Source organism: Lytechinus pictus, chromosome 17 (genome assembly GCF_037042905.1).
Source record: "Lytechinus pictus isolate F3 Inbred chromosome 17, Lp3.0, whole genome shotgun sequence".
In the NCBI taxonomy this organism is placed as follows: domain Eukaryota; kingdom Metazoa; phylum Echinodermata; class Echinoidea; order Temnopleuroida; family Toxopneustidae; genus Lytechinus; species Lytechinus pictus.
Genome location: NC_087261.1, coordinates 11,672,631 through 11,727,716, shown reverse-complemented (window position 1 = coordinate 11,727,716; position 55,086 = coordinate 11,672,631). Strand labels below are relative to the sequence as shown.

General features: G+C 38.1%; 3 protein-coding genes across 8 annotated transcripts in view; 2 read left to right on the top strand and 1 right to left on the bottom strand.

Moving 5' to 3' along the window:
• Positions 1-412, top strand: part of LOC135157288 (ornithine decarboxylase-like) — a 22,668-nt gene extending 22,256 nt beyond the window's left edge. For 3 of the 4 annotated variants that reach the window (XM_064112392.1, XM_064112390.1, XM_064112393.1), the window contains one exon: positions 1-412. This exon is cut by the window's left edge and continues 71 nt beyond it. In XM_064112392.1, the coding sequence (XP_063968462.1) occupies positions 1-15 (15 nt within the window). In that variant the 3' untranslated portion in view covers positions 16-412. The other variant, XM_064112391.1, reaches the window with a different exon arrangement.
• A 12,941-nt stretch (positions 413-13,353) lies between these two features.
• Positions 13,354-43,128, top strand: LOC129280303 (uncharacterized). 3 transcript variants are annotated; one of them, XM_064112136.1, is made up of 8 exons: positions 13,354-13,586; positions 32,139-32,372; positions 35,015-35,095; positions 35,695-35,976; positions 36,427-36,510; positions 37,082-37,171; positions 39,386-39,482; positions 40,620-43,128. In XM_064112136.1, exons 1-8 carry the CDS (start codon positions 13,490-13,492, stop codon positions 41,248-41,250), a joined length of 1,596 nt encoding a protein of 531 aa, XP_063968206.1. In that variant the 5' UTR covers positions 13,354-13,489; the 3' UTR covers positions 41,251-43,128. The 3 variants fall into 3 exon arrangements, with proteins under 3 accessions (XP_063968206.1, XP_063968208.1, XP_063968207.1); XM_064112138.1 differs by lacking the exon at positions 37,082-37,171 and having other exon boundaries at positions 13,389-13,586; positions 40,620-43,125; XM_064112137.1 differs by lacking the exon at positions 35,015-35,095 and having other exon boundaries at positions 13,390-13,586; positions 40,620-43,125.
• LOC129281011 (monocarboxylate transporter 8-like) lies at positions 43,013-53,026 on the bottom strand. Its single transcript, XM_054916998.2, has 7 exons — positions 52,528-53,026; positions 51,088-51,421; positions 49,599-49,895; positions 48,575-48,996; positions 47,084-47,309; positions 46,240-46,383; positions 43,013-44,987 (listed from the first exon to the last, which is right to left on the bottom strand). Exons 1-7 carry the CDS (start codon positions 52,552-52,554, stop codon positions 44,701-44,703), a joined length of 1,737 nt encoding a protein of 578 aa, XP_054772973.1. The 5' UTR covers positions 52,555-53,026; the 3' UTR covers positions 43,013-44,700.
• Positions 53,027-55,086: the final 2,060 nt, after the last annotated feature.

Sequence of the window (55,086 nt, the reverse complement as noted above, 5' to 3'; positions counted from 1 at the left end):
CAAAAAGACGAGTGAATTTTCACTCGCTCTTCACTCCCAGTTGTCGTGGCGCGTCAAGGATCACCCAATTTGGAGTGAATTTTACGAGACATTATTGCAAAAGGGACCGTTCTATTCAAAATTCAACTGTTGTAAGGGTGAAATTCGCTGAACAACAAGGGAAAGTTACTCTTAATCTAGTGCATTTATTCATACGCGCTATGTAGTCCGGGTTATAATTGAGCAAGGTGCCACACGGAAAAGGAGAAATTTTCATATAGTGCTACTAGACCAGTTTTTCACGCTGAATATGAATATATGAGGTAACCAGGCTGTATCCTGAAAATTAACCCATGAGGGCGCTTTTTTCAAAATGGCCGCCAAATTTTCAGAACATTTGAATTTTCGTACATAGATTTCGACATAAACATTCCATTGCCACAAAATTAGTGTCATATGAAAGACAAATAAATTTCCTACAATTTGGTATCATTTATAGGGGATAAGTAGGTTATTTGGCTGAGATTTTAAGTAGAAAACTGCATTTTTTGTCATTTTTTTCAAAAAATTGAAAATTTTGCAAATACATGATTTTACATATTTCTAAGAAAAATGAATCAATTACCTTGAAATGTTCCAGAAAACTTTATTAATATACTATTATCATATGGATGAAATTCCAACTCTGTATCATTCTTCTTAGCAAATTTATAAGGTATCAAACTTGAATACTTCAATTTCAGATATGTCGCTTTTTGTATGCATTTCCATAGACTAATACGTATAACATGTATAATATGTATAATGTATAGTTACAAATTAAATGCAATTATCTCTGCTCGTTAATCACAAAATGTTGGCACATCAAGGCCTAACACTCTCATGGGGTGGGGGTGTCGAAGCCCCTCCCCTGGAAAAAAATCACTGTTTTTTGGAGCACCCATTGAGGCAAAAGGCATTTCTGCTATACAATACAGCCACTTTAATTACTTTCAAACCACTTGGAGAGGAAAAGAGTAGGCTTTGTTCTACCAGCTACATCAAAAGAAGTGGCACGTACATCGTAGCCAACCACTCTCGGGGGGGGGGGGGGACTGGGGAAGTCACCCCTCCCCCTTTTGCTAATTGCCAATTTATTTGGAAATTCACCATTTTGGACCCAACATTGAGGTAAAAAAGTGTTTGTGCTTTATAGTATTTTATTGCTTTGAGAGAGTAGAATTAGTTCTACCAGCTACATAAATAAGCGCTAGCACATCGAACCCTAGCCCTCTCAGGGGCTGTCAAAGTCACCCCCTCCTCTATATCATGTATATTGCCTACTTATAGAAAATTTCACCATTTTGGATCACTTATTGAGGCATAAGGGCGTTTCTATATCATACAGCCAATTTTATTTTCTTGCAATTACTTGGAGAGAAAAGCTTAGACTTTGCTCTATCAGCTACATATTATTAAGCGCTGGCACATCGAAACCTATCCCACTCAGGGGCTGTCTAAGTCAACCCCTCCCCCTCTATATCATGTATATTGCCTATTTATTGGAAATTACACCATTTTGAATCGCCCATTGGGGCAAAAGTGCGTTTCTACTATATAGTACAGCCAATTTCATTTTCTTGCAATGACTTGGAGAGGAAAGAGTAGGCTTTGCTCTATCAGCTACATATAAACAAGTGCTGGCAAAGAAAAGGCTACCCCCTCCGGGAAGCTGTTGAAACCACCCCATCCCTTTTGCATTATAGCATAATTATTGAAAAATTCACCATTTTGAAGCCCCCATTTACGCAAAAAGGGGTTTCTGATATATAGTTCTGCCACTTTTACTGCCTTGAAACCACTTAGGGAGGAAAGAATGGGTTTTGTTTTATCAGCCACATAAAGAAGTGCAGGCAAATAAAAGCATACCCCCTCCGGGAGGCTGTTGAAATCACCCCATCCCTTTTGCATTATTGCCTATTTATTGGAAAATTCACCATTTTGGAGCCCCCATTTAGGCAAAAAGGCGTTCCTGATATATAGTTCTGCCACTTTTACTGCCTTGAAACCACTTAGGGAGGAAAGAATAGGTTTTGCTTGATCAGCCTCATATAAAGAAGTGCAGGCAAATAAAAGCCTACTTCCTTCAGGGGACTGTCGAAATTACCCCCCCCCCCCCTTGAAATTCACCATTTTGGAGCCCGCATTGGGGCAAAAAGGCGTTTCTGATATATAGTTCTGCCACTTTTAATACCTTGAAACCACTTAGGGAGGAAAGAATAGGTTTTGCTTTATCAGCCACATATAAAGGTGCAGGCAAATAAAATCCTACCCCATCCAGGAGGCTGTCGAAATCACTCATCCCTTTTGCATTGCCTATTTATTGAAAAAGTCACCACTTTGGAGCCCCCATTGAGGCAGAAAGTCATTTCTGATTATGTTTCTGCCGTTTTTCACCCTTGAAAACATTTGGAGAGAAAAAGAATAGGCTTTGCTTTAACAGCTACATATAAAGACATGCTCGCAAAAAAGGCCTATCCCCATCAAAGGGCTGTTGAATTCACCCCACCCCTATTTCATTATTGCTTATTTATTGGAAAATTGACAATTTTTGAGCCCCCATTTAGGCAAAAAGGCGGTTCTGATATACAGTTCTGCCACTATTACCGCCTTAAAACTACTTGGAGAGGAAAGAGTAGGCTTTCCTCTAACAGGTACATATAAAGAAGTGGCTCTACTATATACCAGAAACACGTTTTTTGCCTCAATGGGGGCTCCAAAATGGCGAGTTTTCCAATGAGTTTTCCAATAAAAGGTGGGGTAACATCTACATGTATCGTCCCCTGAAGTGGGTCAGGCTTCGATATGGCAGCAATTCGTTATATATATCTGAAAGAGGGGAACCTACTCTTTCCTCTCCAAGTGGTTTCAAGAAAGAGAAATTGGGTGTTTTATACAGCAGAAGTGCATATCGCCTCAATGGGGGCTCAAAAATTGTGAATTTTCAAATAATTAGGCAATAATGCAAGAGGGGTGGGGTGATTTGACAGCCGCCCAGATGGGTATGCTTCAATGTGCCAGCACTTCTTTATAGAGCAAAGCATATTCTTTCCTCCTTAATTGGTTTCAAGCTAGTAAAAGTGGCAGAACTATATATCAGTGATGCCTCTTTACCTCAATGGGGGCTCAAAAATTGTGAATTTCCAATAAATAGGCAATAACGCAAAGGGGTGAGGGGGCTGATTTCGACAGCCCCCAGAAGGGGTAGGCTTTTATTTGCCAGCACAAAATTATGCAGCTGATAGAGCAAAGCCTATTCTTTCCTCTCTAAATGGTTTCAAGGCAATACAAGTGGCAGAACTATATATCAGAGACACCTTTTTGCTTCAATGGGGGCTCCAAAATGGTGACTTTTTAACAAATAGCCAAATACTGAAAATTAGTGGGGTAACTTCTAAAGCCGCCTGAAGGAGATAGGCTTCGATTTGCCAACACTTATGTAGCTGATAGAGCAAAGCCTACTCTTTCTTCTCAAATTCATTGCAAGAAAATAAAATTGGCTATACTATATAGTAGGAACGCGCTTTTGCCTCAATGGGTGATCTAAAATGGTGAAATATCCAATAAATCGGCAATATACTTGATATAGAGGGGGGGGGTTACTTAGACAGCCCCTGAGAGGGCTAGGGTTCGATGTGCCAGTGCTTATTTATATGTAGCTGGTAGAACAAACTATACTCTTTCCTAAGTGGTTTCAAATCAATAAAATGGGGTGTACAACAAAGCACAAACGCTCTTTGGCCTCAATGTTGGGTAAAAAATTGTGAATTTTCAAATAAATATGCAATATTAAGCAAAAGCCCCCCCCCCCCCTAGTCTACAACTGTAGACCCACATCTGCAGTGTGTGTATCACAGCTGATTCAAGGAGTCTGCATAGCAGACTAGGTCTACTGGTGCTGCAGATGGCTCGCTTCGCTCGCCCTTTCAGGCTGGTTTGCTTCGCAAACCAGCTGTAGATCCCACTTCACGAGCCATTCAGAGTCTGCAGAGCAGACTACCCCCCCCCCCCCGAGAGGGGTAGGCTTCGATGTTCCACTTCTTTGGATGTAGCTGGTAGAACAAAGCCTACTCTTTCCTATCCAAGTGGTTTCAAAGCAATCAAAGTGGCTGTACTGTATACTAGAAATGCCTGTTTTTGCTTCAATGGGTGCTCCAAAAAACAGTGATTTTTTTCAACAAATAGGCAATATACAACAACATGATATAGCCAAGGGGGGGGCTTCGACACCCCCACCCCATGAGAGTGTTAGGCCTTGATGTGCCAACATTTTGTTTTATGTAGCTGATAGAGAAAAGCCTACTTTTAACTATCCAAGTGATTAACGAGCAGAGATAATTGCATTTAATTTGTAACTATACATTATACATATCATACATGTTATACGTATTAGTATATGAAAATGCATACAAAAAGCGACATTTCTGAAATTGAAGTATTCAAGTTTGATACCTTATAAATTTGCTAAGAAGAATGGTACAGAGTTGGAATTTCATCCACATGATAATAGTATATCAATAAAATTTTTTAGAACATTTCAAGATAATTGATTCATTATTCTTAGAATTATGTAAAATCATGTATTTGCAAAATTTTCAATTTTTTGAAAAAAATGACAAAAAATGCAGTTTTCTACTTAAAATCTCAGCCAAATGACTTACTTATCCCCTATAAATGGTATCAAATTGTAGGAAATTTATTTGTCTTTCATATGACACTAATTTTGTGGCAATGGAATGTTTATGTCAAAATCTATGTACGAAAATTCAAATGTTCTGAAAATTTGGCGGCCATTTTGAAAAAAGCGCCCTCACGGGTTAATTTTCAGGATACAGCCTGGTTACCTCATATATTCATATTCAGCGTAAAAAACTGGTCTAGAAGCACTATATGAAAATTTCTCATTTTCCGTGTGGCACCTTGCTCAATTATAACCCGGACTAATGGTACTTTTTGTTTTTATAGCGCCTCTAAATATCCATTATTATTATTATTCCTTCCGATGTGTGAATTATTTGCTTGATTCTTATTTTGTGTATGTAGACAGTACTGTTTTAAGTATGATTATCATGAATGTGTTTCCTTGCGGAGGGGAGAATTACAGAGAATAAATGCAAGGATTTAAAGGACATGCGTATCATTGAAGTACCATGCAGCCCGGATACTGCATTTATATATTTTTATTTTAGTTCATAAGTTCATTTTATTTTATTTGTCTTCCAACTTTGAGTTTGAATACATAACAAACATATAAGTGTGTATGAAACAATGAGCAGAGTACATGATAAAACATACAGGTATATATAAAACAGAGTATGCAGAAAACATTGTTTTTAAATACATTATACAGCTTAAGACAGAAAAGAAATAATTTTAAAGGAAGACGAGGAGACCTAAGTGAAGCAATGCTTGTAAATTAAGGTTCCTCATTACGAATTCAAAGAACATTGGATAAACAACAAAAAAATGGCAATATAATATGATATGATAACTAAAGAGAGAGGAGGGGAGAGAAGAGGGACACATTTATGTACAAAAGGGACAAAAAAAGGGGACATGAGGACAGAGACCAGCCAGGCCCGGGAAAGGGGATGTTAAATATTGATAATTTAGCATTAACTGATAAATAACACACGAAAAATAGGCTTTACGAATCACTTCCATAGTTACTCAGTAAATAAGATTTCAATTTTCGTTTAAACACTCTAGAATTGACAGCATGTGTAATGTCAGGGTCAAGTGCATTCCAAAACCTGGGTCCAGTGCAAACTAGAGTGCCCAAAGTGAACTCTTTTTTTTTTTGTAATAATAATGATGATACTATAACATTCTTAAAGATCATAGTACTGTAGTAATGATTATAATATTAATATTATAATGATACTAATAATGTTAATAACAGTGCTAATAATAACAATAATTGTGATGATGATAATAATGATTATAATGATAATTATGATAATGATGTTTGTGAAATGATAGACAATGATAAATGATAAATAAAGTATTCATAATGACCATAATGATGAGTGTACATATCCCCATTTTTGTCTCGCCTGCCTATAGCAGAAGAAAGACAAATGCGCCGCTAATCCGCCGTCGGCAGAGAGGGCAGTGTTGTCAACATTGAAATCTTAACCAATGTTAAGTGTTTCAAATGTTAGCATAATTTAGCAAGCGTAGGGGCCTAACACAAGAAACTTGGGCATAACTGCATAAGGGTGATAAAGTTTGGCTAATTAGATTCACGTCAGGTCATTGAGGTCAACGGTCAACAGGGTCAATGAACTCTGACAGCATTCTGGTATAAATGTGGAAAACTTCATTAGGGTTAAAAATCAAAACAAAAGTTTATATGCTGATAAGAGTGGAATTGTCCACATGGCCTTGAATAATTGCATTGTATATTCAAAGGGTAAATAAAGAAAGGGAAATGTTTAATATTACAATGTCACCAAGTCAACACTTCTGCTATATCATGTATATTGAGTGGGGTAATGCAGGCGAGACTGCCAGGAGTGTTCCACTACATGTAATTGCATAATTTCTTTATTCAATCAATCAATCTAATTTATTCATTTCTTTTATGTATTCGTCCATTCATCAATTCATTGACTAAGTCTTTCATTCGTCATCCATCCATTATTTTACCCTTACGTTTATTATGTCTATTTACTTAATTTTTACACTTTTGTTTGCGAAATTTTCTATATTGAATAGTTTGTCCATTCATTTGTTTTGTGGGGGGGGGGTAGTTTTATGTAAAACATTTTATCGTGTTTATTATGTTTGTAAGATGATTCTACGTGGACAGGAGATTGGGAAACCATTTTTATTAACAATAATTAGCACTGTTGCGTAAATCAAATAAAGAATACATAAATAAATATGAAATCAGTAAATAAATGAAGTAATAAATAATTAAATAAATACACGAATGAATAAACAAATTAAAGTGAAATGACTGATAACGTGAATAATTTAATGTATGAAATAATGAACTTGGTGTTAAATTGATAAATCTAGATGCTAAGAGTTTAATTGTTGTCGCCAGAGAAAATTAAATTTATTTCATGATGCTAGCGAGTTTTCACACCGCCATGTAGAACAAATTCAAGAACAAAGATGTAATTTGATTTAAAAGGAAAAGATGAGAGGTCTTTCTTTGTCAACAAAATTTTGAACCGGAACAACAGTTCGTCCTAAGTTAGTGACGAAAAAATAATGCAAATATGTCGTTTGTCAACAGTTCAGGATGAAACTGCTGTTTTGATTCACCAATTTTCGACGAAGACTTCTTGGTTGCTCCTGCTCTTTGTCATGAATGGCGTTAAACAATGCATTGCTGTGTTCCTGAAAGCGTTGTGCGTCGCAGTGCGAAAAAGTCCCTATTGTTATACTGATTGGAGAAAATGCTTTCTATCTCTGTATATTCTTAGACAGTAGAGGGAGCCTCCAGCATTTCCGATCAACTGCACCCTTTTTTAACATCTCATGTTCGTCTCACCCTGTCATTCTCGTGCAATATTTTTTTATGGTTAATTCGCTATTCAATGACGTTGCTGATTTTGCTCGATTATATTGACAGAATTGAACTGAGAGACCTAGTTGATCATGTGCTGAAAATGTTGGATTATTGGTGATGTTCATGAACGTATTAATGTAATTATTTCAAAAATGTATTTTAAACCAAACATCTTTCATTTTAATTTTACTTCTATATTATTGTTAATTATGCCTCTATTAAAATCTGAATTATTAATGGATTCCAACTACATTCAACTCCATTGTTTTATGAAATTTCTTTAGTGAAATAGGAATGAATTGAATATGGAATAAGAGATAAGTTTGAAATTATGTATGACGCACTTAAAATTTTTCCGATATTTATTATTTTAAACGTCTTTGGTCTCTAACGTTATAAATCTAAACTCTTTGTAGAAATTGATTGATTGCAATCCAACGCCATAGCTCATTGTTGAAAGATAATATATGCATGACTAGACGAAAGTTGCAATAACGTTGATGATGTCGTTGTTGTTGATGATGATGATAATGATGATGATAATGATGCTGACGATGATGATGATGATGATAATGATGATGATGATGATGACGATGACGATGATGATGATGACGACGATGATGATGACGATGATGGCGAGTAAGAAGGGGAGGAGTAGAGAATGATGATGATGATGGTTATGTGATTATGATGATGAGGAGGAGGAGGAGGAGGAGAAGAAGGAGGAGGAGGATGATGATGATGATGATGATGATGACGATGATGGTGGTGGTGGTGTTGGTAATGAAGATGATGAGAACGATGATTATAATAACGATTATTCTAATAAAGAAAGATTTACTTGATCTATCAACAGCCGCAGAGACAATGAGAATAGAATGACAGAAAATGTGTTGGGTTTGCTGACATGGCTGATGATAATTCGAAAGAAGGAAAAGGAAATTTCAAATTAAATCAAAATTGAATAATGCATTTCTCGTTATTTTCAAATAAATTTGATCTCATTTATAGATATGTTTTATCAATGTTGTTATCTAATGTTGTATAAATTATGTGTGTATTTGAGTTTGGTATTTTGACTTATAGCTCACGAATTTCTTTCTAGAACCACTCTGACTAAAAATTCCCTTTAAGTACAAAATCATCATCATGCTTCACCATCCGAACTCTCAAAAGTTCGGAAGACGTTCCTCGCTTTTTCGGAAGGAGGATTGATTAATAATAATCCCTTTTTTAATCTTCACTTAATCTCTCCGTATTAAATGGATAATCTAATCAGGTGTCCCAAGAAAGCTTGTAATAGTTAATGAATGAGAAGAATTATGGAGAAGATTGGAAATTGGAACGTAGGGCAATGCTGAGAAAATTAGATAGAGATAGAACACGCATTCGTGTCATCAAATTTGGACTACTGCAATAGCTTATTTTGCGGCTTACCAGACTCTCTTATCCAACCTCTCCAACGTATCCAGAACACGGCTGCTCGGCTTGTAACTCGTTCCAGAAAGCACGACAACATCACCCCTATCCTCCGTTCTCTTCACTGGCTTCCTGTCTCTGCACGTATCATCTTCAAAATCTTGATTCTAACTTACAAAACCCAACATGGTCAAGCCCCTTCTTATATTACCGACCTTCTCTCACCCAGGATCCCGACAACCTCCATTCGACTCCGATCTTCCACACATCTTCATCTGCAACTGGCCCAAGGACCCAGAGCTCGGACAAGGTATGGGAACCGAGCATTTAGCGTTGTTGCTCCAAAGCTTTGGAATGACCTTCCCATAGACTTGAGGGATGCCCCGTCATTCGAATCATTCAAAGCTTCTCTCAAAACTTACCTTTACAATTCTTCCTTTAGGTTTTAAGTTAATTTTGTCAATATCAAACGATTATTCCTAATTTATTTCTTGTTTGTTTATGTGTCTTATACTGTTCAATGTTAATGATGTATGCTACTTAATCGTTTTGTAAAGCGCTTAGAAACACCATGTATTAAGCGCTATATAAATACAATGTATTATTATTATTATAGAATGGGACGAAATTCAAAAGATAAAGTGTTGTCTAGACGAAATGAAAAAGGATAAAATACAATACAGAGAGCAGTTTCAATAGAAGATAATCTATTGAGAAGAAAAAAAAACAATAACGAAAGGGAGGGGGTACACAGGGAAAGAGAGAGGGGGATCATTGGGCAGGGGAGGGAGAGCGATAGACAAGCAGACGGACAGTAATATAAAAGGAAATTGAGATAAAGTGTAAGGACGAGAAAGAAAGGGAGAAATAGACAGGAATATAGAGGACATTCTTAGAAGATTATACAGCAAGAAGACATAGATAGAGGAAGGGAGAAGGAGAGATGAGAGAAGAAGAGAGAGAGAGATATATAAGGGGTAGAAGATGAAGAAATCAGCGAGAAAGACTGACAAAGGGATATTCAGAAGACGAGGAAGGTGACGTCAGGAAATAAAAGGTGCCTATATACATCATGTACATGGAATCGAAAAATGTTACAAACCACTGGCGTACAGGGGAGGGGGGGTTGAGGGCCCCAAGTTTCATGACCAAGAAATATTGAGAAGAGGAAAGAAAATAAATCTTTCGCAATATTAGATTATTTTTCATTAAAAGTGACAAGGTTTTCGCTTGCTCACAGCATTAAAAAAAAATCTTGCTCCATATATTTGCCCCCCCCCAAAAAAAAAAATGTATGGCTCATTATGCCACTGATCGTGCTGATGTAAACCATCATCGATTTTCGTAACAAAACTTATCAGATTCGAAACGAAAAGGGCAACTCGACCTATACTATTCATAGATAAACACAGGAAGCTTATCGAAAGAACAGACAATAATAGCAAACTGTAAGAAATAGGCCATCGTTCTGATTACCTCTAACTCCCTCTGAAGATCTAGAAATATGTGGTCTACTTCCAACAACATTATCCATGCAGAATGCCAATCTTTCCAATCATCAAGTTGATTTTTAAGTAGTGAAAATGAATCAAGTATTCATTCATCATATTGGTATGTGAGGTATAAAGGCAACTGCTTAATATACAAGTACGTGTGGTATCTTAAACGGGAGATCCTAATTGTGTCTCATGCAATAATTCCTCGTATTATTTACGAAATGTCAAACTTTTAGATGATGATCTGATTCCAAACGATTATTGAAACTGAATCTATACAAAAAAGCACCAGCAAAATGATTAGAATTTCTTGATCAAACATGAATAGTAAATGTGCGGCATTGGGAGATCGGCCGGGCGATTGGCACAGGTAGACAGAAGACAGATCCCCCCCCCCCCCCTTCTTCCCTCCATTTGCCCCTCATTCACGCTCATATTACACTGTAAAAAAATTTACTGGGTAAAATTTTAACCAGCACGAGGGTAATTGTGTGTCCAACCAATTTGGGGCAGTACTTTACCCAATGCGGGACGCATGTTGTCCAGTATATAAGGTTAAAAGATAAGCAGCATTTACTTTAGAATGTGCAAAATTTTCATCACACTGGATAAATAAATATGCCCAAAATAAATACCCAATGTTCGTTGGACACATAATTATCCCCATGGATCATTTTTACCCAATATTTTTCGAGTGTATGCTGACTGATTCATATTGAAAGCATGCTCATAGATACAGTTACCAGGCCCTATACAGTGCGTATCAAAAAAAAAGTTTACACTTAGAAAACATCCTGAAAAGGTATATATTTGTAATATCCTGAAGATTTTTTATCATTTTAACATTGGTACAGATCCATTTAAGCAAATGACGATATAACTGTCGAAAATATTTCTGCTTGAGCGAGCTCCACTTACTTTTGAAAAGTTAGTGAAAAATGATTTGCGCAGAACTTTGAAATAGTTATGCGAATAACGGTAGACCTTAATCATGAAGAACACGTTTGATTTAGCTAGTAAATTGATTTGAAGACATCTTTTATCTTTTTTAACTTGTTTCCTTGCCCAAAACACTTCAAATAGTGCATTGCGCCCCATCCCACTCCCCCACACACTGAGGCCATCGTGATGATATTTGCTTTACACTGAGCTGTGATTTACATGAAATGGCGTAGGCTTGATTTTCATTTTGTTAATGATTCTCAAGCTTGGGAAAAGTGTGGAGAAACAAGTATTGAATAAAAAATGAAATGTAAACCCACTTTAAATGATAAAAACTTAGTGAAAAAATGCTGGAGATGTCTGATATAAACTTTTGTTCAGATTCAGGTATGTCCTCAGATCCAGCTGGCACAAAAAGGGTAAAGGTTGTGCTTACTAAGTGTTGAAATATCAATTTGGGTGGCAAAATTGTTACAAATGCTTGAATGTATCCGTTTTATTTTAATTGACTAAAAGTGCAAGGAAAATGTACGAGAAATGTTTCGCAGGATAAGTTTGATTTCGCCCTTTCCCCTTGACACATCGTGACAACGAGCATTTCTGCGCAAACAGATTTCTGCGAGCTATACAAAAATGGACAGTGCTCACTCAAGTGTAACATTCTGTCAAAACATTTACTTTCATTGGATAGATGAGACCCAAACCCAAGATTATATGTGAAAAAAATTACCAACATGTTGTATATGTTTTAATTCCCAGGGCTTTTTCAAAGTGTAAACTTTATTTTGATACGCACTGTAGTATATTATTTTGATAACCCAGGATATTAATGTTGAAATAAGGGAGACCACTTGAAATTTACCAGTTTACTAGTAAAATGGAAGTTCCAGAGACCCAGCCCAGCTTACAGTAAAGCTTTGTATTGCAGTATATGTTGTACAATAGTCTATTGAAGAAGTAACAAAAAACAGTAGCTATTGTATTATTTACTTCCTTGTTCTTGTTTTACATTGTCCGATTGCGTAACGGGAGGTACAAAATGGTTAAAATAATGATAATACGATAGGGATGGGTGCATTACACGGGTCATGGTACTGATCCAGATAGCAAAGCAAGATAATGACCCCATCTTACAAAGAGTTACGATTAATCCAATCAATCGTAACTCTATGGAAATCCATCAGTGTAATCATATTTTCTACAGGAAGTATGCACAACGTCCTTTGTAAACAAAGAGGAGCATAGTAAATTTTCCAGAAAACAATGAATGCATGAATATACATCATAGTTAGAAAATATCTTGAACAAACAAGCATAATAGATGTTGACATTGCTGGCCGTCCGTATATAGTTGTGATTGATTGGATCAATCGTCACTCTTTGTAAGACAGGGCCAATGTGTTTTCCTGCCACTTTATTCCACAGCGCGAAAAAAATTGGGTACTTGGATCATCCATAGAGCTCCATGGATCATCCATGCTTGAATTCGAAGTAATTGTGAACTTGGTACAAGGTTGAGAAGAATGGAGAGGAAGGGGAAGGAGGGAGGAAGAGGGGGGATGAAGAGGGAGGGTGCAGGAGCCGTGGGGAGGTGTGATGGGGGAGGGGAGAAAAATGCAAGCACCAGATGACTAGTTCTATATTCAAGGATGGGAAATTTATGGAATAGGTTAATCTCGAGGGCCTTATTCCTCTTCACAATGTAATGAACAGACAAAAAGGGAAAGGGAAAATAAGATCAGAAAAAAATGATATAAAACATTAAAGTTTTTTAATCAAAGAGGAATAAATGCCTGATCATCCCTCATTTTATTAATGAAAGAGATGTACAAATAATGAGAAAAAAATAAACAGGAATAGTTGAGATCGTGGGGAACTCGGAAGAGGGGGGGGCGTCTTGCAAAACGTCAAAAAATCAGGCATGCGTAGAACCGTGTTTATATACGTCGTGTCATATCTTTCCGCTATGATGTGAGCCGATGAACTGTCATTGTGAGCAAGCAACAATTACAGCGAGTTATTTTCTACTACTTGGATGTTAAACTCGAGACACTTCGCTTCGAATAAGCGTTAGGTCTAATTAGCCAACATGGTGCGAGTGTGTATCGATCAGATAGAGTGGAGAAATTATATTATTTGGAATATACTTCTGATTTTATTTTCCAAAGATGTACATGGATTTGTCAGTAAGTATAATATTTGTTTCCAGATGCATGACCGAGCAGCCACAAATATCGAAAGTTAGTAGTAGTAGTAGTAGTAAAGTAGTATAGTAGTAGTAGTAGTAGCAGTAGTAGTAGTAGTAGTAGTAGTAGTAGTAGTAGTAGTAGTAGTAGTAGTAGTAGTACTACTACTACTACTACTACTACTACTACTTGCTATTATTTCCGAAATTTAAGGTCAGACACATTCTATTTTTTAATTATATTGAGTATCTGATTATATATTTATGCGTGTTATGACCCATATTATTCTTCACTCAATTGGTTCTATTATTATAATATTTATTTTTTTGTAATTGAAAACGACACTGTGCATTCAGCTTTTTGAAATCATACGATTCTAAAGGTTGTTTACAACTACATTCAGGCATGCAATGAACAAGAAAATAACAAAAATGAAAATTCAACAAGATGGCAGGGTCAACCATTCGATAATAATCTTCCTGAGTGCATTGTATGCCGTTTAAAGTGTGTGTGTTTAAGTGTATCAAAAATTATTATTAACAAACAGTACTGCTAACTTAAAACTTCATCTGAATTGATTATGTAAAAGATTGTTGTTATTGGTGATTATCTTTTTCCAAGAGAGAAAAAATATATGAAATTATGATATCTTTTCACGTCTTTAGAACACAAATATTATGCGTTCAGAATGGAAAATTATAAATATGCAAAAGATGATTCATTTAGAAAAAAGTTGGGAAGTTGTCTTTTTTGGGGATAAACATTATTTCAATTTATTGCTGGACTATTTGAGGTTATAGAAGCGACCGGAAATGAGACAAGATTTTTTTGCGGCGATAAACAATTCTGATTAATAACCAAAAGATCCTTTGTTCATCGCCATATTTATATCGTTGTTTTTTCTGCATGGTGAATCATTACAATTTTGTTTTTGATACATGCGTCATTGTCCGTCTCGTAACATTATCTAAACCGAAATATAAATAAAAGAAAAGGCAAGATATGACAGATTGCCTAGTGACTTAATTCCAAAGGAATTTTGAACGGATGTGCGGCCTTCTGACTCGATTCTCGAAGTTCAATCCTGAAAATAATTGCTTTTTCTAGTGATCTCATGATTGCTGCATGCAGGCGCGCTTGAGCCGCTATAAGCTCCCCGTTAATCATGGGTTTATTTCAAAGTATAGTGGAAATTAAGATTGCCAGCGATATTTTCAAGTCCGTTGCTAGAATGAGCCTCAAAGCATGAGAATTAAAAATTATAGATTATGAAGTCATAAAAAGAAAGATCCCGGGCTGTTTGACATAGATTTGCGTTGTTTTGTTGTATTTTTCGTTGGAGGGACAAAAGATGCGTTTGATGAATGAGATCATGGACCTATTGATGAGAGGGAGCAAAGCGAAAGAGATAGAAAGGATTAGCTGCGCTCTTCTTTTCTGTATGATATGTCCAGTCATTTGTTTTCATCTGTTACATATTATCTAATCCTTCCCTCATCGATTTTTCTCTATCTCTCCCAATCTCTTTCTTAAATCTCTCTTACCCCCCCCCTTCTCTTTCTTTGTCTCCCCTCTTTCTCCTCCTCCCTCTCCCTCTCTCTCCCCCTCTCTCTCTCCCTCTCGTTCTTTCTCTCTCCTCTCTCCTATCTGTATTTCCCTTCCTCTCACCCATTTCTCCCTTTTTTATTCCTCTCACTCAGTTTTCCCTCACACACTTCGACATTTTCACACTTCATAATTCCAACGATAGCCTGCAATCATGGCAATACAAGTCATAGTTGATCCCCAATGTTAATATGATATCAAAATATTTCATCTGGGATTGTAGACAACAAAATAGAAGAGATCCCCAGCTGTCTTGGCCGGTGGCTTTGTGCCAGTATTAAGTTAATTCAATTGCATTACACATCGAGGGGCTATAACATGCACGACTATACATGTATAAATAACTATTTTCAATTTCATTGTTTTCGTCTAAAATGAATTGTCGGACAGTTTTAAGTAAATCAATGAATTGAATCTGAGTAATTTGTATATGGGCGGTGCGGAGATCGATATATATACCTCCGAGCAAACAAGGGGTAATCTTACAAGATTTTGGCCATGACAAATCCCTACGCTATATCTGCTGCATCATTAGAATATGCTAAATAAGTACGTCCATTTATGAACTGTATTTTCATTTCATTTCATTTATTTCCACAAAATTAAAATATATACAAAGCAATATACAAATACATTTTAAAATAGTGGTGGACCAAATGAAAGCTCATCAGGCTTGTTTGGATGGCCCAAAATATGATACTAATTACTTTTAAATATGGAACACTTTGATCATAAACCAATCAAAACATCCTTTGAATACACTGGCGTGAATTGGGGTCACATCCTTGCCTTGTATATATGTGGAAGCGGGGGGGGGGTTATTATTTTGTGTAAAAATGCAGGTACTTAAAGTTAAGTGTATGATGAACATTGATGACATAGACAAGCCAATGCCGTTGATGAAACCCAGAGGCAAGGAAGGACAGCAATATTTCCCATACACTTTACAATTTCACCCGTTTATAGGGGATTTTAAATTACAATTGATTCCATTACAATCTAAGAAATATTCCAAATATGACTTTTGTTCAAATTTTTAAATGTTGTATCACCTCCCAATATAATCTTAAAGATTATTCATGATCTTTCTTTTTAGTATGTTTCAACGTTGGAGGTTATACCGTATTGTGGCCTGTCATGCTCACTATTTTCATGACAGTGGCACCCTTAATCCCAATAATCATGATCTCATTTTTGTTTTCATTCTCATCTCACCTTTAACCAGTGAGAAAATGAGTTTTCATTGAACATAATCTGGACTGTTTAATCCTATTTACTCTTTATATTTCTTTCCTTATCATTTAAAGTTTAAGTTAGTTGTAATATATGTATATCATTTTAAACGACTGAAGCAACATTTTCTAGGCTCGCTCACTACACTCACTCGCAGCTGCATTTCTGTATGAATTACACACATCTTGAAAAAGATTTTGGTCATCATTCTGTCTTCAAATTATTGAAAATCTACTAGCTCGCTTCGCTCGCTCGCATTTCAAGTTTACTGTTATTCATTAGACCTATTTTATATTCCAACAAGTCCATTAAAATATAGTCATCGAAAATATCGTGATGGGCCTTTAACTGAAAGAGGTAGTATTATGAATACATATTTACAGTATATACCTAGTCGTAGGCCCTTGATGTGATAATTACACATTACTTGCATGAAAGAAGTTTTCGGGACACAATTCTGTCTTCCAACTACTGAAAAATTAACTCGCTCGCATGTTGATATTAACAGTAATTCATTACTTTATATCACAATAAATCCATTACAATACAGCCATCGAAAAAAACATTAGAGGCCTTTATCCAAAAGAGAGTAGTATTATGTACACGAATATATGTATGGGTTATGGAGATCTCTCTGGTGAGGAAGCGATAACAATGAGATAGGAAACATGCTACCACTGATCACTGTTACTATAACAATAGGACATGCACAAGAGAGACCATCATCACAGCCGAAGAGAAGTTATTAGCATCTCAATAATATCCATATGATAGCTTTAACCCCTTTAGCATTACAAGTGATGTTTTGTTAATCGTTTATACACATAGCTGCTACCTTTATGATAATTTTCGATTCCTGTTCGATAAGTGATCTTGAAGTGCCAAAACCTTATTATACAAGGAAATTTCCGACCATTGTTAAAAGTTTCAGCATTGAAAAAATCTTTATGTTAGATATGTTATACCCGGTACAACATGGCCCTTGGTGTGGGGATGTCGAGTCCCCCCCAAAAATAGAATTTCAGGTCAGTATATTGCTATCACCCCCCCCCCCCCCCCACTGCTCGGATTTACGCCAGTGAACTTAGGTCTCAGGGCCTTGCCTTTCATACAAGCATAACTTTTTATGGCAAGCCCCTCCGTTCTGTGTTTTTGTACTTTTGGCAAAGTCGGTTTCATCTCTAAAGCTATACTAAGCATGCTAAGTGCGAATTTATATTTTCTATGATTGACATAAGTTTTGATATATTTGACTTGGTAATGTTATGTTACTTTGTTAATGCGAACGTGAAATCAATAATACAAATACAAGTAACCACAATTATACCTCCATTTAAATTAAAAAGCACGATTTAAGATATCATTATTTGCTCAACACCACAACGTTATAGAGATCTTGAGAGCAAATTCTATACTGCTTTTCAAATCTCGATGTAAAAAAAAATCTTAAGAAATATAAGTAAATAACTAATTAAAGAAATAAATAACAGATGAGGCTATACAAGTTACAATAGCCGAAAAATCAATTTCCGTTTCCCTCTTTCTCGCTTCCCCTTTTCACAACTTGAAATTCGTAGGGGGTGATCACTATAAAAGTTGTCTGCATCCCAAAATTTCTCTGATCCAAATTTGTAGCATGTTTACAGGTGATACAGGACATCAGCCAACAAAAACCCAAACCTGGAAAACAGCTTATTTGCACATGTTCAGATACGCCTTACTAATGGATGTTCTCACTAAGGTGCACATAATTATGTCGTTTAATCAAGGTGAGAAAGAATCACGTTGAGCACGAGAAGGCTGTTCACACCGCAAGGGGGGACCGTGGGCGGACCGTGGATCGCGCTATCGTAGCGTGATCCACGGTCCGCCCATTGGCATTCGCCGGATTCACACCGCAGTGAGATAGCGCGGTCTAGCGCGCGCTAGATCGCGCTATCTCTGCGGTGTGGAAGGTACAACGTCGTTTCGGTCCGCCCAACAGCGAGCCACGGCGAGCCAAAACGGCGTGCCACTGGAGCACCTCTTGGGGGTGGTCCACGAGAGATAGCGCGGTCTAGCGCGCGCTAGATCGCGCTATCTCTGCCGGTGTGAACCCGAGCTACGATAGCACGCCGGAAGTCATCGTTCTACACGCGGCTAGCATAATAGGCACAGCGATATCGAGCTCTCAACTAACTAGTACGGGTTCGTATAAATAGCGCGCGAAATCTTTGACCGCTCTGACCTCATGACGTCACGCGTCATGGCAACAGGACCTCTCAAAAAAAGGGGGTGCTACGATAGACCGCGCTATCTCACTGCGGTGTGAATCCGGCGAATGCCAATGGGCGGACCGTGGATCGCGCTACGATAGCGCGATCCACGGTCCGCCCACGGTCCCCCCTTGCGGTGTGAACAGCCTCCAAGAGGTGCTCCAGTGGCACGCCGTTTTGGCTCGCCGTGGCTCGCTGTTGGGCGGACCGAAACGACGTTGTACCTTCCACACCGCAGAGATAGCGCGATCTAGCGCGCGCTAGATCGCGCTATCTCTGCCGGTCTGAACAGGCTCAGACCTACTAGAGTAGTAGGTCCATGCTCTCACAGTGTGAATGTAACGAGTTCATTCATTGTTTTCACCCCTTATCCATAATATGCCTTTTTGTGTTCGTGGTATATACTTTATTTATTTATCAATTTATCTATAAAAAACATCCGGTGTCATCCGTGGACTGCCGTGTTGGCAAAGCAATTGTGGATGGTCAATGTAGCTGCCGTATTGGTTCATTTAGCTGCCGTACTGGATCATGCATGTAGCTGCCTTGTTGGTCCGTGTAGCGGCCGCCGTTGGACCCTGTAGCTGCCATGCTGGTTCGTGTAGACACCCTGCTCTGCCGACATGGTCCGTGTAGATCCGTGTGTACAGCGTGTACAGTCAACAACGCTCGTCGATGCTCGAACAATCCGGGGCAAAACTATCACTGACCTATCATGCCGGCATGATCTAGCGATTGCCGTGGAGCATCTGGAGGATTCGTGATTAAATCTGAGACTTATACCCTATCTAGGCCGGGGGGGGGGGCTCTGAGCCGCCCCCCCCCCTCAACGATTCGCGCAATATTTTCACCGCACAAAATTTTTTGACCGCGCCGCTCGCTGACTTTTTACTTTCAGGTCTTGCGCATCTTTTGAGACCAAATTTGCGACAACCGGGTACGCGGTTCCGAAATTACGCAACATTTTGTAAGTGCATGTCAGACCAAAAATTGCTCAAAAACGTGATTTCGTGCACAAAGTCAATGCAAATTGTGTTTTCAACCCATAATCATTATTGTATGATTATTTTTAGCTTTGCTGGTCAAAATGGATTTATTTTATGCTGTTTATGATCTCAAAAGAGTCCCCGACAAAGTTCATTGAAAAAATAATAAAAAACAAAAGGTCAAAAAAACATAGAAATACACAATTAAGTAATAGCAAAAACAATATAATACATAAGAAATTGTTCGGATATCGCAATTTTTTCATGTTCATTTGCTGAGAACACCACAAAGAGTTTGTACACCCAAAATTAGAACATTTGGAGCTTTATTTAGGGAATCAGATGAAAAAGTATGGTTTTGCATACTGACTTACGCATAAATTAGCATAATTGATTAATAGCGATTTGCATGAAATAAATTAATACAGAATTATGTAGATTATGTTCCAGGCAAGCTGCGTGCCAATTTTCAGCGCGATCGCGCGATCGACGGTCGATATCTCAAGGGGGGAGGCCTGGGAGCCCCCCCCCCCCCCCGGCCATATGATCTCCCAAAATACCCCGGCCTAGATAGGGTTAAGTCACATATCACATCACACGGTTCATCAAGGATCTACACGGCAGTCCTCCACGGATCATGCGGGCGTGATCCGGGATAGTTTTACCCACCCCAGATTGAGCGTTGACGAGCATGATGACTGTATTCCATGTTATCTACGCGGTGTCTGTATGCATCCACGCGGTGCATACACGGACCTAGAGGGTCTATAACTGACCATCATGGCGTCAGCACGGACCAACACGGCAGCTACAATGACCAACACGGCAGCTACATGGACATCAGGGCATCTTCATGGACATGCCTACATGGACCAACAGGGCAGCTACACGCTCAGACCAGAATGGCAGCTACACGGACCATATATCCTCGATTGCTCTGCCAACACGGTAGTCCACGGGATGACGCCGGATATTTTTGACTTCTCAAAACTGCTGTGTCGCCTTCCCGAACGTACACGGACCTCCATGGACTCCACGTATGCCGTCTACATAGATTTCTTCCTGGACCACCCCGAATCACATCCGGTTTGGTCCGGTGTCAATAAAAACTGGGGCGAAAGTTTATGAGGAGCAGCTTCATGCAAACATTATCATCAAGCAAGATGCTCCAAGAAAAAAAAATGTCATAAATTTGATTCATCATTTGTGTTACTTAACACAGTCATGATTGTTCATGCCACTTGGCTAAAAAGACAGTATAACTAATCAAATTTAAAGATAACAAGTAATAATCTAGTCACGCCTTCGGGCTTGGGGCAATACGTTTCCCACGACGAGGCAATTTACATCATAAAACAAACCCAAAAATCATTATAACAGATAGAGCAGTTGTAAAAACTTCATTCTGTACACGACAAGGTTCTATCTGCAACAACCCCTTTACATTACCTATATCTGATTGGAATTGTTACGGCTTAGGAATCGAGTCACCCAGTTGTTGGTGATGACTTGTCGACACTCCACCCTAAAATATTTATGGAACCCGAACGCGATCACGAAGTGACAGATTCTGTTGAGTGCACATGCACGGCCCATAAACCTGATGAACCACGGAATAGAACGGTTACTGAAGCCCTGCTTTAAGGTCACGATCAGGCTGAGGGTATAGATGTTGGCAAGCCACATTACTAAATAGGTTCCAATCACGGCGAGGTGAATTCGGGTGGCCTTGTAGTTGACCCGATGACCGATGCGGGCACAGGGTTTCTCTTGTCGTGGACCCCTGGCCGATAACTCTTGTGAGGATGATGTTTTAACGTTGGTAGACTGTTCCCTGTTCTTCGATTGTACGGTCGAGGGCTTCGTAGTGGAGCCTGGTGGTATGTGCATGTTTGCAGATGATGCCTGTGATGTGCTTGGTAGGCTTAGGCCTATATCTGGCGGGAGGACTGCAACCGATGCCGATATAGAAATCGGTACCACGCATTGGCGTTGGGTGTTGCTTCCTGGACGCATATTTGGCAGTTTCCTGCTGACGTCTCTTCTTGCCACCGGCATTCTCCCACCAACTTTTCCAAGACGTCTTATTGGCTTTATGACAAAAGCACATGCCACCAACGTGAATATGGCAGCCAGGGCATTCATGGAGAATGCGAAATAATAAAAAACTCTCATTATATGCTTAAGTTGCAGGGGGACGTCACAGTAAGAGCGGCCTGTATAGTCGAACGGTTTCACCGTCCACATTGCTGGTGCGCTCATTGCAAGCGAGAAACCAAAAGCAACGGCAGCTGATACAGCCGAAGTCCGTTTGGTGATCCGCTGGTGTGGTTTACACACGGACACGTAACGGTTAAATGAGAGCAGAGCCGATAGGAAACTCGACGAATTCGTCTCGAGGTAGAAAGTTAAACCATGAAAGGCGCAGAAGACGCCACTCACCTTCCGCCCAAATGTGAAGTAATGATAAATCCGCATGGGGCTGATGGTAATACAAAGAAATGCGTCGATGATCGCTAACCCGATGACAAAAACCGAATATGGTGTTTGTTTTCTTCGAGAATATACGGTTATCATGAGTAGATTTCCAGGTATGCCGACAATGATGACGATTAAGTGCATGAGCGTTGAAACAATATAGTAAATATCCATATTGAAAGGGAATCTTGATTAAAGAATGGTCAGTATCCATAAATTTAAAAACCAATCCGGTTGCTGATTGTGGCGATTATAACGAATATCAAGGATTGTAATGGATTAGAACGATGAAGGGGGTTCTAATGACGGGGAGGACAACGACGAAGACGAAGGCGATGATGATGATGGTGATGATGATGATGGTGATGATGATGATGATGGTGATGGTGGTGGTGGTGGATTTATGACGTTGATCATTCTATATTCAAGATTTATGCTACGAAATTATGCCAGCCGTAGCGAGGATGATGAAAATAACCATGCGGAGTGGTTGATATGACGATGCCGGGTGTGGTGATGACTCGTTATGTTAATATTGGTAGGCCTAATTGTGGCAGTAATGTCTAATGACGATCAACAAGAATGCATCTAGGTCAACGATTACTGTCTTGTCCTTTACAGTCTGACCGTATCATGATCACCACTACAAATTATTCTCTTACGCTGTTAATATTTCAGGGTGATAAATGGAGAAGCTGATCATTTTGATGACGTCACATCCGGTTGCGAAGACTGCGAAGAAAATACGAATTGTAAAATTAGAGATGTCTGCAAAACCAAAACTAGGCTTATAAAAAAAGCTTGGAATTAACGAACAACTTGTATCAAGAGGAAATTCTTTGCAGAATTTTACATGATATTTTATACATATGAAATAGGACTCAGTCAATCCGTTCCGCATGATATTTTTGTCAATATTCTTAACTTAAGAAATAAATACTAAAGATATGTGAGCCTTTTGAATATGAATAACAGGTAAAGCCCTTTGCATACACTTGTTAAAATCAAAACCTGTTAAAAAAAAAACAGTAATTATTACTGGCAGCCGGGACTCACAAACAGTATGAACTGTTAAATTGCGATGGGCTGTAAAAATGCAAAAAAATAATAACTGTAAAAAAATATATAATAATAATAATAATATTCATTTAACATGAAAAGCGCTGTTAAATTACAAAATACGAAGACTATTATATTTTTTTTATACAATAGGTGCACTGCAATCAACGTAAAAACACGATAGTTCGTCAGTATTTTTACAAAGATTATTATAGTTTACTTTTTTTACATTTAATTTGTAATTCTACGTTACATATCACAGAAATACTTTGTGTCGTCTGTTTTTTAAAGGTAAACAATCCTGTAAAGTTACGACTTTTCTTTGTAAAATTACTTGTATTTTAACAGTGTACAGAACCCTGGTCGTCCATATTTAAAGCCAAAGTGAATAGTACAATCCAGTAGTCTAAGGGTTAATAGAAATAATTACCTTTTATAATGTAAGTAGTTGAAGTTGCCTGCGCTTCGTTTTCTCCTTCAGAACCCGCAAAATGTTATGAAGAGTGGCGCGACGAGCAATACCCTTATAAAAGCGAAAGAAGTCTAAGCTGTTGACGTACAAACGAAAATATTCGTCACAAAGATATAGATATGAGAAGAAAATAAAGTTTACTAATTGAAAATAGCTCCGACTCCTAAAGTTTATTGTTCGACTGCATCCTAAGCCTCCTTGAGGTGTTGAAGAGATAGAGAAACAATTTCCCGAAGCTTTTTTAAAGGTCCCTTCTGCATGCTAATGGATTTGATGATTACATAATCATAAATAATATAATATCTGTGCTCGTCATCACGTTCTTTGTTCCTATTTATGGAAGCGTAATATAAAGTGGTATAAATGAGACTGATTAACGGGTTCACATTTTAAGAAAAGCAGTATGAAATTATGAGTGAAAGAAATTTTCAAGTCAATTCTTTATTTCGTTTCCATGTAAACATAAAGTAATATAAATCAGATACATTGATTGAAATTTGCCAAATAAAAGCAGAAGAGAATTATGAGTGGAAATTATTTTCAATTCATTTGTTTGTTTCGTTTTTATGTAAACATGGTATAACATCTTATGCATAAGATAGAAAATTAATGGATTGACATTTTAAAGAAAAACAGTGTAATTGCGAGTGGAAATATTTTTCGATTCAATTCTTTTTTCATGTTCAGGTAATACAAATCAGATGCAAATTAATGGATTGACATTTTAAAGAAAAGAGAGAGCAATGAAAATGGAAGTGACGGGGGAGGGGTCTACTAAAAGCAATTCTTGTAAAATGTGGATCTCTCTTGGAAATTTAAAAATAAATCATTGGGTAACTGATTTATACAAGAGTATATAAGAAAAAAGGGGGAACGACAAAGGTTTAGATGAGACTAAGACCAGCAACGTCAATATCTAAAATGTAAATTAGTTCACATCGTGTTTTAGACATGATGTATATTCATATATTCATCGTTATCTTGAAGATTCAGTGAGATTCTCTTTGTTTGATTAGGTAAAAAAAAAAAAGAATGGATGGATTTCCATACAGTTGAGACTGACTGGATCAATGGTAGCTTTTTGTAAGACGTGGCCCTGGTCGGGCCTGATGCAGGGTCAGTCACACAGAGATGTCTCAGCCATGTAGGAAACATTGCACATTATACGGAAGAGCGCCAGAAAGAACAAGGGAGAAGTAAGGACAAGAATAAGAAGACGAGACAAAACAAGAGACAAGACAGGACAAGACAAGATACAAAAGAACACGATAAACATAATTGTGAAATGCGAGGAAATATCAAATTAGGGAAAATCTGACCACAGACCAGTTTAACCTGGTGTAATAACAATAGTTAAAAAATAAGATTTAATAAATACACTGTTAACAAAAAACCTGATTTTACAGAAAAAAAAGAGAAGATTTTGCAGAAAGCAATAACAGTTTCATTCTGTAAATTCATAAAACAGGGGTTCTTCTGCAATTTAACAGAACATATCCGTTTAACCACTTGACTGCTATAGGCTGGAATGCGCACTGACCCCCCTGGTGCTACTGAATGGGACTAACAAGTTAGATCTATTTGGGACTACAACCGACAGCAACTTGGGGGAAAAAATTCTAAATAATCCCATCACTTTCCTCATCACTATTTCCAATATCCATTAAAAAAAATCATCCTCCCCTTCTGACCCAGATCTTTCACTAAATTTATCACTCCTATATCGTCAAAATCCTTTGATTCACTTCTCCACTGCGAGTCGCCATTTTGAACTGAGCGTCGTACACTTTCACTATGGCAAATTGAATACAAACATTTATAAATCACTGCAAAAGTTTCGATAACTTTTTTTGAATAGCGCCATCTAATGTCCATAGTCTGAAATTTGATATACACACGCTGTTTTCATCGTAGGGGTATTGACAGCGTGGTGCTGACGCCTCAAACAGAAGATAGGTCAAGCACGTAATATTACGTGCCTCGCACAGATCGTACGCTCACCCAGCACGTAATATTACGTGCTACGCAGTCAAGTGGTTAAAAAGGGGAAAAGGGTGTTTTATTTAAGGAAATACACCAAATAAAAATTTCCTGTAATTTTACATGATATAATGTAAGATTACGCAATCTGGTAAGATTACAGGTGTTCTCGAGACTCTGCTGCAGGAACTTCTTTTATTTCAAGGATGAATTTTCTAAAGGTGTACATAGCCCTTGGTGTAGGGAAGTCCCCATAATTTTGAATTTTTAGGTCAATATATTGCTATCACCCCCCCCCCCCCCCCCGCTCGGATCGGATTTACGCCAGTGATGTGCACACAGTGCTGTTACACAGTGACAAGGTGATAAAAATAATCGACATTGTCAAAATGAGCCAAATCCACATATAAATTATACTCGTCATGCAGTGTTCTAGGTTTTCCCATGTTGTTATGTATACACACTGTGGTTGACACTGAATAACAAGATAAAAGAAAAAAAGAAAAGAAAAGAAAAGAAGAAGAAGAAGAAAAAGAAGAAGGATGAGAAGGAGAAGAAGAAGGAGAAGAAGAAGAAGAAGGAAGAAGCAGAAGAAGAAGAAGAAGATGATGAAGAAGAAGAAGAAGCAGAAGAAGAAGAAGAAGATGAAGAAGAAGAAGGAGGAGGAGGAGAAGAAGAAGGAAGAAGAAAAAGGAGAGGAAGAAGAAGGAAGAAGCAGAAGAAGAAGGAAACAATTATCTCATTGATAGCAATGATGACTGATGTAAGGATGATGATTTGGACCAAAAAAAAACTCCAAAAAATCAACCACGTTGACTACTCAATTTAATTTCGTTTATCATTTGTCCTTTTCACTGAGTATCAAACAACGTCGTTGGCTACTTGGTTTATTACTCATTTCCAAACTTAATTGATTATTTGGCCAGTTACTAGTATCCTTTTATGCTTCCGCGCCGTCCTGTGTTAAGATTTTTTTTAGTACAGATAATAACAGGCAGAGAAGCCGATTTTTCTTTTAAAAAATAAATAAATAAAATAGTCAGTCTTTTTCGTCTTCTGAGCAATAACACCATTATTTTTTCCCATTTGCAAACAATAGTTTCAAATAAAGATCTTTGTTCAGTCTGATGTATCTGTGCTAGTCTTGTGTGAAGACCCACTTGTTGATTGAAATTTCAAGCAGGGTCCGTGCCTGCAGACATGGGAGACTAAGTTTCAAATGCTTGTCCGTTCGATCCAGACGGGATGACAATCGAAATTTGACTAGTTATATAATGTTTATAGCACCCTTTTTCAAACACCTAACTAAATTCCTTCTCGGATGTTATGAAATTACACTTCCGTATAAGGCAGAAACAGATACAGATTCATGGTTACACTTCGTAATTCCGAAGGTTCGTAATTCCGAAGGTTCTTTATTCCGAAGGTTCGTAATTCCGAAACACGTAAATTGCCTATACCTCGATGTTCGTTAATCCGAAAACGTAAAAGGGTTCGTTAATCCGAACATTTGTGGCGTTATTCCGAAGGTTCGTTTTTCCGAAGGTTCGATAATCCGAAAACGAAATAAGGTTTGATGTTCCGAAGGTTCGTTAATCCGAAAACGAAATAAGGTTCGTTGTTCCGAAGGTTCGTTAATCTGAAAACGAAATAAGGTTCGTTGTTCCGAAGGTTCGTTAGTCCGAAAACGAAATAAGGTTCGTTAATCATTTCTTTTTCGGACTAACGAACCTTCGGAATTACGAACCTTATTTCGTTTTCGGATCAACGAACCATCGCAATTACGAACCTTCGGAATTACGAACCTTCGGAAATACGAACCTTTGGAATAACCGAACCTTCGGAATAACGAAGCTTCGGAATTACGGATGTATGCGTAATTGGTTATGCATTGAAAAAAAATGTGACTTCCAGGTTTCTGTTAACTCACCGGGCAAGTGTCATTCATTTCCCTTTCACTCTTCTATTGAGTTTGAAAACAGTATAAATTGTGTCAAAGGTCAAGTCCTCCCAAGAAATATGTTGATTTCAATCAACTTACAGAGAAAAATCAAACAAACATAACGCTGAAAATTCCATAGGAATTGTATGTAGAAATAAGAGAGTTATGACATTTTAAAGTTTCGCTTATTTTTCACAAAACATTTAGATGCACAATTCAGTGATAGGCAAATGAGAGAGTCGATGATATCACTCACTCATTATTTTCATTTTCTGTTTGTGTTTACAATATTCTTCTTTTTTTTATAGATTTGACAATAAGGACGAGCTTGACTGAACTACAAAATGTTAAAACAATGGTAATTAAACAAGTTTAGGGAGGAATAAAACTTTGTTTTACATGACTTGAGGAGAAAATTATGACATGAAATATTTCATATTTCATAATATACAAAAGAGATAGAGAGTGGGTGACGTCATCAGTCCCCTCAATTGCATACCGTCCAGAAATATTTACTGTATTGTGAAATTAAGAGAATATGTTTAATGTCATAACTTTCTTATTTTATATCCGATTTCAATGAAATTTTCATTGTTATGCTTGTTGTATTTTTTTTTTTTTTGGGGGGGGTGACCTTGTCCTTTTAAATAAAGTCATTATCGATATATCGATACTATCACATTTTCATAACCGTCATAAACACAATATTCTCAATCCGCGTGCTCCCATCTCCATTACCATGATTACTTCTTTCCATTATTTCTGGGGGTTTAAGGTTTAGTTTGGGTTGTGGTTTTTTGTACTTTCTTGGAAGGCATGTTAGGTCGAGTGTTTCTAAATTCTTTAACCAGAGTAAGTATTAAAAAATTCTAATGTGTAATGTTAAAATGCCATCATTATGTTGGTTAAAAGGAAATCCAATCCAAATGAAAAGTTGCTTGAAAAGTCAGACGAACCGACAGATGACAGTTCTAACAATATCATATCGGACAAACAATAAGGAAGTTACTTAATATTATACCGAGGTTTTTTACCTGACTGCTAAGAAAGCACGAATGTCTGTGAGCAAGCAACCAGGGGACCGACGGCTTAAGGTCCTCTCCGAGGGACCTGGTAATGAGGATAAATGCCTTACCAAAGGGCACTAGCGCACCACTTGTGAATCGAACCCGGGTCACCGGAATCCGAAATCCCCGCTCTTAATGTAGTTATTCAAACAATAAATGTTTTTAAGTTGCAGAAACTTGTAATCTCTACGTATATACGGTCTATTGTCCTATGGCGGTTTCGAATTTGCAACATTGTTATGCAGAAACTTATTTTTCATCAATCATGTTAATACACACAATTGCCAAAATGTCATTTTCAAAGGTTTTAAAAAGGGAATTCTCACTATAATATTTCACTGGTTTTACTTCGAAAGATAGTTTTCGTTCATGAGGATGTGATATATTTCAATTTCTACACCCGGGGGAATGAGCTTAGTACAAATCCCTGCAAAGTTAAGTGCACAGCTTGGGGGGAAGTTGTCCTTACCATTTTGTCATGATTTACTTAATCGTATTGACAATATCTCAGTGGTCCAGTTTTAAACCTTGCGTAACATTCTTCTTGTCCAATTTCTATCCAACTTTGACCAGTCTATTTCAGGGGCCGCGGAAGCGGGGGGGGGCTGGGGGGCTTCAGCCCCCCCCCCCCCCACTTTTTTCCAAAACCGTGTACAAAAACGTAAAAATGACCATAGGATTGTGATTTTTTGCATGGTCAGCCCCCCCCCCCCGACTTTGAAAACCGTTCCGCAGCCCCTGTGTTTTTCTTATTTTTTTCCCTCTCTCACATACCATTTCATGACCAAGGTTCGATTTCCCATTTAAACCTGGAAACCACTCGACTACAACATGATAATGATGTGATTATAAAATCGATCCAGGTTATCATCGGAACAATAACTGTTGCATTAGCATGATTAGTAATTGCAGTTTCCAGACAAAACGCACGAATGCCGGATACCGGGGGAGTGTTTCATCAACATTTTCATCCGACAAGTTGTCAGATCTGACATCTTTCTCTGATGTTGATTGGCTGAGAGGTATTTTTACTATGGTAACTGTCGGATAAAATGGGACTTGTCGGATAAAACGTCCGACAAGTCCTTTCATGAAACGCCCCCCAGATACACATGACAATCATCGGATTTCCCCAGGAATATGGCAAGACAAACGTAAACCATTTATAAATGATTGGCAGGATTGGTAAAACACATTCCTCTAAAATAACTAAGATTTATTTACCGGTAATGTGTGGAACAGACAAAGATTGTGGATGTGAAGTAAGTATAAAAGAACCACCCCCTCCCCCCTTCCCTCTGTGTGTCCGAATCCGTTCCCATTGTTTGGTTCATATAGTTGTTGTTGTTATGTTGGGGGGGGGGCATTGGAAAGCAGACTAAAAACATGTATACAGCAATTTTATCCATCAATAAATTTTTATCCACGCACTCTCGATAGGTAGCAGAATGACTTTGCCTGTCTATATGCACCCTATATCTTCCAATATTGCCCTCAAAATCCACTACAAGTTCTTAAACTTCAGAACATCACTCGACGACCCGAGCCCAGGTGTGATGTCATCATGATGTCATCATGACGCAGGGCATGAGTAACGTAGCAGCATGATCCCGACTAAAGGCATCATAATACCTGATAGTTCGGTCACGCTCACTCTCAATTCGAATTCTTTGTTGTTAGTGAACTTGCGAGCGGGATGTCGAAATCTTTCCGTAAGCATGGTAAGCGCGCGGGGCTTACGCGGACCTCATACGGCCTTGACTGCCTCGCTTGTATATCATGCTTTTGTTAATCCAATTTTTTTGTTGATGGGTTTGGATGATCAATGTTCGGGATACAGATATGAATGTGTCAGAGGAAGACGAAAGGGTTACAGATTACAAAGGTTTTCTTGACAGGAAGTGATAGGGTGATATCAGAGACCTGCTCGGAAGAATCTCGCGATCCGCCTTCCCCGATGACAAGGCCATGTTCACACGGGTCGTTTTTCGCGATTATTATCGAATGGGCAAAAATGGGATAATAAAACTATACCACGCGTTTGGGTCGATAATATGCAAATCGAAAAATAGTATACAGATATTGCCTACCTAGAGTTTGAATATAACATTTCCTCTCCCCGACGGAGTTATATTTTCCCAAGGGATTATATTTTGCCCGAAGCGCGCAGCGCTGAGGGAAAATATTATCCCGAGGGAAAAATATAGCTTCGGAGGGGAGTTGAAATGCTATTTATTAAAACGATAGACCAGGCAATATCTGTTATATTATATAGTTTATGTGGATTCGCCATCAGAAATTGCATTCATCATCTGGCTCAAACCCGAAATTCTTGCTACAGCTCTGATCCATCTACGTCATAATAGATTTTTTTTTTTTAAATACATCAAGCGCGTTCTTCATGCAATCGACGCGTTAACATTAGCGCGTACATCAAATAAACAATTACCTTGTTACGCAACTTGTATGCAGCGAGTGACGTCATTTTAGTGAATATAACGCCGCAATTGACAATACAACGCAGTATATTCCCTGAGGTGACGTCAAAACCTAAAATATAACAAATGCGATCCTCGCAGCTATGGTCACGTGATGGCGTATTGACCTATCACTGATTCGAATCTACATAACCTATGTAATATTGCAAAATATTGACCCTGGCGAATTGAATAGTTCGTTAAAGAAAAGCAAGAGTCATAACCAACTGTTATTATTTCGAACATTTTATTCATTCAACCGTGCAATTACAATCCTTACTCTAACCCAATACCCTCTGAGATATTCAGACCGGAGTAGACGTCGTAGTAGCAAATGCCGTGTCACAATCTAACATGATATCATCTCGCTCTTCCTTTGCAATATTAAAAAAAAAATCCAAATACATTAAGTTTGTTTGTGAGTGTATGTCTGGATGAGTTTTAAAAAAAAAACGAAAACAAGTCTTGTGTGTTATAAGGACGAATGCAATGATATTTAAAATTGACGGATTTGCCAAAAACACTATCAACCAATGAAAATGAAACATTCCACAGTGTGAACACGGAAGGAAATATGACACGTACAACGTGGAAACACAGACAGGTACAAAAAGCAATTCATAGTGTCATGATTACTTCACAATATCGTCGCTTATCACTCACTTTATACTCAGTATATATATATATATATATATATATATATATATATATATATATATATATATATATATATATCATCCATCGCTAAGCTACAACATCAAATATCTTAGGTGACGAGTGATTGGAATCGTCGAACGCGTCACGTACAAATCGAAATTATAACTAGAAAACACATCTAGGTTCATGTTTTTACAGTTATAACAAACATGTAGGGCATTCAAACACACATTTAGGTGTTTTACTAGTCCAATTTCAATGTATTTGATGAAGATGTGCTTGATTCTGATTTTGTGAGGTGATCGATATGTACATTTTTTTTTCTTTCTCTCACCTTTTAGATGTTCGTCTTGAGAATGGAAATGGAAATGGAGCGCATGAAGGAAGCGTTGAGATCACTACTGATCTATACAACTGGCAGATAATATGCGGAAGCAGCGAATTCGATATACTGGATGTAATCGTGATTTGTCGGCAACTAGGTTATCCGGGTGCTAACCGGGCTTTGGCGAGCAGTCCATACCCGGCAGGCAATTACCCGATGTCTACGACTGCGTTCCGTTGCTCCGGGAATGGTAAAGAAATTTTCCCCTTCACACTTTTTTCCCTGACTTTATTAAAAGAGCAGGGCAGATAAAAATTATCAACTTATAAAGAAAAGTGTATGTTTGTATGAAAGGTTATAGAGGCTACTACATTAGACTAAAACGAGCTAGATTGAAATAAGATTGTTGATAAATGCTGTGTTGCCGTACAGATGTTACTCCATGCTATGTGACAACTTGCCTATGAAGCATGCCTTTCATCATATATTTACCCAACAAACAAGCAGCGGCGTAACAGGGGTCGGTGGCCAGGGGGGGGGGGGGGGCAAGAGCCAAAAATTTCCAGGGGAGTGTTTCATCAACATTTTCATCCGACAAATTGTCAGATCTGACATCTTTCTCTGATGTTGATTGGCTGAGAGGTACTGTTACTATGGTAACTGTCGGATAAAATTGGACTTGTCGGATAAAACGTCCGACAAGTCCTTTCATGAAACGCCCCCCCCCCCCCCCCCGGTCATATCATGGTATGAAGAGGCGTAATGGTGTAATGAGGCGACTATTTTGAGAAGGCCAGATATTGCGTATCGGGCATAATTTATCTATATTTTTAAAAAAGTTGCGAGCGAAGCGAGCGAGCAAAAATTTTGACCTTTTTAATACAAAAATCCAATTTTGTGATAGATTTTCCAGAGAATAATATGTTTCACTCTTCTCTCTTTAGATTTCTTTTTTGTGGTCTGTTCGCCACTGTGAACAGGATTCTTTGCGGCAGTAGCGTGAAGAGTACAAAAAAAAACGAGGGGCGCAGTATATATAGCACATGTGCTAAAAAGCTGCTTTATATAAGTCCCGAGCGAGCGAAGCGAGCGAGAAAAAAAATCACCTTTTAATGAGAATCTAATTTTGAGCTATTTTTTTACATTATTATTCAGTAAATAAAATCATATCCTACACTTTTCCTTTGCTTTTTTTCCTCCTTTTTTGTTCTTGTTTGTAGAACTTTTTGGGGCCATGGCCAAACCCTTCAATACGCAGTGCTGTGCGGTTGGGGACCGGGGCGGAGCCCCTGGAACTTCTTGATATCAAAGCCATTTAACCTCGCAGATTGCCGCTATTTTAATCAACTCGCGGGCATATGTACAGAATATAGCTTTTACACAACACATTTATTCAACACAGTTGCGTAATGAACCAAATACTTTGAGGGGGCAAAACATAGCAATGTGGGAAAAATTTGTAAAAAAGTCGTCAGCGTGCAAAGCGAGCTGGAAAAAAAATTGCCTATTAAAATTCTAATTATGTGATAGATTTTTCCATTATATTCAGCAAATAACACATTTCATTGTTTCCATTCATTTCATTATACGTTGTCTCCTATAATTTCTTTTGGCCAGTGATTGAACGTGATTGAACGGGGAGGGGCGTTATAGAGCTATTTAAAGGTTATAAATGAAGAGCCCCTACTGCGTGGGGTCTGGGGCAAAGCCCTGGTAGCTTATTTGCATAAAATTTAGCAAGCTTATAGCACAATGTTGTATGCAGTCCATCTTTCTTCCCGCTCTTTAATTCCAATCATCGGTATCCCGGTCGTGTTATTATTTTTTTTTCTTTTCCCTTTTCTTTCCTTTCCAATTTAGCGTTTGAATAATTACATTCTCCCTTCGTTTCCCGCTATTGTTTGCCATTTTGTCATCTTTTAATATATTTCCCACCGTGCTATTGCATTACATAGGCCTATTTCGGAATGATTTATTCTTTCCCAAATGTTCTTCTTTCGTACATTAATTTTTCCCGCTTTCCTTCCTTTTCCATTAAAAAAATGTTTGTTTTTTTCGTTTTCTTTTCACTTTTCCCTTTCCCTTTCCTTTACCTCCTTTCCTTTTCCCTTTCCTTCCCCTTTCCCTTTCTTTCTCCCTCCTTTTTTTTTCTTTTTCCCGCTTTTCTTTTATTTTCCCGGTGAAATCCGCCAGGGGGGCAGCTTGCCCCCCTGCCCCCCGCCTGTTACGCCACTGCAAACAAGCACCCCCCCCCTTCCCTCCCCCCACACACACATCGGGTGAATTGCTACGCAGCCATTTTCTGAGTGTATATATTGCCTTATAATACATGGTACAGTCCCATCAACGAAACCGACTCCAAAACGACCGTTGGTAAGTCAATTGCAAAATAGCATAATTATGCCGGTCTCGGACTGTTTCGCAAATGTGACTGAATCATACGCGTGTTCTTCGCCTGTTTCATATGTAATCCTATAGAATGGGGATCATGCATAATTACCGACGCATGGCCAGCCATGCATCCGGTAAATTTGCCTCGCGTCCGGTAATTACTTATGCATGGCTAGCCATTCGTCGGTAATTACTTAGGCATGGTTGTAAAAAAAAAAAAATCACAAAAATCCAACATTTTATACAACAAATGATGCACAAGGTTTTTTTGTTCATCGGTAGGACTAGTGAGCATGCGGTAATTATGGAAACTAGTCTAAACCCACTTGGCTGCGTCTCGTTGGTTTTAATATTTCCATAGTTACCTGATGCTCACAAAACCTACCGACAAGACCGATGCACTCACATCTGTGCATTATTTGTATATTTATCCTCTCTTTGTCTTTTTGGATAAGATATCTGAATTGCTACTGCTTGCTACTTTTTTCTATTCAATTTCAGAATATCATCTAAATAACTGTTCCTACATCGAAACCCGATGTGCTTCTCGACAGGTAGCCGGTGCTGTATGCTATAGACAGGGTAAATTTAAAACGTTCTGTATCCTCCATCCCCTCTTGCCTGTTTTGCTCTGTCTCTGTCAGTCCTGTCACTGTCTCCCTGTTTCTCACTCCCCTCCCCCTCCCACCCCCATCTCTCCCCCTCTCCCTCCCTCCATCTCTCATTCTCTCTCCCTCTCCCTCTCTCTCTCTCTCTCTCTCTGTCTCTTCACCTGTCTATCCATCTCTATCTATTCTACATTCTTTTCGTAAAGGTAGAAAGTATGATTTAGATATGGTCATAATATGAGTCCTGGATATATGCTTCTCAGGTCAGATTCAGAACCCAATTTTTACTTGAAATTTGTCCGGCCTTTTTTTGTGGGGGGGGGGGGTCGGACATGTTAGATTCACCAAAACAATATTGTCTACTGTCTATTTTATATTTTTCCCAAAAAATACCATCGTCCTCGCTAGTTACAGGTATCAACCAGGATACTCTACTCAGTAATTGCTACTTGAAAATAGAATTGAAAATATAAATTGATATACCCATGCCATGTCCTCTTTTGTGTTTTTTATGATTGCTTCATATGTAATTTATAGTAGATTAATAAATTAGCAATATCCTTTCACCACCAGATAGCGGATACCTGGGCTGTTTTACCGACTTGTTCACCGATCCGGTGTTGACAGGGGCAGACGCAATCGACTCGGCTATGACGCGTTCTCGATGTCTTGATTTCTGCATCACCAATGGATTCGTGTACGCGGGGTTGAAGTTCGGGACAAAGTGTACTTGCGGGAGTGAAGGTGTCGATTACGCGAGGTACGGGAAAATAAGTGATTCCGAATGTCATTATCGGTGTGGGGGAGCTCCTTCAGAAAGTTGTGGAGGATACGAGACACTCGCTGTTTTCAGAGGTATGCGTTATTCTTGGCTTGTAACAATTATCTGATAATTTTTTTTCTATATTCTACAAAATCCAATCATGAATAAAATCGTATTTAACGTTTCATGAATATTCGATGCAAAAAAAAAATTTTTAATAAAAAGTTTCATGTTTGTTTCATAATCTTGAAATCAATTTCAGGTGTGTATAGTCAGCTACAATGAATGCAATACATTTCTCGCCCAAATAATTGATCGGTGTCATCCAGTCAAACTTTGCTTAGCAGCACATTAAAGTACATCTACAAGTACAAATATTTTCACAATCAAACGAATATTATTGATGTCACATCTAAGATAGCTCATGATTTTGCTCGGTATTTTTTTGAATAGTTTGTATTATAATACATGTTCAAAAATATCATCGAAAGTAATTCATATCTATGAATATATGTGTCGATTTTACTATCATGATTTTGCAGTTGCGAGTAATAGACCAAGGCCTACTAGTCGTCCCATGACGACTCTGACGTCATTTTATCAAAACGGACGGACCACAACGAAAGGTGAATATTCATATATAAAATACATTTATATTATAAATATTGTTTCAAGTAAATTGTTTATAAATATTGTGATTCCTTATGATTTATTCAATAAATATTTACTATAAATATAAAATATATCTATAGAACCCGGCCATTAAGCACTCCCCCTCAAAAAAACTCACACACCCACACATGTTTGATAGTGCAGGAAGGGGGCATCAAATTATACACTTTCTATCGTTTAACCCCTTGATATTTTATTTCCTCCAGGGAACCTTTGCATGAAACTGTTGCCATAAAAAATCTCTGGCAAATAAAATTATGCATTGAAAATTACACATTATCAAAATCTTGCAAATAGAGTTTTTAATGGCAACGGGCCCCAGGTGGCATAAAGAAATTCAATTTGAAACAAGCTTTGGGGCCCATAGCCGCCCCCCCCCCCCCCCTTTACACCCATTGGCCTTCTGTTATTCCTTTGAGAGAAACTTTCTATATTATTCATAAGACTGCTGCTTTAATTGTTACGTTGTTCTCTGTCTAATCTCAAAAATTGCCCGATGACCGTGCATCCACGGACCTACTAAAGGCACTGGATACAACCGTACACAACCGGAAGTCACATATGGTTACCCAAGCACCCCCGCGGTGACGGTCAGGATGGTGGCAAAGGAAGGAAGTACGTATGAACACACGATCCCCTCTCTTTAATGTGTCCGCAATCATCATTCACCTTTTTAGTTTACTCGCAGCAAGGAGATTTAAACAGATCTCCTTACTCTCAGGCAGTGGCGTAATGAGCCAACAACTTTGAGGGGGCGTGATATGGCGTATGGGGCAAACATTTATGAGAAGGTGTGAGCGAGCAAAGCGAGCTAGAAAAATCTCGACATTTTTATTACAAAAATCCAATTGTGTAATAGATTTGGACATAATATTCAGAGAATAATATAATCTCTCTTAACTTTTCCTAATTTTTTTTTTCTTGGTCGTGATTTTTTGTTGTTGGGAAGGGGGGCGGCAGGCGCCCTCAAGCCCCCCCCCCCCCCCATCTGTACACCACTGCTCTCAAGCTCTTGTCATTGGAAATAACGCAATAGTTTTGATCGGTCAAGGGTTGGTACCGTTATTGTGACTATGGCATATAGCGTTCCATGTAGAAATGCATTCGCCCCTGGGTCCCGTTGCATAAACTTACTATTCTAGAACTTTACTATCCGATGGTAACTACCATGACAACAATGCTCAACAGCCAATCAAAATCAAGGATTAAAGATATTGGATAGCAAAGTTTCATGCAACTGGCCCTGGTGAGTGTTTCATAAAGCTGTTCGGTAAGTTGCGAGCGTCATTACGAACGACTGCATGGTGATCCTTTCTTGTGGTAAATAATACACACCAGGGCCCTGTCTTACAAAGAGTTGCGATTGATCCGATCGATCACAACTATGAACGGCCAGCAACGTCAACATATTTCTAATATTTTCTAGATATGATGTGTATGCATACATTCATCATTCTCTTGAAAATTCAGTGTGATATTTTTGTTTTAAAAGGAGATCGTGCAAATTTCCTGTATAGAAAAAAATATGGTGTGGATGGATGGAAAAATCATATAACTATGCTCTAGGGAAACTTTCAAACTCTTAAAAAGGGTGATAGTATAATTTTGGTTTATACATGGAGCTCTACCGGCTGTTGATTTTTTTTTATTTACTCCGTTTAATTTTTACTTTCAAGTGTGTAATCCATTTCATTATTTGGGTGTTGGCCATGGCCCCGGTCCCCAGAATCAGATCATGCAATAAGTCACACTCGCCGAATGTGTTCTCTGTGGGGGTGTGGTTTACTTCAGTTCAGTTAAGTTCAGTTCAATTTATTCATTTCCTCAGCATAAAAAATAGTACAGGGAATGACAAATAATATAAGAGTAAAAATAGAAACTGCAGAAAAGTTTACAAAAACTTGTGAGTAGTAGCAGCGGCGTACCCAGGACTTTCCAAAAGGGGGGCAAACTTTTTGGAGGATAATTCGTCCGCGAAAAATTAGACAAGAAAAAAACCGAAAAAAAGGTCTTCAACCACAAATAAAGGATTTCGTACCAGGAAAAAAATTGACAAGCAAAAAAAAAAAAAAAAAGGTCTTCAACCGCAAATAAAGGACATTTCGTACCAGAAAAAAAATTGACAAGCAAAAAAAAAAAAAGGTCTTCAAGTTAAAAAGAGGGGGCACACGTCGGTTTTCTTTGCATATTTACATTACAAATTATTAATTTTGCTTCTCAAAAGGGGGGATCGTCCCCTGGATCAGTTGTGACTCGTCAGGGGGGCAGTCTGCCCCCCCCCCCCTTAGGTACGCTAGTGAGTAGTAGTTCCCAGTAAATGAAATTAAGTACCAGTACATAATAACAGCATTGAATGAAAAATGTACACACAGCATCAACAAACACAAGCAAACATACAGGGAGGGTGGGGCGGTAAGTGTATGAGATTTCAGCAAGGAGAAAGAAAACAAATTCTTTTTTCATATTCATTTATATTTTATAGCTGTTTTAACTTAGATTTAAATGACGTAATTGTTGTTGAGTACTTAATTTCATCGGAAAGAATATTCCAAATGCGTGGGCCATAGTGCCTTAATGAATTAAGGAGAATTTGTGTTTTAACCTTCGGATAATGAACTTTATTACTTAAACGAGTATTGTGATAATGCACAGAATTATTTATCAGAAACATATATAATATATTTGAAAGAGTTATATTATGAAAAATACGAAACATCACTTGCTACACATCCCCTTCCCTTTCGAAAAAACAAACATAAGTCCATTATCAACTGACTTTTTTTTTTTCTGAATTATTATTTCTAGATCATTTTTTTTCTTTTCTTCCAGATTTCATCAACCAGCCATCCGGTATAGCTGTTGTCATTTCATTATCCGCAATCACAGTTATCCTCGTTTTAGCAGTCGTCTTCCTCGTGCGAAGAAGGTATGATTATTAAACATTCTTTTGAAGTTAGGTTATGCCTCGTTTACATTTGCAAGGATCATCGTACGATTGATAAATCTACAATATTTAGTGTCAACGTATTGGTGAATACGTACGAAGCCTTTAAGTGCCATCGACTTGACGACATGATGAGTTATTCTATCTTGCTATGTCCACTTAATAGCTTTATTATGTCGACATGAAGAGATACTTTATCTTGCCAAGTCGACTTTTTAACAATTGCATGTTGACATGGCGATATTTTATCTTGCCAAGTCGAATTATGAACAGTTATATGTCAGCATGGGGAGATATTTTTTCGAATTTTGAACAGTTATATGTCAACGTGGGGAGAGATTTTTTTCTTTCCATGTCTACTTTATCTCGCTATGCCGATATATTACTCTTTATAATTCAACTTAGCAAGATGACGTATCTCGTCATGTCGACATATAAATTTGTTTCATACCTCGTCTTGGCGATGCAGCTTTTCTCGCCACGGTCAACATGCAATTTTTCCAAACTCTACTTGACAAGACAACGTAAGTATCTCGTTATGTCGACACAATAAGGTTATTATGTCGACATGCCAAGATAAAGTATCTGGCCATCTCGTGAAGTCGATGGCACTTTAAAGGCTCCGTAAATACGGGCTCCAAATGTTGTGTTTACATTTTATACGACCATCTTACGATTTCATGACTTTGGGAATCATGTAAGGCCAGAAAAAAGGCCACCCAGAGCCCGTACGGATATCGTAATGGTTTTCAGTGTATCGTATATTTCTCAAATACCATGCAATCAAGACAGAGCCACAATATTCGAATTTCTGAATTCATAGCTGTATAGGTCGTAGGCCGGGAACCAGGCGTTCCATGCCTGAACTCTGAATTGTACTTTTGATGCAGTCTTTATTGTGTAGTGTTGATAGGCCAGGCAAGTTCGATGAAAATACGTTTGTCCCTATGGGTTGTATGGGAAGAATGTCAAGCCATGAACGTTCTGTTTGTCAGTAGACTATGGTTTTCATAATATGGGTATCTTTTGTTGGGATTTAGGACTGTAAAGAATTTAACTTCTTTTTAATGATTTATCTCTCCACTTTTTCTCTCTCTCTCTCTCTCTCTCATGATACAGGTCATCACCACCTGATTCTAAAAGAAAGCCCAGTAATCGTCCTTACGAAGAAATAACCCTTGATATTAAAGAAATAGAAAGCCCGGAAACGACGCCCAACAATTACTGTGAAAACGGGGACGTTCCTCTGAGCACACCGTTAGTCATCACACCTAGGAGCCATACATACGAGCAGGCCGACCTGTTTTCATACGGCGAAAGGAATTCTGAAATGTACAGCACTGTCCCAGACGTGGTTTCCGAAAGTTCGTCATCTGCTCCGGAAAGCCGAAGCAAGCCGACGACTCCTCCAGCAATTCGCGATCTCTACGCGAAGCCGCATAAGGAGAGGGCGCGGCGCGTGCCGAGGAAAGACACGGGTTATGAAACGATTGAAGACGAGGACTTACGAGTCGACCCGAAGAGCTACCTCGGAGGTGGTCGGGGGGTTTCCGATGGGGATGGTGGACCCGAGAGCAGCCACACTGGGTACTCGACCATAGAAAATGGCGGGGATCTCGAGGAAAGCTTAAACCTTGATGAAATGTATGCAAAACCTCTGAAGAAAGAACATCGAAAGGCTGTTCGAGAGGACAGCTTTGACGAGACTTGTATGGTTGAAAATGAACTTTATACATCAACTGACTCATAACCCCGAGAATATTTGAATATTGTAATAAGTAAATATTTATTGCGTACCTATGGACTTTATGCATAATTTTGATAGACGAATATGTCGTTTCCCAGGAATGCAAGAAATAGATTTATAAATATATACCCTCATAATTATTTTGTACAAGTATATGTGTGTGGTATGATAAATGTGTCTAAAACTTACATGACGAAGAGCCTATATTCTGGAGACATCAAAGTCTTGATGAGAACTTTTTCATAAAATCATTTTATATTTTAAAGGCACGTGGATAATTTTGCTAACCTCATTGCCATGATTGCGAATGTGGGGAATCTTCGGGAAGTCAGTCTTTCAAGAATAAGCCCCACGCCTCTTGACTTGAAAATATATAACATCTTATTTTCAATCTGATAAAAGAGGCTTGGACACAATGAGCATGCCCCAAAAAATGAATCTTCTACCAGAGCATGTGTCAAAAGTTAAGAAACAACAAGTCAGTTGAACTGCCCTGGCCCATTCCCTGCCATACATAGGCAAAAATCATTTCTACATGTACTCGGATTAAAGTCTGTGACAGCGTTGTTCTGGGCCTCGTCTTACAAAGAGCTACGATTGATCCAATCAACCTCAACTATATGGAAATCCAACAATGCTTTTCTCTACAGGCAATTGCACAATGTTCTCTGTAAACAAAGAAAGAGAAGCACACTAAATTTTCCAGAAAATGATGAGTGTATATGATTAAACATCATCGAAAATATTTTGAACAAACTCATTTTAATCAATCAATCGTAACTATTTGTGAGACGGGGCCCAGATGGAAGCAAACACAACTCGAATGTAAACAAGACCTTTTTTTCTGGAGGTTTGCTTTGCATTTTACACCATGTCCGATAGCCCAACGATTGCCGATACTGGTTGAAATACGTATCTTGCACTGCAGCATGCGATCCTAAATATGCGACAGGTTCGCCATATTTTGCAATGCATGTTCTTTAAAATTTGAGAGCTTCTTCTTCCAATGTGTGATGTTGATTTTTTTCCCACCACTCGTTCACCATGCTCCGGAGATGATGACGACATTTGTTTGATGAATTCGAACAAGAAGACAGGGAAATGACGAAACCAGACATTTTCACGAAGTGTCCCAAGAGTCCCAAATCGATTGAAAACATATTTTTCCCGATATTTGAGAGTCGAGTTGTTCAGGGTTTCAAACGACTTCTTAGGTATACTGTTGTGGCATTACAAATTCAATTACGTACTTTCCTTAGCCACAGAAATAAAAGATAATGCTTTGACGCTTTTATTTCAAAATTAGTTTCTGTCCACTGAAACCCTCTTGGCTTAAAAAAAAAGGTGAAGGACAAAGGTATGCATTATTACAGATGAAAGCTACATTAATTTCAAAGATGTATCGTCAACATACACTTACTTTACTTAGCTACACTTCATCACCTCCGACGTCAACATCATCCTCATCCTCGTCGTCATCATTACCACGAAAATCACAATGATCACCACTAACTTTTTTTTAATTTTTATTACCAACTTAAAAATAAACATCACCGTTGCAACCGTCTCTGCCTTTTCCCTCCCACTCCCCGTCTTTCTCTCTCTCTATCTCTCTTTCTGCCCCCCTCCTCTCTTTTTTTCTCTCCGTCTCTCTATCTCTACATCATTTTACCAAGGCTTAGCAGTTTGAAAAATATCGGAGGTGTAGAGAGTTGAGACAATTGCATATCATATTATTTTCATTAAATAACAAACATTATACATGTTATATGAATTTGCAATTCAATGATTTATTTCTAGATTTTTGTATAGTGCCTATCTATGAAATATCGTTGTGTTTATAAGACTGAAAACAATTCTTAAAACTACTATTTGCATAAAAACACTATTTGTCCTTTGTCTCCTCTGTAATCGTGGTATAACAATGTCAATGATTATATATTTTTAGTTTGCTCATCATCGGATTCGATGTGCCATACGACCGGGAAAAAAATCTGTTCTGTGAGCAGGACGTGTGTCCTTTAAATTATACACTGAATAGTGGTGATATATCAAACAGAATGTTAAATACATAACTTTAAATCTGGAGTAAAATGATTGGTATGATCCTCACACAACGCCATCCGGTGTAATTTTGACACTAGGTGGTTTTCGCATTTACTACGTGAAACTCTCTACAACGCATCGATTTCCTTTAAAAATGCAATAAAAATCACTCTCGAGAGCTGAGAGGCTTTGTCGAAGGTTGTTGAACTGGGGCAGCAGATCATATGATATTTTGCAGCGGACGAACAATTGCAAATATGTCGTTGTCCAGAATCAAGAGATTCCGATGCTGTCCCGGTCCACCAACTTTCGACAAAATAAAAGCCACTCAGCTCTCCATTGTGATTTGACTTGCATTTTCAAAGAAATTGGCGCGTTGTAGAGAGTTCCCCCGTGGTAAATGCAAAAAGGCGTGTTCGCAGTGGCGATGTCCGTTGTGTTAATGTTGCAGGGGCCGCGGAAGCCGGAAGCCCCTCAGCCCCCCCTACTTTTTTCCAATACCATGTACAAAAACGTAAAAATGACCATATGATTGTGATTTTTTGCATGGTCAGCCCCCCCTCCCACTTTTGGCTCAGCCCCCCCCCCTCCCCCCCCCCCCCCCACTTTGAAAACCATTCCGCGGCCCCTGTGTTGACCCTTTTCGGCATATGGAACTTTGACAATTACAGTTGATAACATTAGGAGTCTTATCAGTCCTTACACATTAAAATCCATGGTGTTTATTGATGCATTTAGGGAACCACACCAGTAATTTGACTCCAGTGTGACATTTGGGACATTTCTGATGCTATAACAACACATTTGGTTGGTGCTTTTACCTCTTTGGTGTTATGTCCAATCTCTGAGGGTGAGTTTAACACCTCAGTATGAGGTCCTGTAGAGACACCAACGGGTGTCAGCTTTGCAATGCACTGCAAACGAAATGACTTTACCGCCAATACTAACGTTGATAGATTATCCAAAAAACATAACAGACCTATGTGTCTCTTGATCCAGACAGAGAAGGTATATATAATAGGTGACAAATCTTCAGTATGATAGATATTGGGGTTTATATAATCCGATCATTCATTTCTTCGTTTCATCTAACTGAATTTTTCATTACTGGAAATTCGACGATACCTATATGTCTATTTAAAATGACATTTCACAGTCTACTTTTTTAATAAATACGTATTCAAACTATACATTTAGATGTTTTAACTAAACAAAAAGTAGTGTTGAATATGAGCCTACCATCTGATGGTAAAAACGAAAGTTCGTGCATTGCTATAATAAACAGTTGGTTAGTTCATATTTGAAACAACTTATGGGTTTGTTAAAACAGTTATTAGAGTGTGATATTAAATAATCAACTATATTGCATATCATATTGTCCACTGTCCTTTGAAATATCAAATAATATTAGCGACTATCTACAGCTCTTGGTCCAGTCGTTGCTCCGTAATTATTGTTGCTCGTTCTCTCGTTCGCTTCACCTACATCTCCCCTCATGAATATTTTTGTCATCTCAATGATGTTCGACGCCCCTCCTAAAGCGCTCGGGGCCCCTGCCTCGAGCCTCTTTTTCTCTATCTTTCTCTTTAGATGAATGATAGGGATGAGCGTAAAGACGAGCATGGCGAGGACGAAAACGAAAGTATTGACGTAGAAGTCAGAGTAGTATGACTGCGTTGCATCGTAGATGGCGCCTGTCGAAAATGGGAAAGGGAAATATTGGGTCATTTTCCATTTCTCGAGTAAAACGAAAGATATACCAAAAATGAAACGCACGTCAATATCTGAAAAAAGTACAATCGGTCGAGATATTTGAAGATGGTATTCTAAAACGTTAAAGGGATACTCCAGGCTGAAGATATTTATATTCCAATAAATAGAGTAAAATTCACAGACCAAAATGCTGAAAATTTGATCAAAATCGGATAACAAAATAACGAAGTTATTGAATTTTAAAGATTTGCATTATTCCTCTGAAACAGTTCTAGGCATATCTTCATGAATATTCATTAGGTGGGCTGATGATGTCATATCCCCACTTGTTCTTTTGTATTTCATTATATGAAATTAGGTTTATTCTAATTTTTTCTACCAAGAACTAAAACAATTGGATTGACAACTGATTAAGTGCATTAGGTATTGCCGCAACTGTTTTCATCATAATGGAGACACATCATTTACACATGCATGAAAAAATGAATCAATTATGATTTCATGTAATAACATACGAAAAAGGAAAGTGGGGATATGACATCATCAGCCCACCTAATGAATATTCATGACGATGTGCAAATAACTGTTTTCACAAAATATTTATAAACTTTAAAATTCAATAACTTTGTTATTTGTTGTCCGATTTTGATGAAATTTTCAGCATTTTGCTTTGTGAATTTTACTCTATTTTCAACCCGGACCATTCCTTTAAATCGAATTTTAGTTGGATCCAATCGACCAAATCTTGGTAGTTTCGTTTACGTTTGAACATACTACATTCATGTCCCAAGCTGAATGGGTCTATTCATTGAGGTGAAACCAATTCATGAATAATGGAATCTGATAAATTCAAATAGATTACTACAGAAACCCAAGACCCCATTCATTGTTTTGATTTTTTATTAAATGGACAAATTCTAACAACAGTTGAAAGGGATAGTTTCATAAAGATGACGGAGTCCGTTCAATCTTGGTAGAAAACAATATTTCAATTTTAACAAAAAAGTTTATTAGCTTGTATATTATGTTATGTCTAATATTGTTATATTAGGCATAATAGTAGTAAAATGGTCAAATGCAATTGCAGAGTCTTAGAAGTGATGACTAAATTCCGAGTTATGTTTGGTTAACTCATGAAAATTCTACCATATTGCTCTTCTAAGTTTAAACAGAATTGTATGAAACCATTCACATTTTGAGACATGTTAGATGTAAAACCAATCAATTATATACCTGCAATCATAGGTCCGACTATAATGGCAACACCGGGCGGTACTTGACAATACGCCCAGGTCTGCTGGCGGAGATCCTTTCGAAACAGGCTGGTGTTTATCGGGAATAACAGGGCGTTGAAAGTTCCATTGCAGAAACCAATACCTGGTACATTAAAAAAATTAAATATTATGTGACAGTTTGAAAAAAAAAAACATTGAGCGCATACTTTGATAATTATTGAGGCATACTGAACTGAATGTATGCAGCGCTCAGAAACATTTGTATTGAGTGAGCGCTTAATGTTGCATAATATTATTATTGTTATATAAAGGAATAAAAGTGCTTGTTCATGGTCAAGACAATTTTTAATGACATAAAAACTTATGCAATCGGAATAAGATAAAATCAAATAAAATGCATGAAAATTATCAGTCCAAGCGATTCCTATTTTCTGGGGGATATGAGTTTCTCAAAATAGGGTGAATCAATGAGCCCGACACAGTGACCTCAAAATATTTCTCGTCGTCATAAGTCATAGTTGGTGGCTTATGTAATTGTAGTACAATCTAACCCTCATCAACATCACCACCATCTTCTTCATCCTTCTCTTCTCGTTCTTCTTCTTGATGACGTTGATGATGACGACGACGATGATGACGACGAGAATGATGATGATGGTGGTGACGATAATGATGGTGGTGACGATAATGATGATGATGATGATGATAATGATGATGATGATGATAGTGATGATGATGATGATGGTGATGATGATGACTACAAAGACGACATCGACAATAATGATGACAATCACCATCGTAACCCCAAATATATATATATATTTCCGATAAGTAATACTTACATATAGCGTAAAAGAACATGAGTGAGGCGTGGTGTGCAAACACGGCTACATAGGTGACCACGCCCATGATACCACATGCAATAACGTAAACATGGATGAGTGGAAAGGGAAGATGGTCCCCAAGCATCCCGACAATAAAACGCCCTGCCATATCCGAGGCCCCTTTAGCCGTCATCACGAAGGATGCCTTCGCAGATTCGATGCCGAGCCAAGTCATATAATTTACCTGAAAAGAGGAAGATCCCTTGTAATGTTTGTTCATTATTTTCAGTTTTTCAGTTTATATTATCACATCTTTTTTTTTTGCCTCCATACTCTCCTTGTGGAAGAATCTGTGTGTGTGTTTGGTGAGGGGGGGGGGGGGTTACCATGTTTGTATCATTGGTTGGATTGGTAGTTTTGCGGTTTGTAGTTATATTATATTTTCATTATAACTTATTTTCGTCAAGTTCAAAACTTTCGGCATTACGTTTACTTCTCATTAATTCTATCATTTTTAACAACAGGGTAAGAAGAATTTGACAATACTTTAGCATTCATAATTTTGTTTTATAATCACAACTTGCCTTAAACATCCTCATTTTATTTTTTTTATAAATCACATTTGATAGATATAAGCCCAGGTTACCTTTTCTAAACCAACATGATATATATACTTGAATAATGCTAATAATTGCGATCAACCAAAGTGATAGGTAAAGTTAGAGAGAACAAGAGAGGGAGGAAAAGAGGGTAGGGTAGACAGACCAAAAAATCAAGTAAAGTTTTATTATTATGCTAATGATATTGACTGATTGATTTATTGATTGATAACGAATTTACTGCATTTCAAAATTTCAACAAGATAACAAAGTAAAGCGAACTATAATATAACGTAATGAAGTGAAATGGAAACCTTCTGAAAAGCAATGCTTGTTAGTGAAGGTTTCCTTCAATAAATAAGACATATTAATACAAGATACACAGTTCAGAATATATACAATATACAAATCATCATATCTTTCTTGTGAAAATTAGATATAAATCCTTGTATATGTAAGTTTCCAAATGAATGCAAAATTGTTTCTAACCCTAGTTTGTGTATTCATTCATTAAAGTAAGGAGAGGGAAAGGGGGGGGGGTTAAGAAAAGAATAAAAAAGCTTATGAAGGAGAGACAGGTACAAGACGAGAGAATATAGGTGCACAGAGATGCAGGGCACTGCACAGCAAAAACAGTGGTGTTAACCGGTGTACATAGAGGACCACACCAATTATTTTACACCGGTATTAAATTGACAGTGTTAGTTTAAAACCTATAGGTGTTATTACAACACCTTTGGTTGTTACATTTACACTCTTATCTTAGGTGTTATGTTCAATCTCTAGGGTGTAATTTTAACACCTCAGGATGTGGTCCTCTATTAACACCAACTGGTGTCAGTTTTAACACCACAGTTTTTACAGTGTGGGATATGAAGAACAAGAGATTATGGAGAATATCAGGACTTACCAAATGAATAAAAGGAAATACATATCCCACTCCCTTGGCGAGTAGACCGAACATGTAGATATAAAATATAGGGTCCAACCACAGGTCACCATCGAGGCAAGTACACACTTTCCTGGAAGGATTTTTCTCTCTCCTTATCATATCCGCCAACCAACTACTTTCTGATCCCGCGTCGTCGATTTCACGCACGACATCGTCATCGTTCCGATGTACGAGAACGGTCTCGTCATCACAGTCTTCCATTATCAAATCATTGACATCGTCGTCGTCTTTGTTGGCGCATGCGTTGAGGTCGGGTTGCTTGAATATCGCGCAGCAGGGTAGGCCGATGACGATGGGCAACACTGCCATGACGCGGAAGGCGTTCCGGAGACCAATGGAATCGACCAGCGATTCGACCACGGGATTCATCGTCAATGAACCTGAGAAAGGTGAAAAGCATGTTGAATGGCGAATCTATGAATTCCATCGTTTTCATATTCTTATTTTGCTGTATATAGACTAATACATAATCGATCGAGGAATTGAGTAGGCCAAATCAATTTTCATTCAATAATCAATCCATCAATTTATATCAGTTTTTTGCGGTTACGCTTCCATATGAAAGTAATACGGGCCTACAGCACCCCTCCCCCCAACAAAATAAATAAAATAAATAAATGAAAAATCAGTAAAAATGGATGTCTCACTTTTGAATTCGACCGTGAAATATACATGTACATTGCGAAACCAAATTCAGATCACTTTTTTATTCTTTAAATCTGTGTTGACCAATATAAATCACAAAATTTATTCACATTGACACAAGTCTATCTTCATTTATGAGAAAAGGGCAAAACTTTATACATTAGTTAGCAGCAGCCAATATGACAAGAAGACCCACTTCACGCTATATACCTGTGCGGTCACACCTACGAAACCAATTTCAAACCGACCGATGATATGCTACTCACAATGATGTAATAGCTTTGATCGGTCGTGAGTCGGTATCGTTGGTGTGACTCTGACCGACTATACATCTTACCAAAAGGGATGCCTGCGGTGACAAAACATGTCGCTAAGACGTGATGTCGGTCGGGAAACCATTCCCCTGTCAGGACCAGAGGGGTGTTGTAAGTCAGGTTGGTCGCGAAGCCGAACATTATACTATACGTTATCATCATCCACCACATGTCATGGACGAACGACGAGACGAAGAGGGCGAAGGACCCCAGAGCTACCCCGGTAATGGCACAGGGGCGGCACCCAAAGTGCCAGTAGAGACGAGAAGATATTGGACTGCATACGTAAGCCAGGCCGAAGGCGAGCGAGCCAACCCAACCTGCGATGAATGAGGGGGGGGGGGGAATATATAAGAAGAAGAATATAGCGATATCAATGATTATGATATTGAAAATAATGATGGTGCAATTAGTAACAACCAAAATACATACAATGATATAGTGATGCCAGTAAGGTTATAGGACAAGATAATAAAGATATGGTGATGATGATGATGATGGTGGTGGTGCTGATAGTGATGATGACGATGATGATGATTATGACGATGATGATAATGATAATGATGATGATGATGATGATAGTGATGACGATGATAATGATGATGATGATGATGACGATGATGATGATGACGACGACGATGATGATGATGATGGTGATGATGATGACAATAACGATGATGATGGTGGTGATGATGGTGATGATAATGATAATTTTAATAGTAATAGTAATAATAATAGCAATAATAATAAGAGTAGTAGTAGTGGTAGTAGTAGTAGTAATAAGTATAATACTACTACTACTAATAATAATAATAATAATAATGATAATAATAATAATGATAATAATAATAATGATAATAATAATAATGAATTGATAATGATGATAACAATGATAAGAGAAATTATACTTATAATGATAATAGGTTTTATAATGTTTTTAAACAATAACAACAACAGGTTAGAGACATAATACTAGGAGAAGGTGGTAAGAGGGGAATATGGGTGGCGAGAGAAAGAGAAAGAAACGGCATCTTATCAAGACTCTATTATCCCTGGTGTTAGTAACAGGTGTTGATATGCCCCTCGCCAATTAGGTTTGATTGAGCTTTCTCATTACTGTCAGTTCATTATGCGCTTATGATACGATGGGGATGCCCTAAATATAAATATACAGATATTTCAAGTTTCTGAGGATCAAATAGGCAAAGCAACGGGTTCTTTTTCCTTCCTTTCTCTCTTTTATTATCTTTAACAACACTTTTCCGAAACAATAATATAACTATATATGTTGCTGAATGATCAAAGTGTATATCATTATAGTAACTGCGATTTCAGATGTTGTGACGTGTTTAATGAGCTGCAAGTATCCTCTTAATACAATGTAAAAATTGAAGATAAATAAGTTTTCTGATCACTGAAATTGACCGAAGCTTTAATGTATATTCCTTTACGTTTGTATATTACTAAGAAAATTGTCTAGTAACATTGATTTTTTTAAAACAGATTACATACTTATCGCAGCCGTTTGGTCTGTATTATATAGTTCCAGGAATGACGGTAAGAGCTCTCCAAAACTCATGATGATGCCAAAAAATGGAACATTGATGACGTAGGCAGCAAAGCACACCATCCACCCTCGAACATTCTCGATCTGCTTTAGACGTGTTAGCAATGACGGTTTCCGCGGCGATGAGGGCGGGGCGAAATGGTCTTTGGCGGTGGTCGATGATGTCGGTGTAGGCGAGGTCGGCGGCGAGAATGATTCAGCGATGCGGATGGACATGAGGTACGTCGAATCGGTTGGCGAAGAGTCCCTGGAGAGGAGGGGGGATCTCGTATCGTCCGCCTAATGAGGATGAGCGAGAGGAGTAAAGGAAGGAAGGAAGAAAGAAAGAAAGAAAGAAAGAAAGGAAGGAAGGAAGGAAGGAAGGAAGGAAGGAAGGAAGGAAGGAAGGAAGGAAGGAAGGAAGGAAGGAAGGAAGGAAGGAAGGAAGGAAGGAAGGAAGGAAGGAAGGAAGGAAGGAAGGAAGGAAGGAAGGAAGGAAGGAAGGAAGGAAGGAAGGAAAGGAAGGAAGGAAGGAAGAAAGGAAGACAGGAAGAAAGGAAGAAAGAAAGAAAGAAAGAAAGAAAGAGAGAGAGAGGGAAGAGAACGCGACGAGGAAAGTGGAGAGTACAAGAACAAGAAGGAAAAGAAGAAGGGGCAATTGAAAGATACAGGAAAATATAAAAATCAGACATTGTGGATGAATTAAAATACATTAAATAATCAATATAATTTGTTCATGCAGATAAAAGATGCGTAGGAACATTAAAAAGACATCAGGCATAATATAGAGACCTATGTATACTCACATTATTTTTTTATTAAAACAATGCATTGTATATAGAGATCAGAATATAGAGCTCCGGATAAATATTTCCTAACATGACACATGGACATAACGGGTGAAATTTTCATTTCAACTTAGAAGTATGCAAAGATGTTGCCTATCCCAGGACTTTTTTACGTTTTCCAGAGACTTTGCCAAGTTTGATAAATAATTTTGAGCTACCCATAGAACATTTCTCCCCTCATTCCATGGAGTTGTTTTCAGCTCATTGCAGGGGCCGCGGAACCGGGGGAGGTGGGACTGGGTGGGCTTCAGCCCCCCCCCCCCCCAAAAAAAAAAAAAAAAAAAAATGACAATCTGATTGTGATTTTTTGCATGGTCAGTCCCCCCCCCCCCCACACACACACACACACACTTTCAAAACCGTTCCGCGGCCCCTACATTGCATATACTAGAAGCTTATTTTGGTTATAAAAAAATGCATTTTAAGTATATAAGTATAATTGGCTTTCAATAATTTCAGCATAATAACGACTCCTCATACGATCAAAAACGTGGGAATGCAAAATAATTAGCAATGAAAATAACCTTTCATATAGGATAGTAAAGTAAGTGTACTTACCTCGCAACGGTCATCGTGCTTTCCCATGTCGACAAAGATGGAATTTCTGACTATAAATTGAGGGCAGATTTCTCACCGGGGTTACCATCAAACGAATGTAATGAAAATCATAATCATTTGCTGTTATCATCTTCCATCGTTAATATTTTGCGTCATTATATCATTTTGCGAATCCGTAAACTATATATAGACAGACCGGCGATTTTCTGATATTTTTTTTCGGTCCGAAAAACAAGACAGCACACATTTGTTTAATGACGTATGACAGAGCTCCTCCGTTTCCAATCTGATAATTCCAATTTGTCCGAAATTAGATGTCAGATTTGACAGAGCAGCTTTCTTCCAAACGATTAAGGGGAATAGAAGAACAGTGATTCGTGTTTAAAAGCGGTGAGAGTCTGGGAAAATAGATGTGTAGTTGTTTTTCAAAACCAACATCAGAAACAAACATATCTTATTCTGGAGTATAGCGAACGCATCAGTAAAAACACCTCGGTATGCCGATAGCATGAATAATTGATCGATATTGAGAAGTTTTACAATCGAAACGATCGATTAGTCCTATTCCAGAACGAGGGGTGGTTCGCGGATGCTGTGTGCTTGTTGGGGCGGGAGTTAGGGCTGTATTGTGGTCTTGAAAGGCGTCGTATATCGATCGTAGATATTTTTAATCGTCAGGGGTCGGAGATGTGCTCTACTTGAGGAAAATACTCCACGTCGGTGACGTCATCGCTTTATTCGAAATAATATTACACTGTAAAAACGCTGTTTAAAATAATTTAAGCACGTTGTTTAAGCTCGTCACTCAAACAACTACTGTTTAACCCTTTTAAACAACTGTTTACACATTTTAAACAAATGTTTAAGCTTTTTAAACAAGTTTTACCCTATATTTTTCTAGAATGTATAATTGTAAAAACAAAAGCTATTTTTCAAAAAATTAATGTCAAAGATTATTTCAATAAGAAAACACTAACATTGGGTCCTGGATTTTCCGTTTATCTTTTAATTCGCTTAAGTATAGCTTTCTGATTCTGATTTAGGCGTAAATACATGGTCATCCAAAAGTTGGAATGAAAAAAATATTACTTAGTGATCATGGTGATCGCACCAAGTCTGATTGATAGTCAGATAACATACAACAAGGTTCACAAGGAATCCATCAGTGAAAATTGAGCTAAAAGTCGCGAGTGTTTTTAAATATTGTAATGTAAGAATGTTTTAATCACTAGCGTACCTACGGGGGGGGGGGCAGGGGGGCACTCTGCCCCCCCCCCTGACGAGCCACAACCCATACAAAATACATATCACTGCCCCCCTGACGAGCTTGAAAGACCTTTTATGCCCCCCCCCCCCCTGACGAGCTTGAAGACCTTTATTGCCCCCCTGACGAGCTTGAAGACCTTTTTTTTTTTTTTTGCTTGTCAATTTTTTTTCTGGTACAATAACCTTTATTTTTTATTGAAGACCTTTTTTGGGGGGGGGGGCTTGTGGCGGCCGATTTCGCCCCCCTGTGGAAAATCCTAGGTACGCCACTGGTTTTAATCCAATGATGACTGGTTTATAATATTCTCAGGACGGCTCGGCTACGGAATTCACTTCCCGCCAACTCATTCCCTTCCGCTCCCAACATGGACAGATTTAAGAATAGTGTTAATTCATATTTGATTAGCTTGATGTAAAACTTCCTACTATTTAATTTAATCATGGTTTATTATGTGATGGGCCACTTTTCATCATTTTTATGATGGCAACATCAGGCCCAAAGAACAAAAAAAAAATTATTTAATTTACACAGACTTTGACACAGTATGTCCTCTTCAAATTTTGCAGACTGCGTTGTCAAATGAACACCTGCTAGATATTTATTGCTTGGTGTATAAGCATGCACTCACAAAACAAATCAGTCAAAAATGACTAGTTAATAGGTTCACCTGGTGCAAATGTTATTCTGGTCATATTTGATTATTTTCTAGTCGTATTTTACAAGAACATAGTTATTTCTGACTAGAATATGTTTACGTCAAAAATGTGACTAGATATCAGTTGCACCCAACTGACTACTGCTCTAGTCAATTTGACTGAGTTGTTTTAAATGTGTGGCAGGGGCGGCGGAGTTGAAAGTGGGGGGGCAATGAGCTAATGAGCAAATATAGGCCAGATTCATCCAAATCCTCTCGTGGCTGAATCCTCCTCCATGCAAAATCTCGTGAATCATGAAATTTTCTTTTTCTAAGAATTTACCTAATTTATCCTCAAGTCAAATTAGATATCTTTGCACAATTAGACAGAGTACCTGTTTCTCTTTCATATTGGTCATTTATTTCATATGAAATATTTTAATAAATAAGTGAATTTCAGGCCTGAAAATGTGCATCAAAAGTGAATTTTCTTCCTCTCTTTTCTTTTGCAAATTGTGCAAAACTTTTTATTTTGAGCTTCAAAGATATCTATATCACCACAAAGCTGAATTTCTGTACTTTCTCACAATGTCACTCTTAATATGCGGCACATTTTAATCGGGTAAACATCACACTTTTCCCACCAAGGTACAAGACG

What these genes read in the sequence shown, in the direction of transcription:
- LOC129280303 (XM_064112136.1), top strand. Translation starts at nt 13,490, where the DNA reads ATGGTGCGAGTGTGTATCGATCAGATAGAGTGGAGAAATTATATTATT. An exon ending in AGATGTACATGGATTTGTCA is followed by an intron (nt 13,587 to 32,138) that starts GTAAGTATAATA and finishes CTCACCTTTTAG; the next exon opens with ATGTTCGTCTTGAGAATGGA. An exon ending in GATGGTGGCAAAGGAAGGAA is followed by an intron (nt 37,172 to 39,385) that starts GTACGTATGAAC and finishes CTTTTCTTCCAG; the next exon opens with ATTTCATCAACCAGCCATCC.
- LOC129281011 (XM_054916998.2), bottom strand. Translation starts at nt 52,554, where the DNA reads ATGGGAAAGCACGATGACCGTTGCGAG. An exon ending in CACCGCAGGCATCCCTTTTG is followed by an intron (nt 48,997 to 49,598) that starts GTAAGATGTATA and finishes CACCTTTCTCAG; the next exon opens with GTTCATTGACGATGAATCCC. An exon ending in CATGTTCTTTTACGCTATAT is followed by an intron (nt 46,384 to 47,083) that starts GTAAGTATTACT and finishes TTAATGTACCAG; the next exon opens with GTATTGGTTTCTGCAATGGA.